A 71,738-nucleotide genomic window follows, 5' to 3' on the forward strand; every position below is an offset into this window, starting at 1 on the left:
ATTATTCTTCATACACCTGGGCAGGTTATAGTTTACTTAGGAATTCCCACGGGAACAGGAATTAGCGGGAAAATCCTTTTGTATGAAAAATCTAAACGCTTAACGGAAGTTAGACGCTTGAAATTTGGCATGTAGGTACCTTAGTAAACTTAAAGCTTATTTACAACAAGTAATTACCGAAATTCCCACGGGAATTAGCGGGAAAATCCTTTTGTATGAAAAACCTAAACCGCTTAAGTTGACCTGAAGTGATGCAGTGACCGCGCGCTCTCCGCCCTCTATCTCGAAAACGGTTCACCGTATAAAAAAATTTTTTAAACAAAATTTGTAGAGAATTTAGTATTCTACAATATTGATAATAAATACAAATAGCAAAAAACCCATAGGAAATGAGATATTTCCAAAAAAAGCGCAAAAAACCGATTTTTGTGACCTTTGACCTTAAAATTTAATAGTTGCTTACACCCTACCATATGTAGGTTTTGAGACAACTTTTAGGGTGTCAATATACAAGTATTTACAGACTTACAGCTGGGTATCTCTAATTCCGAGATTCTTACCTAATTTAAGCTTAAATGACTGGACTATTAAGACTCTACGAGGAAATCATCTAATGTAGCTAAATAAAGGACACCATGTATGCTACAGATCCGGTAGGATAATGAAAATAAAGAGTATTTTATGGCACAAAATGTTAACACAAGGGTGCATATTGATATCTTGTATGTGAATATTTTGTATGGAAATTGGATATCTTTTTGTTTATCAAGTATAATAAATTCCTTATGTCCATCCATTGCCCAATCAATGGTATAGTAAAGTATAGTTTGCGAGTTCCCGGTTAAAATTTATTCTGTAGGTAGGTACTTCAAATCGAGAACGGTTAAACTGGGTTGATTATCTAAGACAGCTGTACACTCGTATATCTTCTGGAATTGCACAGAGCATACCGCCGAGGACATTTCTATGGACAATATTGTCTGGCTGAGCTGTAAATTGACGGCGACCGTACATACCTGTTACACAATAATCGGTACTATTTATTGGGCTCATTTAACCGTCATAAATAAACTACACAATACAAATCGTTCGCTGAAGTTTGAGCCATTAAATTATGCGCCAGAGCCCTCTGGCACAATCGGGAATCATTCAAATATAGTGAAGTAAAAACTAATGGGCCAGTCATCCCCTTGGGTGTCCATTACTGAAAATAGGCCTCTAATAAATGTCGCTTTTCATACTGATCCTATATTATATTAAACATCTTAAAGATACTAAAAAATCAGTAGTCCCCGTCCACAGGTAAGTAGGTAGTAAGTTTAAAGAGCTCATACACTGTCACTTAATCGTGCAGGGGACAATTAAGATTAAGAGGCACTTACACACCTCCAAATAATATAGTTTGCCTTACTTTGGGAAAACATATCAAAAATATCTTATTATATCAGCTTTGGAATCATGAAAAGCTTTCGAATCGTGATTCAAAAGCTGATTCACGATTGTGAAATAATTATACATCTCCTAGATTCGGAAGTACAAGAGCTAAATGCTTCAGAAGTGGCCACTTAGTGCGTTCACGGCTGATATGATTTTCCGGATAAAATATCGCAATAACGGTGAGTATTGCGATATTCCCCTTAAATAACAGTGTTTTCTTACCACTTTGCCGGTATTCATACTGTAATAGGCAGTTGCTGTGGTTATTTCCTGTAGTAGGTACTAACATTATTTCGCTTTCCAATGAACCAAGATAAGGTTTAATAAAATTTCTAAAAAATTGCTTCCTACCTTGTAGCCTCAAAAGCTGTATTTAAAGTTCAATATCACATTTTTGGGTTATTTTGCTCATATAATGTGTTGCATTTTATCTGTGGAACTGGAATTAATCAACTCATTCGATTTTTAAGTTTCTCAAGATAACTCATAACATAAATGGTCACATACTCTACACTACGCGTTATGTGCAATACACACTGTTTTACTTTAGATAAGTAAATAGGTACTCAACTATCCCTTTCGTCCGATGCTGATTATCATCGTTTTATTACGTACTTGCCATAATGATACTTGACAAAAACTGGTCCCAAAACGGGGGCAACGCGCGGCGGCGCTTGCTTGTGGGCTGCGTGTGCTGTAGCTCTTTGCAGTGTAGAGTGTAGGGCTGACACCGATACCAGAGGAAGCAGACAACATTTCGACGGTTTACCTAATCCAATTTTATATTTGTAACATAATTCTGATACGGAAGCACCGATTTCTCTGTTCCGTTGTTTCGCAAAGTTTGTTAAGATTCCAATGTTTCAGCTCACTAATTGGGTATTTTCTAAATTGTAGGTTAAACATTTGAGACGTAATTTAGGAAATATACTTAAAATGTTACGTCAGACTTATTGGAGAGCAATTCGTGGCACTCATTTGATGATCATTAATATAGTAACTACCTAGTAAGGTTAATGACATTTCGTTATTGTCAGCCTGTAAGAATCCACGGTTGGATACAGGACAATCCCACAGTATGCACGGCGTTAGTGTCGGTTTGCTACTGCGAGCCTTATTTACCCATAATTGGAAAATTCAACCAGGGCACGTCCGGCCCTTTACATATTTGGAAGTACCAGTAAGAAGTCATTTCCTTCTACAATATTTAACAAATTCCACGAAAACAGCTAACTAATGCTCTGATAAAATACTTTCCGTTAACGATTTAAATTAAAGCAATTAATTTATTAAACGGTACATTCGTTTTCTTACTTCGTTTTACTTCAATTTATTTTAATGTTTTTACAATGAAATTTTTGAGAAATGAAAATAGTATCACGTATTGACCATAGAGGCGCCCGCGCAAGTAGCACTTATTCATGGTTTCTATTTCTCGTGTTGCGTCAGTCAGAGCCGCCTGATATGTCATATTGAGCGCGTGCTCACGCGCGCTCGGTGTACGTGCTAATCGCTGCCGTCCAGCATTCTGCATGTCTTCACTTACCTACTCATCTGGTACTAACACGGTAATAAGGCCACCAGCTAATTTTATAATCGTTAAAACTCGTACAACAACATTGAGTCGTGTAGTGGGTCAATCAGCCCACGCAACTTGTATTCTGACGTAACAGTATTATCGATAGATAGATGTTAATCATACAAGTGACAACTAATTTAAATATCATGACTCATCATAATCTTTGTTTTGTTTCAGGGAACAATACATATTCAATGTATTCGAGGTGATAGTCAGCACATTAGAAACTAAACTTCAGAGGATAGAGAACCTGGACAAGGCAGTGGAACATCTGATGAGGAGAGTTGAAGCCTTGGATTCGAGAGTCAACGACAACATTCACAAAACTGACGCCATCATATCTAAACTTGGTAATCTAGACCTTAAACTGTTCAGCCACATTGTGCAGGATGACGAAGAAACTGCTACAGAGAATACTACCAAAAGGCAAGCTGAAAATAAACTTAGCAATAGTCAACAACTACTTGAATCTTTGGACCAAAAAGTATCTGATATCGATACCAAATTAGTTGGACTTAAAAATCAAATTGACAACAATTTCTTGCCAGTAGACGATATAAACGCAGAAGCGAGTGAAAAGAAACCCATTAATTTAAACGTGATAGAGATCGCTAAAGGCCTGAATTCCGAGGTGATCAACGAAATTACGAAAGAAGTGGACCAGTTGAGGACATCGATGTCCACAGTCGATCGTAAATTGCAATTCCACATTAATCTGGTTTCCGAAAATTTGGGTAAAGTACTCTACATGATGGCAGACGTTCACGCAGCGATAGTCGAACCAGAAGCAGCGACCATTAACGTTAACAGTTTATTCAAAAACCGAACCACGACAAGCACGCAATCACCACTATCGAAGGCTAGCAAAATAGACACCTTAGTCAATAAAATAATCCCCATGATGAGCGTCTCGGAGAAAATGGATGAGGTATGGGACGTTGTGGTAGGAACGAAGAGTTCCGTCGATGACTTGGTGCCGAAGTCGGACGAGCTACTCACGCAGACACAAAGACAAGAACGCGCTATCGGCCAGATTCATAACGATCTGCGAGTGAAGACCAACTTGATCATCGAGAACCTGGACATGGTTGAGAAGAGATTGAAGAAGCAGGAGGACGACGTGGCGACGCTGGCGCAGCGGCCGGTGCCCGCGGAGCTGCTGCTGGACCCGACCATCGACCGGCTGGTGGAGTACGCGCCCAACCGGTACCGCGTGGACGAGCCCGCCACCGAGCCCAGCACCAGCACCGTCGCCGCCACCACGATGCCGCCCTCCTCCACGGTCAACAACAGGTGACATCTTTCTTTATGCGTTGCGCTTAAGCGATTGTTTGGCTGGCGATGCTCGCGGCTGTGCGACCTTGTAGCGTTCAGGTTGCGGGGTGTGTTCTGAGACTAATGGTTGTGTCGCGTGCAGTCCTAGCGGCGCGAACGGGAGCGCGCCCACGACGCCGCCCAGCACGTCGCCGCGCCCGTCCAGCCGCAAGGGCGGCATCATCTTCCCCAGCGTCAAGAACAAGCCCATCATCGGCAACAACACTTTCGCCTCCGAGATCGTCGCCAACTATAAAGATGTGAAAGTGAGTTATGTTACATAAAGCTTAATATTACTCATTATAAAACACCTTTCGTTGTCGTTGAATCAATAGCAAAACTGTAATTAATATCGCCGATGCGAATGACATAATAAAATAATGTGTGTCGCAGAATGTTGCCCATGAATATTAATCGTCTCTAAAATTGTCGCCTGTAGAGTTTTGGAACTGTTTCCCGTATGACTAACGATGTCCTAAGGCAATTATCATGATTTAAAATTAAAATAACAGCTAAGACACGAAATAGAAAAACCATCTAAGCAAACAAGAGTGGCAGATTGAAATTTATTCCCCCTTCCGACTAAAAATTTATATTATGGCTATGAATGTCAAATGCAAACGACTGAAAGCTGTGTTTAACAAAATAAATAATATGTGAACATGGCGCGTTTTACATAAGTACACACATATTTTACATGTATAAATAAGCAATGAGGAAATAACATTAAACAGGCGTTAATTTAACTAACACATTCTCACCCATGCTACTCGTACTGAGAGAAATTAGAAAAGGTTTTCTTGTTCAATCCAATAGAAAACAGACAAATTTTTAAAACAGCAGTAACACAACGTTTCCGTACCGTAGTAATAATCGGATTTAATGGCACTAGCATTAAATCCGAGTTGCAAAACAATACAATGAGTCCTGTAAACAATGATCGATATTGCATAATCGGGAATCACGACCCGCTTACAATCTGACAACAGCACAACTAGTTTCAGAGATTGGCGCACTCGCCGAAATTACGCATGCAGCACTTCGCGGGTTCCTAACTACGCTGTAATTTCGCAATGCCCTAAAATAAAAGGTTCAAAATTCTTCATTTTGTGTTGAAAAACCTCGGTTACTGCTTGGATAATGTCAAAACATATCAAATTCCAACAAAAGGTCTGTGGCCATTGCGACAGTTGTCGGAGGCATTCGCTTACATATGTTTTCAAGTAACGATCTCGATTGCACAACCGCGAGTCGGACTCGATCCGGCCTGCCCCATGTTTGTCCATTCATTATCGTACGGGGGGTGGATGCGTGAAAACGCTCTCATGTTCTGGTTTGCGCTCAGGGTTCCGCACAAGGAAAGTTGCATCGAGCAGATTACGTAAATCTGGTTCACTGCTCCAGATCGGGTGCGCTTTCCGCGCTAGCGCTTGCGCGCAAAAACCGTCTGTTCCCACCAAACAATTACTGACGGTTACACCGTGTTGATTGTTCCGAGAGCACGAGAACCGTTATGTCGAGCAGTGATGCAACCAATTAGCTCTAACGCTATCCTACAGGTGTACTTATCTGGATCAAATGTAGGCCCCGCCAAATGTAGCTGCATTGCTAAATCTATATTTATTGAACGCTTTGTGGGGCCGTCGGTTAACGTTCCCCACGGTAACTTAAAGCGCCGGTAACTTAAACAACATTTTGCAGGACTGTTATTTATTTTAATCCGTTGAATGTAGTTAGGTTTCAACTGCACATCAAATGTTTTGGAGTAGGAAACTAGTAACAATCGTAATAGAGTTTACTGGGAGCTACTAAAATTGAGGGTTCTAAATGATAATTAGAGACTTTTAACTCAATTTCAGGTGCGTCCATAGACTCTAGAAAACCACTCTCATAACGTTAACAAGATAATACTTATGTGTTGCTAAGAAGAAATAATTTAATGCAGTCGATATGTGTGTATGTTACCTTCTGGTATCATTTGTAATTAGCCATGTAAGATTTATTAATAAAAAATAAACATCTTACAGTAGGTACAGCACCATAGCTATTATATTAAAGCTCACACGTTCAATTATACTACTACTGGGTACCTAAGTAGATAGCATTTATGACTACTGCCATGAAATTACCTACCTACCTACATCTTACTTACATCTCACACAGAAAGACGTCAGAAAATTGACATGTCGTGATCGTGACGGTAGATTACAAATTGTAACCTATTACAATACAACCTGCACGGCGGAATGATGCAAAAATATCTCGGACTTTCCTATCTGACTGACAGTTATATCCAACAAGAAGTGGTTTCAAATTACGCAAAGACAAATAACAATGATTTAGTAAAGCCTTTCCTTGCGGTGATAAATCATCTGAGTGCAGTTTCAAGGAACGATTTGCAAGTGGTTGGAATCTTCCACGAACTTTCTATGTGTTTTACCTTTGTTTAACGTTTTGAGAGTTGATCCTCAAACAATATTTACGCAATCACTTCTTAACGGAAAGAAATAATAATTATCTTCTTGCAAACAGAACAATCGCGGTCAGCGTGTGGGGACAGCCGTGAATGGCAGTCGCTATGGTTTCCTTACAAATGCGAGTATTAATGGTGTCTTAGAAATCAGCTGTGCAATTGTGATCGGTACTCGGGAGAACCGCGTGAAAGGGAAACTTAAAATCATTCATTATCCATCTACGTTTGTTTCGCCGTGATTTGTCACAAGCTTGCGTAATGTGTCAGTGCGCACCATTTTTGACGCCTAGCAATTTATCTCATTGAACACTAATGTGCGAGATTACGCAGCGTTTGAGTTATGGGTTTTTGTCGAACTACTTCCAGCTCATAGAAACAGAAATTAATAACTGTATCTGCTGCGCCTTTAGATATTGTGATATTCGTTATTTCGTTTCGTCATTAAGTTAAACTCGATATTAAATATCACTTCTTAGTACAAATATGGTGCTTGTAGTAACGTTCTAATAGATTTGAGATCGTAATCGCTTCGCTACCTCCTCAAGTCACAGAAAATACTATGATTCTTAAAAGTAGGTACGGAATCTCGTCTTGTTTTTTATTCAAGTAAGTTTTTCACTAAAATAAAACTTATTACAAACACAAAACTCTACATTAAATATTCAGTATTAAAATGGGCTCCTAATCTGTCAACTTCTATGAAGAAATTAAGTATAAATTTAAATAATTACAGAGATAACCTTTGACTTACTCACGCTTCTGGTTTTGTACCTACCTATATTTTAATGTTACCCACTTATTACATTAACTAACTATGCCGCTAACCAGAATGACTAAAGATCATTTTACGAAGGTGTGCCCGCTCCCATGCTTGATGACCGGAAGAAAGCAGGTATTTATTACATAATCATAAAAAATACTTATTAATTCTGTACGTACAAGCGCGTGTCATCGCTATGGTATAATTTTAAGTGTTGTTCACACTCACTGCACGTACGATGTAGGTACGTGTCGTACGTAATTGATATTACAAGCATTGCGAATTTATTCACTTTAATCATACACGCGTAGCTTAGAAGAAAAAGCTTTATTTGTCATAGCTCAAATCACTTGGACAACGACCCATGTTTTAGCAGGTAATATTAATTTTCTGCCTTCCGGATCAACTTCGGTTTTTCTCATTAGTATTAATTATTGTAGCTTTGTTTTACGCTTGTTTCGTACTCAGCCAGCAATAACAATCACTTATAACTTATTGTATTGACCTTGAAACCAACCCTCTCTACATTTTACGATCGGGTAAAGAAGACCGTAGATAAGACTTGGAAACTTCTAACATGGAAGGAAGGCAGACAGAAAACGTGTAAAAATATCTACCTACCTAAATAAGTATGTCTTTTGCGAACTTTTTTACTCTGTGCCAACATAAAAGCGTTTGCGTTTGTGTAAAGGTCAATTCGCGAATGTCGACGCATTGGCTGCTAGCGAGTTGAACTGGGAAGTGGTGAAAGAGAACCGCACGATGACGTTTACTCTAATTGCACAAACAACAAGTTCTTATCAAAATTAAATAAAATTGATTCGTGTATTCGATTTAATTCCTTGTTGTTCTGTCCTTTTTATCTTTTGAGTGAGCAAACAAATAATTTCGTTTTGGCCAATCCAAAAAGCGCTGTTAAATGTTATTTAACAGATTTGCATAACTATCCTACAGAATTATGGTTCACTAATATCGTAATTCAATTAACTTTAAAGAGATATTGATCTGTGTTTCAAACAACCTATTCTATTAAACTCTATCTTTTACAATGACTAATTTCACCCAGGCACACCCAAGCCAACAACTTAGTGGGACTTTAAAAGATCAAATCTAAATTTAGACCTGCATTACAATATTTACAATCAATTCTTACCCTAAATTTTCTTTGCCGATTTGCTCATTCTTCTACAAATTCTTCTCGTGCATTTCTCTCTTGCCGCGTCCTTGCCAAGTGAACCGAGGTTTACAACATCTGGTTTTTTCAGGGCTACTCGTGTGTGGACCTCCTGAACGCTGGCATGAGGGAGTCAGGCGTGTACTACCTGCAGATCAGAGGCACCACCTACTGGTTCCTCAAGGTGTACTGTGAGCAGAACGTCGCTGACGGAGGGTGGACGGTGAGTCAAATCTTTAAGAAATACTCAAATTTATTATTAAACTAGCTTTTGCCCGCGCCCGCGGCTTCAACTAAATAATCATAAATTATAGGCTAGTTATAATGTTATTCTGGGTTATAAAATAAACTACAATACTGCAAAGCTTCATCAAAATCCGTTCAGTAGTTTTTGCGTGAAAGAGTAACAAACATGTTGACCTCTATACAAACTTTCGCATTTATAATATTAGTAGGATCTTAAACATACTTTCATGTAGATAAACATCATAATGAAGCTTTCGTTATTAAATCGGGCCTTTATAAGATGAAATGTGACAATAATGTTAGAGAAAACCGTACTCGTAGTCGTGGATGTGGCTCGGCAATTGACTCATTAAAAAATCATGTTACTACTTATGAGGTCTCTTACACAACGTTAAAAACGTTCTAAGCCGTGTACAGTGGCAGTGCGACACGCCCTTAGAGCCTGTCTAAGGGCGTGCTCACCACTACATGTAAAAATATCTACCTACCATCTTCGTTCGAAGGTTATGGCAGTGTTTTGCCATCAGAGATGAGACAATATTACACAAGATTTCTAGCTAGGTTAAACGGATGACACGCCGACTGAATAAAGTGCTTCTGGTAGCTTAGTTCGAATACTTAGAGTCCGTAAATTGTCTATTAAGTAAGTACTTATCTCTTTTTATGTTAGGGAAAAAGTACCTATATTTTAAGGCACAGTCCGCCAAATAAACATAAAAAACAAAGACAACCACCAAAGCCTGAGATACAGTACCTATAAACTGGAATAACAAGGTACTTACATAAGTAACCTTGATAAAGGCGATTATGTTATCGACAACTCAGTTTAGAAATGGTTATTATTTAAAAGTAAGTAACTTAGCTTAGCTTTTGGTTTGCAACCCAACCAAGATCTAAGCTAAGTTAGTTTTTCCATTAGCGTATCTAGGCTCCTTTTTCAGGGGGTGTACGGATATCCGGCCTACCGGATATCCGTTTCATCTCTAGAGTCTAGAGCAGCGGTTCCCGAATGGTGGTCCGCGGAACCCTGGGGTTCCGTGGAAAGGCCGCAAGGGTTCCGTAAAAAATATTATCCCACGTTTCGTGACCGACGTTGTCCGCTCGCACCGACTTGTTTACGCACAAGGGAGGGGCAGGGTGTGCGGGCGGAGTAGTAGGTACGGGGGTTCCGCTAGAAAAAGTATAACCATTTAGGGTTCCTTGGCAAAAAAAAATTGGGAAACCCTGCTCTAGAGTATACCATCTACTTCAGATCAAGGAGTCTCGGGTTTGATCCCCATTATTGGGGACAGATTTTTCTGTTCGGTTTGGCTGGTGGTAAGTAAGGGACCGTGCATTGTGGAAAACCTTGGAGGAGGCCTTTGTCCAGCAGTTGACGTCATTTGGCTGAAACGAACGAACGAACGAACGAAGTAAGGCTTATTGTTATAAGCCTGCCTAGTTAGCTACCACCATCTTACCAAGTCAGTCGCCATAACAACAGTGTTAACAGCGTTGTTGTGTTCCGGCAGTTGGAGGTAAGATAGCCAGTTCCTCGGTGGTTGAGGAGGAATGTGGTGTGGAGCAGGAAGCTCGCTTTACCTTGGGCCCGATCATCACTTTTTCATCAGGTGAGATACAGGCCAAGAGCTTCCTGGTTGTGGATAAAAAATGTTACGTCACACCATTGTGATGTTGATCGTGTCCATCAGTGCAAGAGATTTCAATCATTGAATCACTTCATCAGAAATGAGGACATCAATTTTTGATTTTTATGAATAATTAATCAAACTATCTAGTATTTCTTGTAGGTACCTACTCGTCAGTTGTTGGCACCTTTGGTAGGGTAAATCCGCCCTCAACAATAAAACATGGAATTTACCTAGTAGAGCGATGGCTCAGGCCATGGTTGACGATGAGTACTTACGAGGATACTTACTGCGATACTACGAATAGGAATAGATACGAATTCCGGTATTTAGGTAACTCTGTCTGTCTTGCTTTCACGCCTAAACCACTGAAGCGATTTTGATGAAATTTGGCATATAGTTTGAGTCCCGGGAAAGGACATAAGATACTTTTTATCCCGGTTTTTGAAACAGGGACGCGCGCGATTGTTTTTCTGTGACATAACATTCCACGCGGGCGGAAAGCTAGTTTAGAAGAAATTATTACAGTTATACTTATCACACTTGTCCATGGCAGGTGATCCACCGACGTGACGACTTTGGTATTCCCGCGGAGAACTTCAACAGGGACTGGAGCGACTACAAGAACGGCTTCGGCAACCCCAGCAAGGAGTTTTGGCTCGGCAACGAGAACATCTACATGCTGACCAACAATGACGACTACATGCTGCGAGTCGAGCTCGAGGACTTCGACGGCAACAAGCGGTAAGAACAGCCCAAGTTCTAAGCGCTACTGTTCACGGTGCGTAATGTAAAGGACGTAGCACACTTAATAACCAGGAATCGGATCGTAACCGTATCAACTCACATTTATCCGCACCGTTTAGTAAATGCCTCGCCTCGCGGTTGACAGCGCGACGAAAGGCGATACGGTGTTGAAGCCTTTCCGAGTTGCTAAGTGTGCTATAACCTCTAGATGCGTACGTGTCTTATTTATTATTACGACGCTATAAAGAACTACTCATTCATCATGGTCATAGTCTCCACTGCAATCGTATGGTTTAGGTATACTTTGACCGAACGCTAGCATAGTCTGGATTAAAAGGATATCTTGAAATCATTTTTAAATTATGGTGACAAAATTAAATGTTCGTATACCTACTTACTTAGTAGAGTTAGTAGGCATATTTTTATACGTTAAATGTTACAAAAAACATTTGTAAGTAGGTAAGTGTAGTCTATATCTATATATATAAAAATGAAACCCGTTTCGCGTTGTCACGGCATCACGTGTGAACGGCTGAACCGATTTCGATAATTCTTTTTTTTTAATGTTTGTGGAAGTCCAAGGATGGTTCTTACGGAAAAAAATATTAAGAAAATCTCTACGCTAAGGCGGTACGAAGTTCGCCGGGTCAGCTAGTCTATTATATAAAAGAAAGTCGTGTTAGTTACTCCAGTTATAACTCAAGAACGGCTGAACTGATTTAGCTGAAAATTGTCAGGGAGGTAGTTTAGAGCCAGGAGAAGGACATAGGATACTTCTTATCCCGTTATTTATTGCCATTAAGGCGGAACAAAGTTCGCCGGGTTAGCTAGTATTCAATAAACAAAGTTCATGGAACTAAGTAATGACAAGTAATGATTATTATTATTTAAGTTTTTTACATTCTAAAAAACCATCGTTAAAATGTCTTAAGACTCGATATTTGTTTCAGATGATAGTAAAATTTGGATTTAAGTAGGTACACTAATGAATCGCTCTCGAGAACTGCATATACTCGTAGTGTAGTTTTGCAATTTTAATTAAATATAACCAAAACGTTATTGAGAATTTTATATTACGCAGCATGATTTCAATAAAACAACATCATAGCTACAAACATCAATTTAATTGATATGAAAAATACAATTCTACGTATTAATTAGTATAAAATATGGCTATAGTAACCGAAAGTATAATGTGAAATGAAATTACATGAAATGGAAAACATGTTCCGAACTCGAAATGTTGGTTTCACATGGACCCATTTTGTTCAAACCATGGAACCGTGAGTCACACTGCACGGTTTCATAAAATAAACCAAAATAGGCTTTCGAGACAAGTGAGGGCCATTGAAAATAAAATAATTTTGGTCTATTCCATTTTGATCACTTGAATTTGATCACCCAGGTGATCAAGGTGGACTCCATGCGACCCTGGTGTCCTTTGATTACCCATGGATAGGAAGTCCACTTTGATCACGTAGGTGATCTTATTCATGGGTGATCAAAGGACACCAAAGTGACGCCTGGAGTCCTCTTTGATCACCTGGGTGATCAAATCCAAGTGATCAAAGTGTACTAGACCAATAATTTTGGTTGTCACGTTCTAGATACGCGCAGTATTCGCACTTCAAGATCTACTCGGAAGCGGAATACTACAAATTGGAGATCGATGGGTACGAAGGGAACGCTGGAGACTCTCTCAACGACCCCTGGTACGGCTCAAACAACAGCCCTTTCTCTACATACAACAGGTGAGCCCAAACTGGATACCTAATTACCATCGTGCTTCTCATCAACACAATTTACATAACTTCAAGTCAAACATACATAGTGGTCACATTCAGTGGCTTGTATTCTAAAATAGATTTTATGTACCTAATTAAAAAACAAATTAGCTTTCCCCTTCGAAAAATTTAGCTACTCTTAATTTTTTTTTTGCGGTTAAAACAGTAGTGTAGGTAGATGATGACCATTACAGGATTTGCAATAGTGAGAGGTAGGAACACTTTACTTTAGTTAGGCATCAAAATTTTCAAACTACTCTCCAGACTAGTAACAAGTAGGTAGGTACTTATGTGACCGCTCTTAATACCTAGCCAATTTCTTGAAATTTTCACGAATGTGTTTGTTTTTCAGGGACAATGACAGATCATCGCTGAACTGCGCCTCGATGTTGAAGGGCGGTTGGTGGTGGAAGTCTTGCGGCCGTGGCCTCAACGGGCTGTATCTCCACGATCCTCAGGACCTCACCGCCAGGCAAGGTGAGAGCCGGCGCTTGAGACAAACGCTTGCGATGTACGAAGTACGTCACAAGAGCGCGGGCATCTGCCATTGCACAATAACGTGACGTGGCCTAAATACGTTTTCTGGAGTTTCCCTGAAATTAAAAAAATAATGATTAGATTAATTGAAAGTACATAATTAGGACACACAGAACATCGATTCTATTACTGACGGGACGATGTGATTATTATTACTGACGGTATGCTACCATGTACCAATAATTATGTTAGTGATTAGTGAGTGAAAGTTTAAAACAACATATAAATGTGGTATTAATAGGTGCTATTTGGAAAAAAAATGATGTTGGATCAAACCGTAACACAAATTGATGTGAAAGGTCTTTTACACTTTGATCACCTGGATTTGTTCACCCAGGTGATCAAATTGGACTACAAGCGACACTTTGGTGTCCTTTGATCACCCATGGATAAAATCACCTAGGTGATCAAAGTGGACTTCTTATCCATGGGTGATCAAAGGACACCAAAGAGTCGCCTGGAGTCCACTGGGTGATTAAAGTGGAATAGAGCATGTGAAAGATTATAAAATCACATTTTACAAAAAAAATATGAAAATTATCTCCATCTACAGAGATGTTAGTAAGTTATGTACCCATACAAGTAGATGAATAAAATAGTGGTTTAATACAATATACTTACCTCAATTCCCTTTCATCCCATCGTTAGCTGTTAAAGTATCAGACGTTAATAGAAGAATTTAATAGATAAAATAAATATATATTTGAAGAAGTGTGTAACATTTGTTAGCAAAAGGACACGAGCTCACAGATGTAAATCTTTTATGATGGTGGTCTGAATTTATAATCTCTAGGAAATTTACCAGTTACTTGGACTAAAAAAGCATTATTCTCTGTATGAGTAAATTATCTTGTGAGAAGGTACTCTTGCCTGTTAAAAGAACTTACCTATGAAATTGCCATTTTGTACATTGCAAGTAAAACTAATTAAATATAATGTTGCTAAAATTTAAGTTTTGGGAGATAGGGTGAATTATTTTTGAAATTTTATTTTAATCAGCAAATAGAAACAAACATTAAATCACAGGAATTATGAATCGATGAATCTGTAATATGTCAGCAATTTCATAAGTAAGCATCCAAAGAAATAGTGGTATACAGACAGAAGATATTAGTAATATATTACACGGATACTATAAGTTATTAGGTACATACAACATCGATTATTATGAGCGCATAATGAGCAATAATATTATATGAACATTAATATGGATAATAATTATAATGATTGGTAACCGACCGCAGACCGCCACCGCAGAACCAATGACACTACCTACTCGTTGCTATACATTAGTATCGAGGCAGTTTCAGGTTACAAAACCATCGATTTTCATTAAAAATACATTGTTTACCGTATACATTGCCGAATTTGTAATAAGCTGCTCCCGTATGAAGAGTCAAGGCGCAGCGGCACTGTGCGTAAGCGCATAACCCAGGCCGGCACGCGGTCTGAGGTCGGCTTCCAACCAGCACCTAAAAATACATCGAGAATAATATTGCAAAAATACATCAATAATAGTATTAAATACCCGGTTAGCTATATTAATTATTACATGTTATTCATATTAAAGACACCACAGACATAAAGTCATTGAATGCCATTCTTTAAATAAAATACTTAACCTCACTACAATAAACTGCCGCAGCACAAAAAGTCCAATATCCGTATGTATGCACCTTAACCCTTATTCAAATAAAGGTAGATATATTACCACTTTGTTTACTTTTAAAAAAGGATCCTAATTTTCGATATGGTAATACTTAAATATATCTTGGTCACTTATTTATATTTTTAAATATATTTTTTTACTTATCTATGCCATTTTACAACTTTTCAACGTCATTTGTCACTGTCAGGTAATGTCAAAGTCAACCAAATGGTTTTGGTGTGAAAAATTTCAAGTTTTTAGCGCGCGTTTTTGGTATTTTTGAAACTTTGTTCAACGAAAATTCTGATAAGTGTTTTTTCGATTCAAATTCCTAAACTTTAACATTTATTGTATAATCTCACTTATAGGCAACGTCTGCAATTGATTTATTCACATAATTTAGACATTTTAAAGAAGTGGTAAATAGTTTACCATTGTCCGATCCCGTCTTGACAAAAGTTTGATGATATATAAAAAAAACTGTTGTTTGCACAAATAAAACTAAATAAATATTTGGAGAAATTTTAAGTTATTTTGATAACTATTTACGTAACGTTTTGACGTTACGTAATTAGTGAATTGTTAGTTTCAGACTCAAGGTAAGCATCCTAATTGTAAGCATAATAAGTAATATTAATATTTTTTTTTTTTTATAAAAACAATAAATTTATTTCATTCCCAAAATATTTAATAAAATATAGGTAGAACCAAGAGGAAGTCACTAGTCAAGAACCAAAAATAAACCAAAACGGACAATGGTAACTATTTTACCACCAACATTTAATAATTTGTAGTCATGAATGGATAATGGTAAATTATTTACCACCCAAAAAACTACCCCTTCCCCTATTTTTTTATAAATGTTGATCATAAATATGAAATAAGTGACCCACAATTACCCAAAATCCACTTCAACTTTGTAAAAAAAATGCATACCATCTTGCGTTTGAATAAGGGTTAAACACTAACATATGGGGCCGGTATACACAATAATATGCAACATCACATTCAGTCGACTGCTTTTGTAGTCTTTATTGCAAACTGTCCGGAGTTACCACAAGTGCTCAAGCGGTATTAATCCACAGAATAACATCGTGGTTCCTCCAGTTGACATAGACTGCTCCAAGTAGCGTGTATGCCGACCCTTAAGACACAAAGTTATATTGAATACTGGTTTTTTTTCCAGGCATCGTGTGGTTCCGCTGGAGGGGCTGGGACTACACGCTCAAGCGGGCGTCGATGATGATAAAGCCGCGGGGCCTGCAGCCCAACACGTGAGGCGCCCCTCGCGCCCCGCCGATACTACTCGTACAGCCTCTGTTCCCTCATTACGTGGATTCAACCATAATATTCCGCCGACAATACAAGCACTCTGATTAAACTCGTAAACTCCCTTCTATTCTCTATATGTACCTGTGATATTCAAATAACGAGAATAACGAATTATTTTGGCGCAGCAACATTATGAACAACGAATCCATGTAACGACATAGAACATAGAAGGCAGCTTCGCTCAAGATACGTACCTATCTCTGTAAATATTCCCTCATCACGTCACGGATTTAACGCATCGTTTTCGACACAAAATCACTCTTTTTGTAAATAACGAACACCTATGTAACTATATTATCAACGTGCCACATCACTCCTCAAATTCATTAATTTATTACTCATCATTATATCTTGATACATAAAAAAACCTTCGTTAATTAGGTTTATAATTTAGATGTAAGAATAAATTTTATAAGATGTAAATAATTATTTTTATGCAGTGATCGATTTTAAGACGTAAATTGAAATGACAGTAGGTACGATATTACATACACATACCAAACTGGCATAGTAAACTATCATAAACCGTCTTCCTTGTATTAAATATATTTATAACTTTTACGAGTAGATACTATGCGTACTTCCCAATTCTACCTTATCCTAAATAGTGTATCAATTAATTACTTTAATGCTATATTGCTAAGATCTTCCACAGACTTTGCTTGCGACACGTCTCTCAACTTCCTATTATGTATACGTAACGTTTAGCAGCTACATAAAATGTACCTGATAAGTACTTATATGGTAGATGATGTGTCATACAAATGCACGAAATGTATGTAAATCTAATCGCCATTATGCTTAAACCTACGAATAAATGTATATTTTTTATGAAACTGTTATACTATATACGTCGCTACTAACACTGCCAGAATTTATTGTAAAATGTGTAAATTATTTTATGTTAATTAAACGAACAATGTTCAAAAATTCTCAAATAGCACAAATCTTAGATATAGTGCGTAGTATTGAAAAACATGACTGTTTTTGAATAATTGCTCGTTTAAACTATCGAATTATTGAATACTGTATTTAGAAATTAAATCTACATATTTTAATTTATTTGTTTTATTGAGAAACAGTATAAGAAAACTCCGAGTTTGTAGTACATCTTGCCTATTAGATACCATAAACATTAGGTATATGAAGCACTTTAACTTTAAAAGTAGCCCACTAACATGATTTCAAGATACATTGATTTATAATTATAATTTGTAAGACGATATTTAATGATTTTGTAATGCCAAAAATGAACTGAATGGTGCATGCATGCAATGCAAATTAAATTGATTCTGTAAGGCCGAATGAATCTTGATCAAAAATCTATCTCTAAAATAGTCATACCGACTACTGACTGCGTTATTAGCGCAAATGGGCAAATTTCTAAATATGTACCATTATTGCATGCCAATGGTACATATTTAGAAAAAGTTTAGTCAGTCGAAGTCGTCTTTTAGAGTATCTTGAGGGTCGTCATCCAAAAGTTCCGCGCGATCGAACACATCGTCCTCTAAAACCACTTCTGAAGCCACTACATTGTCCACCATAATCTCCTGGAGCTCCAGCGACTCATCTTCGATGACTTGCGGAGGCGGCGGCAAGATGCCGATGTGGCCAGTTTCCATCTCCATCATGTCTTTGTCCAGCGTCTCTTGCAGCGCGTTGAGGTCTTGCTCAAGCGAGTTTTCGGTGGCCGCCTCCTGCGCCTCGGAGGCAGGCGGGGGCGTGGGCTTGGGCTCTTGGGTGGGGTCTCTGTATATCGCATCTAAGTCGGCTAACGTGTACGGCATTTCCTCGGAATCCTCTAGCAAGCGGGAAGGGCTGGAGTGGGAGGCTCGTCGTGGGGCGACGGGGGCCGGCGCTTTTTCCTCCCGGGCGCCGGCCCGGGGCTCATGTTATACTTTCATTTTCTTGTGGCCTCTCTTCGACGCGCGCTCCTTGGCCTTCTCGTACACCTGCATCAGTTTCTTCTCGGCGGCCAGTATTTTTAGTAGAACCACTATGAAGGGCAAGTAGTTGTGCTTCCTGCGAGCCATCTCTTGCCGGTAGCGCGCCATCTTGACCTCCTCGTAGTCGATGAGCATGCGCAGACGCGGCACCTCGCTGTCGAACTCGTCCGTCTCCATGCCCAGCAGGCCCGTCGTGGTCATCACCTCCTCCAGCTGCCGCTCGTAAATCATCTTCCTGTCCGACACCACGGCCAACAGATTGAAGTGGATCTCCCCCTCGTTGTACCTGCAAGGGAAAGGATGATCCCTATTTTAATAATTAACCTAGATCTGCTCCGTTTTAAGAGTTTGGCTATTATTATTTTTTTATTCTGAAGCAAGATTTGATAACTTACGCGTTCACTCTTTTCAATATGATCGGTCGGACCACGTCTATCCAATCTTGCTCTAGACTGACAGGGCCGTGGTCTATTGGGCCATCTCTCAATCCATCCAACTCGTAGAGGCGACCTTCTATCGGCATGTAGCTCACGAAATGGTAAGCATCTTCTTCCTAGGATCGAAATTGCAATATAACAGAATAAAAAAAAACAATAAAGAAAACAAAACAAAGTAATAATGTCTAAAGCTAAAAATATAAAGTTAAGCATTAAAATTAATACTAATAAAAAGCAGTTATGGTTTTAAATATTTCTTACTTTTGCCGGTGCCTTAGGGTCTACCTCAATGACCGCTTGTTGACTCATTGAGTTGTGAGCACTCCGTATAGTCTGCGAGTTGCTGAGAGTCAGCCCTCTCATTTTGGGGTCAAATGACATGCTAAATTCCTTCAGCTTCTTTAGTTCTGGACCTATGTCGACATCCGGATGAGTGCAATTCAGTAGGATGCTGAGACATGCCTGGGTTGCACATGCATTGCTTATCACCTGCAGATAGAATGAAGAAAAAATTTTGAAAAATTTGTAGAACAGAAGTAGACTGGTAATTGCTGCCATCCAGCAACTAAATGTCATAGGATTTGGCGAATAATTATATTTTACATGGTTAAATTAAGTACATACTAGCTTTTGCCCGTGGCTTCAGCTGCATGAAATTTAGTTTGTCACAGATCATCATAAATTATGGCCTATATGTTATTCTAGGTTTTTTTAGGTTATAAACAATAATACTGTTAAGTTTCATCAACATGTTAACATCTAGACATCCAGACATCCACAAACTTTCACACTTATAATATTAGTAGGTAAGATTTAAACGGTACTTTTGATTAGTGTTATAACATGTGGTAGTGCACCAATCCTGTATATCTTTCTAAAACACAATTTATTATCTGAAAAATAAGTACTTGATAACTTGAGGTTTACCTGTTTAGCAAAATAGATCCGGTCAATACGACTGTCAGTAACAACATCAACTGGTACATTTTCGTTTTGAAGATATTTAAACAGGAATATCAATCCGTGAACAGGTCTGGAACAAAATTGACAAGGTCAGGAGTGAGTTCTATAGTTATACAGCAAAATGATTCAAGCTTTGTCATGAAGCAATCTAAATGTCGCACAGCATTCTATTTCAGTACAATAAAATATTTCAATAACAATAAATCAGTAAAATATAATCACACTAACAAAGTGTGATAATAATGATCTAGATTTAATTCAGCATCCCAAGCATAAGAAAGAAATTTTTGGGAGCATAAAAAAACACAAAACAATTCAGATTTATTTCGTGCTAGAATACAAATGTGTGATCGGTAGATAGGTTAGGTGAGTTTAAATCAGCAGGTCAAATCTATTTCGCTATAGAAGCTGCTTTTGGAACTTTTGTATCCTCACAGTTCACAGGACCTTAAAAAACACCTACAAAATGTTTACCGATTTTACTAGTAGGTACCTACTGTTTTACAAATATGATCATATCACAGATATGATCAAATATTTTACCTTAAGTTATCAAAACTATCATCCTCGATACTCCATAGTTCTTCCACCTGTACACCATTGACACCTATGGCATAAAAATCAATCAGTGTTAATTAAGTGGCAACAAGGAAGAGTAGACTTCGGATAACCCATAGGTTTGCTTACCAAATTTCCTGATGAGTTGAGTGAACACTCCAGGATCACTTTCAATTAGACACCAGTCTCCGGCTGAGTCCCCCATGATGTTGCGAGTTCTACTGGGCCTACTACAATGTTTGGACCCGAATTAGTAGCTAGCCGAAAATCATTAAAAAAAAACCCTCCACCAACACCTTAAATATATAGAAGTTCAATAAAAAGTTATTGAATACTTGATGAAATATTTGATTGCCTCAAACGAGTAGCAAATAGATTTTTAACACAAATCCTCAGCACAAATCAAATCAACTTACTAATAAGATTTTGCGTTTCCGTGGATTGCTTACTCGTAAGAAACAAATGCTTTTCAAAATACTCTACGTAAACATGTCGATGACCAAGAAAATCAAAACTTTAGTTCAATTTACAAATTTGCAAGTCATTTTCGTTCCAGAAAGAAAACGTGTGTGATTGCAAAGAAGAACGGTCATTTGTGACCCAGGCCCGACAGAAACGAGACATATCTCAGTTTTTTTGTCATGTCTTAATTAGTTAAATTATATATTTTTTATATTCGAAATCTATGTATAACACCAAAATATTACCCTTTGTTTTTGTTCAGGCGCTATACAAAAACTAATACAAAATGCCTATTTATCACCAAAATTGGTAAATGTATGTACCTAAATGTCTATTACAGCTGCTATGGAATGTATCTAGGTGACCTGGAGATACAGCCGGATTATACAGGGTGGAAACGAGAAGTTACAAAATCCAAAAATTCAATGTTACCAGCTTCCATAATCTGTAACCTATTATTGGTACCATTTGAAAGAGCTCGTGAAGCACTTTCAGAATCAGTAACTATTTTTTCGATATCTTGTATAATTTAGAAATAATCGAGTGAGAACACTTATCGTTCCATATGTATAACCACCCTGTATAATCCGGCTGTATCTCCAGGTCACCTAGATACATTCCATAGCAGCTGTAATAGACATTTAGGTACATACATTTACCAATTTTGGTGATAAATAGGCATTTTGTATTAGTTTTTGTATAGCGCCTGAACAAAAACAAAGGGTAATATTTTGGTGTTATACATAGATTTCGAATATAAAAAATATATAATTTAACTAATTAAGACATGATAAAAAAACTGAGATATGTCTCGTTTCTGTCGGGTCTGGGTTTTTTTTGTATGGGGCGTGACCGTTCTTCTTTGCAACGAAATGAAGCAAGCAAAATAGGACGCGGCGGGACGATTCCAACTTTTTGACACCGACACTTTATAATCTGTGCGACTTTTTTGACAACTAAAAAAAAGTGTTGTGGTGCAGTGTTGCGAAGATATCGATTAATTCTAGACAAGTAGTTGAGACTTCAGAGATTATCTCTCCAAATGGAATGAAAAATATCAATATTTATGGAGTGTCATTATGCATTTTATTGTAAGTACCGCATGCAATTCACTCTAAATAATATCATAGATATTATTATTATTAGGAAAGAAAGCACAGACAGAAAGTAAAGTCGAGTTAAATAAGCATATTAATGAATATGATGCATGCCTCAATTTAAACATTGATTAGACAATCTTTATTATGCGACCAACATAAACCTTTAATAAAACATACCCCGTTGTAATTAAAAGTTACCACCTATAGAGGTAATCATAAATAATATCCTAAATAAATTAATGTCTCACCCTCATTTTCGTTACGTCGCTGCCGCGCCGCAGCAATTTATAGGTAGTGAATAAAATAAAATAAGTGGTATGTGACTTAAATTATTAAGGAAAGGAAGTCCTTGAAATCACACAGCGCAGTAGCCACAGTTCTTAGTCTTATACTTATGCCTTTAGTGAGAAGAGTGTAGTCGAATAATTTAGTTGAGTAGATAACTAAATCACTTAATCGTGCCAATGCATTTTGTTCTATTTTGAGAGGCGAGTAGCACCCCCATCCATCATGCGTTCCTATAATGAACGAAGATTGAACTCGTTAGTCGAGGGGCGGCTAAGCTTTAAAGGCCAATGTCATGACGTGTTGGTTTGTATACTCGACCAAAGTGCGAATGTTTTTTTTGGTTAGTCTCTCGAGTGTACCTAATACGTAGTTTATCTAAAGGCGAGTCACTCTACTAAATTACTCGGCTAGTGCCACAAAGGCATTTATCAAGTTCGTAGGTAGGTGCATTTTAAGGCATACTAAAAGCACGTCTTTCACCACCGCGCAGTACCTACTTGAAACAAACAAACAAACAAAATGGCGGACATTAATTTTATGCAGCGCTCGTCACTCTAACGAAAACCGTGCGTCATGATTTTTAGTACCTAAGTTACAACATACCAAAATATTAATTTATTCCTGTTAAAGTTTTGCTGCACATTTATTTTTCCCTATAACAATTTCAGTAATATTTTAATAAATTAGGTATAGCTTGAAAATAAAAGTTTTAAAATATTAAATTATTTTTAATTACGTATTAACTTATACAATTTTATGATTATAATTACACGTTTTTATTTTATAAAGGAATAGGTTTGTTTTTAGGTACTAAGCGTGAACTTATTAAGAAAATGCCTATTTTTGTTACTTACTTTTTTTGCACATAATCGTAAAAACATTTCAAATTGACAATAAATAATGAACATTAGTTTGAAAATGATTGATTAGAAAAAGCTACAGATTATTGTACCTAAATACAAAATTGTCATAACTCATAATACGATATTAATTAATACTAGACTATTCAAAAATATATTATTAATTAGTATACATTAGGTTTTATCCACTAAATTGAAATGAAGTAACAACAGATTCATAAGATAAAATTTTATCAGAAACTTACCATAATTCTCATTTACCAATTGAAAAGGGTCCAAGATTTATGTCACTCATTAAACAACTACAGTAAGTAATTAAGTACTCTCACAATCTAGACAAGACTAGCACTTTTACGATTACGAAAGTAAAGGATTAAGGTTTTATTTTGCTGAGTATTGATTTTTCAGCAATGCTGGTGGTCTGTCATGCGCTGTGAAATCTTTTACGGCTAGAGATGGGTGGCAGTTTATCGAATCATCCGGATCCGGATTTCAAAAGTAGATACAACACTAGTGCTTGTAGAGGTTTGCTAATGTAAGTAATTGTAACCAATGGAACTGCGCTATTTAAAAAAAATCTTTGCATAAATATTTGTAAATATCGCACGTTCATAATCAAACCGTCACTATACGAAATTGGGAGAAATTGAGTTAACATCGCCATCTATCAGCGCTCCGCGAAAAGTGCATGCTCTAAAAATCCCAAGCTTAAAGCTCAAATAGTTCGGCAGATATCACTAGTGTCGTTATGGAGTTTAATGGGAAAACCGGCATTTGTTGTGAGTAACAGTGACACGTTTTAGTAGTGACGGGATCTGGACGGGCACGCTGTGATAGTTATGTAAACTCTGTGTTGAAAAACGTCATTTTTAGCATAAAGACGCTTTTACTCCAAAACCATAAGATAAGTCACAATAAAGTAATACGAAAAACGCCTTAAAACAAAAAGTGACAATATTTCTCTTACATTTTTAAAAAGATTGTTCATCACTTCGTATAATATTGTGCTTATCCAAAAATGTGAAATATTAAAACAACAAGAAATATTTTTAAATGACTAAGTAGTTATAATTTTATCTAACAAAAATGCCACCAGTCAATCGAAACACTAGTAAAATCAAAGAAATTATCAAGGTAATTACTACTTTGTCTAACGTTTGTGGACTATGAAAAAGCCTTGGATTCGATCGAGATCTGAGCAGTGCTACAGTCTCTCCAACGGTGCCAAATTGACTATAGATACATCGAAGTGTTGAAAGGCTTGTACGAAAACGCCACAATGTCGGTTCGTCTCCAGGATCAGGACTCGAAACTCATCCAGTTGCAGCAAGGGGTGAGACAGGGAGATGTCATATCTCCGATACTGTTCAACACCGCCCTGGAAGATGTTTTCAAGCTTCTGAACTGGAGCGGATTCAGCATAAATATCAACGAGTACATAATCCACCTTCGATTTGCGGACGATGTCGTAATCATGGCTGAGACTGTGGAAGATCTAGGCATAATGCTCGATAGCCTAAGTAGAGCCTCTCAACAAGTGGGCCTGATGAATGAGTATGAAAATGAATATGGACAAGACAAAAAACATGTCAAATGTCCATGTAGTATCCACTTATCTGGAGACTCTACACTCGAAAGTTTACTGACCTGGGACAAACAGTCCAGTTACGCAGGTCCAACTTCGAGAAAGAAGTCAATCGTCAATCCAACTTGGCTGGGCAGCTTTCGGGAAGCTTCGTGATATACTCACGTCCGAAATACCGCAGTGCCTCAAGACAAAATTTTGATCAGTGTGTGTTGCCAGTGATATTTTATGAATCTGAGAGGTCACCCAAAAGGTGATGGAGCGTGCGATGCTCAGTTAGTTTCCCTACGTGATTGAATCAGAAATGAGGAGAGCCACAGGAGAACCAAAGTGACCGACATAGCCCGCAGAATCGCTAAAATCAAGTGGCAGTGGGCGGGGCACATAGCTCGCAGAGGTAATGGCCGCTGGATAATGATCCAGAATTTAAACCTACTTCTCTGAGCCTTTTTCCCATGAAAAATCACTATCTAGTTCGTCAAGTTCATCGAGGTCATCAAGTTCTGGTTGTTTAAAGGCTGCCTGAACAAGAGAGTACCTTATTTTCTAAGAAGTTGATTTATGTGATGTAGTTTTATAGTAATTTCATGTGTGTAACGTATTTATTTCTGATCGAGAATTTACATTTATTACTGTTACCATTGGTACCACATAATCCAAATTATTAAGTTTTAAGTTCATTAAAATTACTGATTTTTTTGTGTTAGTTTTATTTAATAATAATCATTTTTTTATTTTTCATCGTCAAATTTATATGAAAATAGTGACATTTCTACCGGAATTAATAATACAACATTAACACGTTTTTAATTGAAAACTGTCACTGTCTCAATTTTAGTGGAAAAGTGACACTATTTTTAGAGAAAAAAATTAAATATTAAATAAACCATTATGATAATTTGAAAGATAATTATATTTCCGTAAAAGCCAAATAAGCCACTACTGGTCTTTAACAAAAAACAAAACATTTAATAGCATTTTGCTCATTTTGCAAGGGTTTTAAAATTTGAGCATTTCAAATGCTTTTCCTGAAAAATCTACTTTTTTGTATAGTGACAGTTTGATTATGAACGTGCGATATGACCTACACTGAACTATTTCATGTAACGTCATTATTAACTACCTAACTTGTGCCGAGTACATGCAAGATTTAAGAAAACAAAATGGCCGCAATATAGGCAATCAGCTGATAACTACACACACACGGAAACCTGTCAGCTGATTGCCTGTATTGCGGCCATTTTGTTTTCTTAACTCGTGTTTGTATTTTATACCTTGCACGTTTATTTTAAAGTTACGCAAAGTCCATGAGATATATTATACGTCAGTGGTCCCACCCAACTCATTGATAGAGGGGCGCCACCATCGTTCAACTATATAGAAGATCCAAAATACTGAACTGTCCTATCTGTGACAGACAGCGGGGCGCCCACCGTCAATACCGGATAGCTGGTTCAGATTTTTGCCATGTTGGAAACTATTTAATTGACCTAAATTAAACTGTCCCACCAAACTCATTGACAGGGGGACGCCACCATCATTTAACTTTAAAGTTTTCAACATGGCGAAAATTGGAACCAACGACCCGCTATTGACGGTGGCGCCCCCTGTCAATATCACGAGTGAAACAATTCAGCGTATTCTTCGGTCATTTCATGAAGCTAAAGATAAAAATGGAGGGCAAAGTTGGAACAAAAACTTGAGTCAAATACCTACTTATATCTATCTCGCTCTCTGCGGCCCTACCTCTCTTTTAGTGTGAACTGTAGTATTGCTATCTTCTGATTTAAATCTCCTTGTAAATTCTTCGAAATAGCCAATTCACTAACCAAATCAGAAGTCAAACAAATAAATCTATACTTATAATAAATCTGTAGAGAGGTCAATTCTGTACATGAAATATATTTTCAAAATAACTATCAGGGGGTGATTAGTGATCGATACTGATGCCAAAAATGCAATCAGTAAAATTTTTGTCTGTCTGTCTGTCTGTCTGTCTGTCTGTCTGTCTGTCTGTCTGTATGTTCCTTATAGAAACAAAAACTACTCGACGGATTTTAACGAAACTTGGTACAATTATTCTTCATACTCCTGGGCAGGTTATAGAGTAATTAATATTTGAAACTAAGATTACCTAGTTCAATAAAAAATCACAAAATTGTCGGCCATTTAGGCTTAATGTGTTGGTGAATCAGGGAATTACAATCCCAATTCCTGGGTAATCGGTACCATGTGGCAACATCGGCCCAATCCGGCCCATCATGGCGGTTGTTTACTATTTTGTTTATTAAGCAGTTAATTTCGTTTGAGATTGTTTACAGGGAATAATCATTGTTTTATCACAAGAATTGGTGCAAAATTTTGTAATGCGTGGTTGCGGTAGTACGTGGTGTCCTGGAAGTGACATAAGATTCCACGCGTAAGTGTTTATTTCGTCATTTCCGACATTGGATCATTGTAAACATTTTTCACATTTTTTACAGTAATTTCTTCCTAAAACGTTTTACCACTAATTACACTTATCATTTTTAATGATACCTATGTCAAGAAATAAAGATTTTACATTGGTTTCATTGAATTTGAGCAATTTTATATTTTTTGTTTATTTAGAAAGAGCGAGTCTGCCCACAGAAAGCGAGATAGTGATACTTAGTTTGTGCTTCAAGTAGGTATTCGGAGTGTGGCCTCCATTTTTATCTGTAGCTTCATGGGTCATTTAAAGTCCCACCCATGATTCTGAAACGTCAAGTAACAAAAATCAAAAAAGTTCCAAAATACTGGACTGTCCTCCCACCAAACTCAATGACAGTGGGGCGCCACCGTCAATACCGGATCGCTGGTTCAGATTTTTGCCATGTTGGAAACCATATATTACTATAGTGGGTGGTCAGGCACAGCAAGGCACAGTTGAGTGAGAGTGTGAGTATCCTCTGTCGATGACATTGACAGTGGGGCGCCACCGTCAATACCGAATCGCAGATTTTTGCCATGTTGCAAACCATATAGTTGAACGATAGTAGCGCCCCCCTGTCATTGAGTTTGGTGATTTGGTGGGACAGTTCAGCGTGGGTCATCTATACGAAGTGACCACAGATATGGATTAGAGTAGATACAGCAAGTTGCTAGTCAAAGCGTGCCATTCCGATATGTCCAAATGGACATACATGGTCGAGTGATGTTCATGTAATCCGATTACAACAATCGGATACGATGACTTTACGAGGACAGTAGTACGAACACGGTAGAGAGAAGAAATTATTTACGGATTGAGAATTGTAATTAACAGCAACGAGTAACAAATATGTAATTAATTAGAATAAAGTAGCAGAAGAAGAATTATAAAACAGTTAGATCAGTGATCGCGGAAGACAGAGTGCACTGTATAACGTCGAAATATACAAATCAAGAAGTTAGGTCAGTGATCGCAGTATACACTATTACTACTATGTATACGACGCCCGAGATTTTGTCGTCTAGAAATATCTTCAAAACTAGGTACCTGACTTAGCTTTATGAAAGAAAACGTATTGGCAAAACTACGCATTTTTACATTTATTAAAAATAAAAAGCTTGAGTAAAATAGTCTTTATTTTATGAAAGTAGGTCATTTACTTACTAGGATATTTAAAAGTATGGAATTAAGTATGAATTACTAGTAGTACTATTTAACATAATGGAATAACGATCATTACTTTCATAAACATTAGGCACAACAAAAATATTATTTGCAAATTAATAATGTAGAATTGTAGAATAACGTCTACCGCTACATAATTATTTTAATCCACAGTCAGACTAGCTATAAATTTAACAAAATATCAGTTTTATCGGAATTAATTAATTTTTGAATCGAGTCACACGATATCATTCGATGACTTTGCGAATGCAGTACGATGATACGATTACTTTTACGTTGCGGCAATCACTAAAATTCGCTAAAATGACACTAATGACGTTTAAAAAGTGGCACGCTCGGCTTCATACAAATTTTGACACATGCTGCATCTATCCTTATCTGTGGAAGTGACAGACAGACGGTCTTGCAGACAGTTCGCGGATTGCATTTTTTTTATCTGTGCTGTGATTGGTGATTGGCGATTGCTGTGCTGATTGACTACCTAGGTACTTGTGTGGCGGTGAGTTGAGAAATTTAAATCAATCCATTTACATAAATCAACGAATTTTATACTATTAGGTCGTAAATAATAGATTTTGAATAATATTGTGCATGTAACTTAACTTTTTGATAAGAAAGTACTTTGCTAAGTGTTACCTTTGTATGGCAATAGGGGTAGGTAGGTAGGTATAGGTTGGATAGAGTATCTAATGATATTTTTGCAACATTGCATTGTTAAATTGCATATATTTTGTTGAGCGCTTGACCTTGTACTGCATTCTTTGTAGCATCGATCTAAAAATCAATAAACTATAATTCTATTTTTAATTAATTGAAAAGTAAAGTTGTGTGGCTACATTTCAATCTTTGCTGGGCGGCTGTGTTCTGTGCTGTGTAATTAATATATTATGTAAGATTTCACTTGTGTTCCGTTTACTTTTAATCTTTACAATTTTCGGTTAGAGGTTAGGGCTAAGGTTAGGGTAAAAATTAAAAACTTCTTAGAGAGGCATAAACAGAGCATGTTTTCTTCTTTTTCTGAGTATTAAACACTAAACAGTTGTGAAAACGGTTATAGTGTTATTGTGGTTGCAACATTTGCTGCACCTACTTTATAAAGTACAAAAACATTTATTTGCATATTAGCAACATGCCCCGGCTTCGCATGCCTTGTATTAAATATTAAAGATATATAAACCTTCTTGAGTCACTCAATCACTAAAAACTGCATTGAAATCCGTTGCGTACTTTAAAAGATCTAAGTACACAAACAGTGGGAGAGACTTCGTTTTATCCCATAACCAAACCAAATAAAGTCATTGGTTTTAACCATATCTTTATAGCATAAAGTTCAAATTAATGTGGGCTCTATGGACACCAGAGCCTGGTTATGGGTTAAACTATACATATAAAGATTATGCCTTCATATTATTATAAAAAACCAAAATAAATATTGTCATTTTTTAAAGAATTTGCGGTTGCAATTGATCCATCCTAACTATGTTGGACAGATTCCATCGTCTAGAATTTAATATTGTGTTAAAATAGAAGTAGTAAAACATATAATGATAAATACAATAGATACAGAGCTAATCTTTTATTCTTAAACATGTAAAACATAATACTCTAATGTTCAATGGCTAAATTTATAATACAATGTGAATATTTTTGCATAATTTGAGATCTGTTTTAATATTTTTAAAACTCATCTTTTTTTAGGTTACTTAAAAACTGTTTCGTCTTTTCAGATTCAAAACAAAATGTGGGGTCTATTTTTGTCGGTTCTGAGCTGGTTACAGCTCAGTCCAGTACCATTTATCGCAGATGTGATTGGTACCACAGAACCTGCACTCAAACTCCTCATATCTATTTTAATGGGGTACCCCTTAGCTGTAGTTTACCACAAATATGTAAGGCATCAGTATAAAGAACATCGAAACAATTATTTTATTCTGACTGGATTAGACATGGCCTACTACAATTTCGGTTTATCCATGTTCCATAATGTCATACCAGCTGTTGTCATCTACCTCACTACAATGGTGCTCGGGCCGGGCAAGAAGAATGTAATTGTGTCTTTAATATTCAACATGTCCTATCTACTGATTGGATATATAGTAACGGAGTCAGAAGATTATGACATCACATGGACAATGCCTCATTGCGTGCTCACACTGAAGTTGATAGCACTCTCTTTTGACCTCTGGGACGGAAAGAAAATGTCAAAAGGAGAAGAGCTCTCGGCCAATACTAAAAAGACAGCCCTGACACAAGCGCCATCGTTCCTGGAATTGATTGGTTTCATATACTTTCCTGCATGTTTCCTTGTTGGGCCAATTTTCTCCTTCCGGCGGTACTCAGATTACCTAAATGACAAGTTTCCTTTAGACAAAGAAGAGGCTGTGTTCAATAAGCAAGCAATGACTAGATTATTACAAGGAGTGGCCTATTTAATTGCTTTCCAAGTTGGAGGTATGTACGAACAATACTTTTGATAACAAAGATGTGTAAATTATTGCTAGCATATAATATGTTCATTGTTGTGTATCTTTATAATGATCTCGTCTATTAAATAGGTATTACCACAGAATAATAATAAGTACTGTATTACCTACTTGCATTAATTCTGTACCCCCAGTGAAAAGGGATCTAACTCGACTTAGATCAAAATTGACTTTATAACATAATGTGAATCTCTGAAAAATTAGCTATTTTTGTATCTAATCGGTATGTTTCTACGACGTATAGAAAAGAAAATAATTTTGTGCCAAATGATTCAAGTAAGGCTTTGTGAACCAATTTTGAGTTTTCTTTCGTGTATATTGATACATGTCTACTTTTAACAAAGTGTACCGGAGGCTTCTTTCAATTTTTTATTGTGTCAAGAGGTACGACTCGTGTTACTACTTTTTACACGATTGAAGTTGTTCAGATTGAATTTGTGATTAACAATATAAGATGACTCATATTAATATACACAAAAAAAACTATGTATTGTTGGTTGGTGAAAAAGAATGTAACTTAATTTATATCACAAAAAGTAAAAGACAAATGATTATTTATTTTGTGTATAATGATTCAATTAGACTAATACCATTAACCACAAAAGTTTCGTACATGTGTAAAATGTTATCAGTTACTTAGATCAAAAACATTTGAAAATCGCAACTAATGATTTGGTTAATTATTTGGTGTAAAATGATATAACTTAGCCCAATTGTCAGATTAAAGGAAAACATAATGCGTAGTTTATAAATCAAAGAACTTTAGTTAATAGTTTTAATAAATAATGGTTAACATCTACTAGTAAAACATATAATTAAATTCTAGCCTTATTCCTTTACAATCGCCACTTATATCACTTTACACATAATTATTAGGATACTTAGATCGCTATTATGTTAGTTAGATCAGTTTACACATTTTTTTTCTCATCACAAAATTGGTGTATATTGATATAAGTAGAAATTTTTGGACGATTTACCCTAAATAACCTGAAATAATGATTCCTCATAGTGTAATTACTAATGTTTGTTTTACAACTTTTTCTAAAATTAAAGAAACAAAAAAATATCAACAGAAATAGCGTAAAATGTATCACTTTACACTTGTTAGCGGGTGGTCAATTCAGTGTGGTGTAAAATGATTTATGTCCCATTACATCACTTTACACGAATATAAAGTTGCCGTGCATGGCGATATAACTGGGTTTTTATTTAATTACGAAAAAACTACATGCTATATTTCCCAAACTGGCACACTGCCTAATTATATCTAACATTACCTTTCACCTAAAAAATATTTCACCAAGTTATCTCTAATAGCGACGAAGCAGGATTTTTTTTAACTTCAAATGCGATTTCCCAAAAATCACCATTTTCGACTTAACTCCGTTTTCACTGGGGGTACAGAATTAATGCCCCTAATCAAAATAACATTATTCATATTATCTTAGAATTCAAGTTAACTTAATAATGTTCGAATGAACAAATACTGATGTATTTATATTATGACAATACAAGTAATTATCTAAAGAGGTCATTGATAGATAACATAAAGTATATTTCTAATTTCCCCAAAATAAACAAGTCGATTTCGTCAACCGCTTACGCTATTAAATGGTAGTACATAATAGATATGAAATAAGAATATTATTATTGTAATAATCGTTTACGAAAATAAATATAGATGACCCAAACTTAATGATGGCCCAAAGTTCACCGACTCTTAGCCCGTTATTTTCTCATAGGTACCTAGTATGCTTTTTATATTGAAATGAAAATTAAGATCCTAATTAATCTAAACACGTCAAAAAATGCATGATATAATGAATAGTTTGTATTTTTCTGGATATGTAATAAACATTGTGCTTTATAAATATTTTAGTGTCGGTGTTCAGCATGAAGTACATCCTATCTGACGAGTTCTGGGACGCATCAATCTTCTACCGCCACCTGTACTGCGGGCTCTGGGCTCATTTCGCTCTTTACAAGTACATTTCGTGTTGGTTGCTCACTGAAGGTAACATTTATTTTCATATTATTTTTGTACAGTCATGAGCACATCAAATTTAAAATTTTTGTAAAATAGCTTCTATGGAAACTGTGTAAGATGCCAATTTTAGCCTGACGAATGTGCCTGTAAATGTCATTGTAGCGTGTTATTAGTTGTAATACATATGTGCTATTTTGTATCAGAAAAGCTTAAATCCGATCGCTGTCGACTGTATCTGTCATTACAATACCACAATGCATTACGATAAATTGGATCACAGTAATTTATACTTCCTGCGGCCAATCCATGTATCGTGACAGAGATACAAAAAAAAAATACATTATTTGATTGTTGGAAGAGTTTTTATAGCCTCTGTAAATTCATTTTCTACCTATAAGTATAGTTTCGTTTGTTTGTTGCATCCAATTGACGTCCACTACTGGAATAATTCATAACCTTTGAAAGATGTTTTATTAGGGTAAATTATGCTGAAATGTGAACATTCACATTCACAGTCTAAACAGTGCCTAAAAGCGTGGACTGTGAATAGCTTTTTATCTGAATCATGCTTCTGATACCATGATCTGTCCTGTAGGCCTAAGATGCGCGCCGCGATAGGCGGTTATCACGCCATTTTATCGATTTTGCCCATACAAATTGACGTCGATAAAAGTTATCACGGCGCGCATCTTAGGCCTACTGGTGTATGAAGCAGGGGCTTACAAAATTGTAATCTGTTTGGGTCTCATAAATTATTCTTATTAGTTGTGAAAGGAAATAATAATGTAGTTGTCTATATTTTTGATAACGTCATTAAATTCGTTGAAGTCTCATTTGAATACAATGGATAGCGCCATATTGCGTAATACAAAAAGTTTTAAAATAGGTACTGAATAACTTAGTAATTGAGTTCTAAAAGTAGGTAGAGTCTATTCATATCTCTCGTTTTTTACGAATACCTACATTTTGACGAATTCCGATCAGACGTAGTGCGAAACTGCTCTTACCCTTTGGTCTCGTAAACCTTACCCATACCTTAACTATTGACAGTTGGCTGTAAATAAACCGTCTTGGGAAATCTAGCAGATCTACCTCCATACCTCTTTGTGAAAAGGAATCGTAATAAAATGGGTTTTACTATTAGAAGTTTATTCTTTTCATGTCAATCGGGATTTTACATTTAACATTTATAAAACGTTAATACAACAAACAAAACAATAAAATACCTCATAAGGAAACGTTTTATGCGTTTTAAGACGATTATATTTTTGTTTCTGAAGTTATTAGCCGCAATCAATTATAATTAAAAATAATTGTGTAGCTCAAACACAACTTTCCCTATGAATAATATAAGAATGTCGAGTTTTATTAATACCTAGGTATTCATTTTTAACAATTCATAAAGAGAATAACTGAGTGATTGCATTCAACCTTGTGAACATTGAATAAAATATAGTATTGTTAATTGCTCCCATTATCTACATATTTCTCACTGATTTATGTGTTTGTTATTGCTCCGGGTCCTTTTACTTCGGAGTCCTATCTAAGCTATTTTATTTTATTGTGGTTCACAGCATCTTGCATACGCTTCGGGCTATCGTTCAACGGAACGGAGAAAAAGGACGACGACACGGTGGTATCGAAGTGGGATGGCTGCAGCAACATCAAGCTGCTTCGCTTCGAGTTCGCCACCAAATTCCAGCACTACATCGAGAGTTTCAACTGCAACACCAACCACTTCGCAGCTGAGTATATTTACAAACGTCTCAAGTTCCTAGGCGACAGGAACCTCAGCCAGGGCTGCACGCTCCTCTTCCTAGCGCTATGGCACGGCACACGATCCGGCTACTACATGACATTCTTCAACGAATTCATGATTATGTACATGGAAAAGGAACTCGAACCTATCATCAGCAAAACCAAAATCTACAACCAAATGTGGGCCAACAAGTACACGTCTTACATACTATATTTCCTCCTCAAACTGTACACAATAGTTTTCATGGGATGGAGCTTGGTGCCCTTCGATGTCAAAGTTTTCTCCAAGTGGTGCAGCATTTACGCTAGCCTGTATTTCTCTGGGTTCCTTTTCTTCTTGCCATGGGCATTCGCTTATAAACCGATGTTATTGTCAGTAAAAAACAAGTTGTAACGTGCGGTTTCGACTGTCTACCTATTCAAAATGTCAAGTTGACAACACATTTGATTTTTCATGTCCGTCAAAATGGCGGGATCTACATGGAATCCAGATACTTCTACTATTTCCTTCGGTGAAATAATTGCTATCTTGATATTTGTAGTTATAAGTTAAATTATCTGGTCTCGCCATCTTAATATCAAAATAGCGGGACCAAACTAAAGGAAATATTGAAATTAAATGAACTCAATAACAGCGAATGGTTTATTTTGGTCCCGCTATTTTGATATGAAGATGGCGAGACCAGATAGTTTTTATAATTTAGCTTATAACTTTACAAATATCAAGACAGCAATTATTTCATCGAAGGTAGGAAATAGTAGAAATTAGGTAGTATTATATCCAGGGTTCGAAAATATCCGATATTTATTATAAATATCAAAATATCGGATATTTATGATATATATCCGATATATATCAACTTTGATATATATCAATTTTGTATGAAAGCCATAGTATTATTTTATTGTATTATTCATGAATACTATTGTATATGTGTTACATAAACATGTTTTTAATGTTTTTAAAACTTAAAATCAGACAAATAAAGCAAAAACATAAAATATCTTTGAAATACGGCAAAATCAACTAAAAAAATAAAAATCTTATATCAAAAAGTACAAATACAGTAACAAATTTTAAAAGTTGATATATATCATCAAAACCGGCTTGATATACAGGGTGTTTGGCGCATCGTGTGCCAAAATGATTTGGCGGATAGAATGGGTCATTTCCTATATTTTCAGCCCCCATAACACGTTCCATGCCAGGCCGCTACTTTTATATTAATTTTTTTAGTAATTTCACCAAAATACCCAAATCGCATCATTTAATTTCGATTTAAAAAAAAACTACTAGGCGTAGCTTCAAAGTAAATATTTTGTTTTGACGTGCATTGATGTAGGATTGCATCAAATCTAAATTTACTGGTAAATATCATCTAGTTTTTTTTTTAATTCAACTTTGAAGTTTTCCGAAAAGTTAAAAATGAACTGAACATTTAAGTTTACATGGCTATAAAAAAATAAATAATTGACATAGCGATCTTCGGATTTTATCAAAACTTCTCTAGTCTATCCCCATTCAAATGGTATACTAATCTTGTTTAAATAATAACAACAACTTCACAAATTCCTTAAATTAGTGCATTGACTCTACTCGAACTGATTTGCGAAATTTGTGTTTATAGCCCCTTTTTGTGTGAATAGCACGTTAGTGCTATTAACACAAAAAGGGGCTATAAACACAAATTTCGCAAATCAGTCCGAGTAGAGTCAATGCACTAATTTAAGGAATTTGTGAAGTTATTGTTATTATTTAAACAAGATTAGTATACCGTTTGAATGGGGATAAACTAGAGAAGTTTTGATAAAATCCGAAGATCGCTATCTCTTTCATTTATTTTTTTATAGCCATGTAAACTTAAATGTTCAGTCCATTTTTAACTTATCGGAAAATTTCAAAGCTGATTTTAAAAAAAAACTAGATGATATTTGCCAGTAAATTTAGATTTGATGCAACCCTACATCAATGCACATCAAAACAAAATATTTACTTTGAGGCTACGCCTAGTAGTTTTTTTTTAAATCGAAATTAAATGATGCGGTTTGGGTATTTTGGTGAAATTACTAAAAAAAATAATATAAAAGTAGCCGCCTGGCATGGAACGTGTTATGGGGGCTGAAAATATAGGAAATGACCTATTCTATCCGCCAAATCATTTTGGCACACGATGCGCCAAACACCCTGTATATCGGATATATATCCGATATATATCTTGATATATATCCCTTGATATATATCCTCGAACCCTGATTATATCAGTATCAAAATTATCTGGATACCATGTTTGATTCCCGCCATTTTGACGGACACAATTTTATGTCCGTCAAAATGGCGGAATCAAATATGGAATCCAGATAATTTTCATTTTGATACCTTTTGTGTCGCAATAAAGTAATGTTAATTTAGATTTTGTAGAACATGTCGTTTGATTGTTTACGAGAAATTAAATATAGGGACATTCATTTTCGGGTACTTTTTTCAAAACGATTTTTTCTAAGGTAAACTAATTTATCGGGCAAATTTTATTATTGTACAAAAGAACTCTTGACATTTATTTACGGTATTTGGCGAATAACTTTAGAATGTTGGCTTCCAGTTGCTTAATCGTACATGGTTTATCCATATAGACTAAGGACTTTACATAGCCTAAAAGGAAAAAGTCTAAGGGTATGATATCACAGGATCTATGCGCCTACTCGTGCCGGGCCTAAGCGCGAAATTAACTGTTCACCAATTTTTTCACGCAATAAACCATGGTTTCACGTCATCAAGTTTAGGAAACAAAATATAGTCTACTATATAAAAATAAGTCGGGTTTTCCTCCCTGACGCTATAACTCCAGAACGTACGAACCGATTTCCACGGTTTTGCATTCGTTGGAAAGGTCTCGGGCTCCGTGAGGTTTAAAGAAAATTCAGGAAAATTTAACAAACGAAATTCCACGCGGGCGAAGCCGCGGCCGGAAAGCTAGTCTGTTATACATATTCGAACGCATCATCAAAACTAGAACCGCAGAATGTTGGACTATGTTATCCGGAGTTAAGTAAGGCCACCATTTGAATGGAATAATTTTATTTATTTATATTTTCACCAACTTAAACTATCTTTACAGATTACCTAAATGACAAGTTTCCTTTAGACAAAGAAGAGGCTGTGTGATCACTATAAAGAACATCGAAACAATTATTTTATTTTGACTGGATTGGACATGGCCTACTACATTTTTTCATAACACTAAATAATTATAATGTTATTTATGAAGTGGCCGGCCACTAAGTACACACCTGACTACGCCACTATTTTTTTAATTTCTCGGAAACAGCCAAACGACTTATTTCCTATTCTTATGTTCTTAATGTGTAATTTTATTCTACAAAATCTTTTGCTTCTATGGCGTGGCCAGGAATATTACAATTTTTCACGAAGTTATACACACCGGTATTCGAGTGATGACGCAAAATGGAGAGTGATGACTTTATCACTTGCGGGAATTATCTACAACTTAGGCTGAATTGCACCACCTAACTTTGACTGTAACTATAACGATAACCGGCGTATTTTGTATGGAGTTTGATAGATTTTTGACGTTTTTCAAAGTCAAAGTAAGATGGTGCAACCCAGCCTTAAGCCACGTTTTCACTAGGGGACATGTCGCGGAGATAAGTCGTCCGACATTCACGTAGTTTGTCTCTGCAACTTTGTCCCTCGACAAGTCTCGCGACCCGTAGATGTCGCAAGCGACGTCGGGCGACATCGCGCAGGACACGTGAATTTCATGTTGGGCGACAGAGTCGCGGGACAAATGTCTCCTAGTGAAAACGCGGCTTTAGACTTGCACGGTATGCTTTTATGCGATATACTACGTTTATTAACATCTGGAAAATATAATCAAGTCTTCCTTTAGATTTGACTTCACAATGGCCTCCGACCAGTGCCTTTCACTAGGTGTCGTTGATTAATTATATTAATATTTGATCCATGGATATCAATTAGTTAAGGATAGAAAATGATTATTTGAAATTTTCACTGCATGATATTAAAACAATAACAATAATAAAATTGCAATGTCAATCGCGAAGTAAATATTAGTTGAGAGAACGTTGGTTTGGATTATTAAAAAACGTTGATGTACAATACTTCTTGGATTAGTGACTTACCATTACACAATCGTGTCTTGATTACGATTTGTGATAAGAAATAGTGTAATTTATTGTATTATGGTTCTAAACAGGCTTTGATTAGTATAGTGGATTGTAGATAGTTTAATGGGTAGGACCAGGTTGTGTTAGAACATCAAATAAAATCAGTGTGTTAGGCATATTGAATGTTAACGTCGCATGATATTACTATGCTAGACGTGGTAGTGAAACTATTAAAAAAGTATATTTAATATAACTGTTGATAGTTTTACTGTATTGCACGCATAGATAGACTAATTAATTTTTAGAATCAATTATTATGTCGTTGAATTTTAAAATATGCACAATATATCTTGCCACTAATGACGGCTGAGTGTCCCTTTCATATCGTTATATTTTTCACGAAATGTAATAATCTGGGGGCACGGCAGTGCCCCCGCCAAGTCGAGCGCGAAGCAAACACTGCCGTACCATCCTTTACTGGAACCATTTCGCCGCATTTTCAGGCCCCTATTTGAGAACCTCTGGATAAGACCAGAACGCAGAAATTTTCGTCATCTAGTAAGCTATAATCACATACTTAAAATCCAAAATTTCAAGTCTGTAGGTCATTTAGTTCCGAAGTTAAGCGAAAGCAAAGTTTCGCATTTACGACGCTCACTCACTCACTGATGATCATCAAAATAGAACTAGTACTTCCCATAAACTCAGAGAGCTGAAATTTGGTACAGAGTTAGGGTTTAATGGCCACATAAAGGGAAAACTATAAAAACTAGGAAAATCGAAGATCATTTTTTTCCTTTCTAGAGCCCCCCGTCGATAAGTCGAATGTTGTGTAATTTGCATTTCGTTGATTTCGTTTATTAATATTGTTAGGTTCGCTAAGGTTATGTTATTAAAACAATTCTGATTCATTGTCCATTTTAAAGGTCGTTGAGTTTATTTGTGTTTAATATCGTTAAAAAATGTCGATAAAATGACGACGTTAAATAATTTTGCCACTTTCTACAAAAAGAAGTGAAATCCCACCAAAAACATTCTGTAAAAAACTAGCCAAGTCTCGATGGAGCTGCTTGTTTATCTCTAAAAAGTAATGAAATCTAGACAAAGTCGTGCCAAGTCTATGGTTCCTTACTGCGATTTCTTTAATATTATAGTTAATGTTGTGTGACTTGGCCGTTGAACAATCTTTATTATGATAATCATACATAAATATTATTGAAATACGCAGCTTTATTAAACCTACAATTGACTGGTTATTGTTGAATCAACGTTTTTCTGGCGACAGATTGGTGCAATGGTGTTATGGAGCACCTGGTTTTGTCACCCTTCAACGGCCAAGTCACACAACATTAACTATAATATTAAAGAAATCGCAGTAAGGAACCATAGACTTGGCACGACTTTGTCTAGATTTCATTACTTTTTAGAGATAAACAAGCAGCTCCATCGAGACTTGGCTAGTTTTTTACAGAATGTTTTTGGTGGGATATTGTTTATTTAAGAGCATCACGCTTCATTTAATTTAACACTAAGTTCAGCTATAAGAATAATACACGCGAAAGATTAAAAGTAATTAAGTTGAATGCGTTAACCAGTACATATTTACAAGTTTACTTTTACATAATACCTAATTATTATTTTTTCTTAGTGATTAACCTAAATATATTCTTAATTCCCTGAAACATGTAGTTCTATCATTATGTTTATGGTTTGGATCGGAGTTACGTAAATAGCATAATTAGTTGTGTCGTGTCACGGGGGCAACATTTTAGAAGCATGTACCGGTGGCACATCTAGTACGCAATGGACTGGTCCGTTAGGGCACTGGGCTATTGATATTTGTCGAATTAGAATTCCTACTCCCCAATATAGGCGGACAGGACTTCTCACAAATCATGATGGTTGCGTTGCACAAAACAATTCCTATTAGTTATGTAATTATTAATAACTTGAATCAGGCCAAAGCAAATTGTCTGAAATGAAATTTCAATCGTGCGTAACCCAAAGTCTGACGTGTAACGTATCTACAGATTGACCGAGATTTAAATTTTCGGGAATTTTTGCCAAAAAATCAAAGTCAATTCACGTCGTGTACCTGTATAAAGGTGGAACGGGCCTGTTATAATGATCTTAGCATAATTAAAGAACTTTTGAAAAGTGGTGTAGCTGCCTATTCGGTACGCCTATGGCTCGTAGTAAACGACGGCTAACAAAATGTCCTACTTATCACAAAAATTACAATCACTGGTCAAAGTCTCAAACGACATCGAAGTGTAGCGAGATAACGTTTCAAAAACAATGTTTCTATGACTGGCCTCTTTCTGCGTTGTATCTGAAATTAATAAACCCGTAACTACATACACAGCTACATATTTTTAATTATACCTGACAAATCGATCATTTGAATCATGGTGAATTTTGTAGTTGTTGGAATTTGTTAGAATAAATGAAATGATTGCATGTTAATAGTTGCTAAGAGTTGGTAAATAAATATAAAATATTCTACATAATAAAGAATTGTTAGCTTTTAAGATGCAATAATTTGACATTGTACAGTCACGGAATGAAAAGGTTCGTCAGTTTTCAAATTGATTCCTTCAACGAATCGCGAGCACATATTACCTTTTGAAACTATGTTACAGAATAATCTCGAGTTAGAGAAAATAATCTTTAACTGTTCGTCAGTAAAGTTCAAAATTATTCAGATCAAAGTTGTTTGACGATTTAACTTGTCAAGAAGATTATTATGATTGATAAACTAAAACCTTCTTGTTGGTTCAACCTGCCATTATCTATTAAATAAAAACAACTACATTTTGTAACATTGCACAGATGGGATAGAAAAATAAACAAGCAAAATCTTATTCGTTAGCAAACGTCATATTTATTTAAATGTTAGCAGCACTGTTTCTTGCACGGTTATGTTGGCAGGTTTGACTCTTACAGTACCTAGTGCAAGCGAAAACCGACACTAAGGTGACGAACCTTTTCATTCCGCGACTGTACAAACCTAATGCTTCCTTTGTCTCTACCCTTTCTGCCTATATCTTTAGAATTGTTATCGTTCTAGTAAACCTACATTTATCTAAATATTCTAATCTAGCACTATATCTTAAACTAAATCTTTCTTCCCAATAATATCGCTTCCTTGATACAATATTTAACAGTCGCATCTACTACTTAACGTCATCTTCCTCAAATAATGTCACGATTTTATTAAACAATTAACTCTTATATTGAGTATCACACGCTAGCTCTTTTATCATCTTCCAATTCATCTATCAGTTACGGCCGCATCATCTGCGATTGATGAGTGCTGACAGAGTATTAAAGTTGATTCCGAATTGTATTTTACGCTTAAACCTAAAGTATGTTTGATATTTTTATTTCTTAATAACTTCTTATATTATACCTTTTTGTATTTACTGACTAAACACGCAATTTTTAGCAAATCTATGTACAGTCGTCATCACCTTGGACTAAACATTTTTGTTCCAAAACAGCACTGTTATAATAACTACGTAAGATATTACGAAGTTAAGTTTGATGTGCCGTTGTCTGTACACATTTCGAGCAAGAATATAGTGCTCGGCAGCACATTAATCTTAATACAATACCATGTCGTCTTATTTAGATAAAATAGGTGATGTTTTTTGTTTTTCTTCAAATATGTATACAGGGTGTTAGGTAAATGGGTATATGAGAATATGAGCCGACACTAGCCTAGCCCATGTTAACATGGGCATACAGGGTGTTAGGTAAATGGGTATATGAGCCGACACTAGCCCATGTTAACATGGGCATATAACGATGGCTCCTACGTATACTGGCGTAAGTGAAAAAAGTAAATTTTACAGGAGAGCCATTTTAGTGGCCAGAACCATATTTTTGGGTCATATCTTCTGACCTACTAAAACGAATTTAATGAAATTTCACATTTAGCCTTAACATGTAATGCTTTTGCTACTGCTGTTATTATTTTTTATATTTTTCTTATATATTTTGAGATTTTACGCATTGCCCTTTTACGTCGTCACATTTCTATAATTTAATTTATATTGTTCAACGTAAAGAGACTTAAATGACAACGTAAATATAATATTCTAAGCGATTACTCTCTTTATTTATGCATGTAATTATTTTAATTGTTATCATGTGCTATATTAATAATAAATCAGTTAGAAAAAGTTGTTTAATGTATCGTTATTACGTTTTAACGCAAATACGCCCATATACTGTGCTCGAGATTTAGTTAGGTCTTTTAACATAATGTGTCATATTTTTAAAAATTATAAATAACTTGAAAAAATCGAACTGCCTAAGGCGGGAATTAACCCACAATGCCTTTAGGCAGTTCGATTTTTTCAAGTTATTTATAATTTTCAAATTAGTTTGAGATGCGACTCTTAACGCTAAAAATTAAATAACTATATAATGTGTCAAAATTTATAAATAAAACAATTTGCTATATATTTTCATGGCTTTATTTAAGATTTGGATTATAAAAAATATATATTTATGTAAGCAACTACTCGTATAGATTGACGAATCGTATGATTGGGCTTTATACGTGGCGTAATTTTGCACATACGCCTATTTGCCTACAATTTTATTTTGTATCTAATGGAAAAAAATTTTTTTTTCTTACTGACGTTATAGATTAGAGCAAAATGAAATCATTCCTTAAATAATTGGAAAAAGGCGTAAGCGGCAGTTTCGCCTTTATACGTAGGAGCCATCGATAAATGGTATGGTGAAGTCAGAAATTTGATATCATCATTTTATTTTTTTTAATTTTCATACAAAATAAATTTTATAAAATCCGATTTGTATGAAAATTAAAATTATTAAAATTAAGATATCAATTTTCTGACTTCACCATACCATTTATATGCCCATGTTAACATGGGCTAGTGTCGGCTCATATACCCATTTACCTAACACCCTGTATAAATGGTATGGTCAAATCTGAAAATTAATATCTTCATTGGGCTCATATACCCATTTACCTAACACCCTGTAGTTTCATGTTCTGGCGACTATACTTGAGTCTTTTACCATATATTCTACTCTTGGATTCTACTACATACACTTGTGACGGTGCCAGTTCTTCTGCTGGCACCATAAACAGTGGCGCTAGAAAAAGTTCAAGTTGCCTTGTACATAGACTGGTCGAATGTTAATATTAAAATTAGTTAATTAACCCTCGGAGATAAAACAATAACGTGATAATAATTTACTATTCACATACATATTATTATATTTAAGAGTATTTTAAAAGTAGAGTAATACATAATGTAATTTTATAGTCTGAAGATTTACCAACTCTTACTCAATATTGTTAGTTTAAATGCATCAACTTATTTTGCTGCAAATAGGTAAATAAAGTGTAATATTATTATAATAAATGAATTTGAATTATGTAAATATAATGGTTTGGATGTTAGCGACAGAAAATTTGAATTTAAGGATATAAAATGCTGTTAAGTAAGATAGAAAACTAATAAGCTTATACTAAAATAGCTCAGTTTTTCTCAGAGAATGGGCTATATTTTGGTAAACGAGTAAGTAGTTAAAAAGGCTTTGTGACTTATTAAAATAATTAAGATTTCCCTAATCGTATAAAAGGTGGTGGTGGACATACTACACATTTTTTTATATCAAAGAGTTATCAGTATCATGCACTTTGGTTTGTTTCACGTGTGTGTGTTTATCGAAATAACTGACATAATTGTCGCTAACATCCAAGTGAAATGTCTTATTTTGTTCACATTAACGCCTTGAGCACTTATTTACATTTTTTGTCTGATTAATTTAGATATTAGGCATAATGATATTTATGTTTCATAGGTACAGTCGAGTTCATAAATATATTGGCAGTGCCAATGTTTAAAAATATTGTAAGCGCTTTAACGATTAAATATTTCAATACAAATTCAAACATCAATAAAATGTAATAATATAAGCTGTTCATCAATATGTTGCGGTAACGCAGTACTGACTGCGCTACTGTGATATAATCTTTTGCAATATTGTGGCACTGCCAATATATTTATGTACTCGACTTTACTAATGAATTATTATCTTAGTAAAAAAGAGATAAACGGATTGTAAGGTGGGTGACATGTTCGGCTTTAATCGAGTTCCCTTGGACATGTTCTCTTTTGGTTTAAATAAATAAAAAGTCACATATCACCCACCCAACAACCAGGCATTTGGCAATGTAGTATTGTTATTAAAATAATTTGTATAATTAGCTGCAATGTATTAGTTCATTTTCAAACTGTATTGCTGATATCCGATAAAACGACAACACAGTATCGCATAGACGGTAGTGTTTTTAAACTATGACTGAAAGTTTAGTTTAGCCGGTCTGAACAAAACTAAAAATGTCATGGATAACGTGGAAAAAAAATCTTTTAAAAATTGTGGTTATTGAAAATAGCCAACCTCTTTTCAAAATAACTAAATATGTAAAGATGGGAGATACGTATTACCAATAAAATATGCCTTCCACGTTTTAATTTCGGTACTGCAGTCCAATTTGAAGATAATCTAAAACGTATAACTTTTTGTACTTCGTTTGGCTCGTAGAAAGAGTTTGTGATTATCGTCATCTTTCAGAACGTTTCTTCTGTGAAAATAGTTTTTTTATATAAATAAAGAAACATGAAAACGAATTAAAAACGGTTTTAATTTTATCTCCTCACTATTGCCTAAACATAATAACTAAATTTTAGGTTCCATCTATATTACTTGGTATAAACTTAGTCTTCCAGTAATATCTCACTCAACATTCACCTCTTGATTTTTGTAAAGGAGTAGGTACTTAGTGGTTATCATGAATTTCTCGGACCTACCTGACCTACCCCACTTAAAAATGAGGGTAATCTTATCTTACTAATATTATAAATGCGAAAGTTTGGATATCTGGATGTTTGTTACTCTTTCACGCAAAACTACTGAACAGATTTGGATGAAACGTTACAGTATTATTGTTTACTAGCTTTCCGCCCGCGGCTTCGCCCGCGTGGAATTTTGTCTGTCACAGAAAAACTTTATCGCGCGCGTCCCTGTTTCAAAAACCGGGATAAAAACTATCCTATGTTCTTTCCCGGGACTCAAACTATCTCTATGCCAAATTTCATCAAAATCGGTTGCGAGGTTTAAGCGGGAAAGCGTAACAGACAGACAGACAGACAGAGTTACTTTCGCATTTATAATATTAGTTGGGATTGGGATAACCCACAATAACATATAGGCTATAATTTATGACGATCTGTGACTAACTAAATTTGACGCGGGTGAAGCCGCGGGCAAAAGCTAGTTTAACCTTTATAAAGTAGTGGCAGTTAACTGACAGCACGGTACATCCTCCACTATAGAAGCAATGTCAAGTTTCCTTTGATGTCGATCGAAAGGAAACAGCATTAGCTATGCAAACCTTCGTAAGGTATTCAGGGTTTTTAGTTCAGGGTTGTAATAAATTTTATAATTTCCGTGATAGCGAAATTATTGGTTTCCACGATTTAATTTGCAATATCCAAGGCTGGGCTGAGGGGGCGTGGGAACCGGCAGGTGCGGCCAATCCTCGCGGTGTATCGATCGGCGCCGCCCAGGAACGCTACATGACAGCACTCGCCGAATAATCGAAATCCCAGCTACCGAAAATCGGTGAACTTTATGCTCTTTATGCTCGACACACTTGAGATTGTTCAACGGACTACAAGAATCTCCAAATTTAGTATCGTTCCGAAGTTTGTTTATATTGCTACATTCGCTCTTGGAGCATTTGTAGTGTTCAAGAATATTCACATACCTACCTAAATCAGCATTATTTTTATTCAAATCTAACAATATTCTATACTTATATACAACAAAATGTTAACAAATAACTACTAAACTAAACTATAACTAAATAAAAAAAAATGGTAAAAACCTACCTACCTACCTAAATTAAAAATTAAATCCGTCTTACATCGTATATTAAGACTATACTTAGGTATTTAAATTTGTGTCCCTGAAGAAACTGATGGTCATTGATGTCGATTTTTTAAAATAAATATTTAATACTCCTATGAAGAATTTAAATATCACCTTCGTTTAAAAATCCTGTGATTACCGAGTACTCGTAGAATGTGTATGTATGGATAGTTACCTACGTAGTTAGGTGTATAAAAGGTATTATTCATGCCGTGGCGCGTGGTAGTTAATAAAAATGAATACTTATTTTTTTCTCCAATTAAAATAATCCAGTATTCATTTTAATTTCCTCTAATGTCTTTCATAGCTGTCCACGTCCTTTCTAATTTAGAAAACTTAATTATAGACCAAGCAAATAGAAATTGAACCAGTTATTGCATTTTTATATCACTTTATGAATTTATAATCAAGTAAATGCTATTGTGTTCACAAAGTGGTCTGCCTTGCGTGCTCTTACTAACAATAATATTTTAAACCTTAATTAAAGGCTGGTCGTAGTAGGTACCTTTACCTGTAAATAGGGTAGGGCACCCGTATCAAGTTCCCTCGTGTAAGTAGGCTCTTATTTATTCGCGACTTTAGTTCATTTTCATTATTTGACAATGGCTTCGCTTCCGCTTCGCTGTCAAATACTTTAAGTGTAAACGTAAGCGGATCTGAAATCAGCGTCGGATCGGACTCCGCGCTTACGGTTCGCTGACCGCAGGTTTGATTAGTTTGAGAGCCGTAAGCTCGCGGACGACGAACCGTATGCTTATTGACGACCACGCATGCACCGCCGCGGTTCGTGTGCTTGTCCCAAGCCGAGACGATTAAGTTTTACTTACAGGGATGCCATGAAAAATTAAACACTACTCGTATTGCCAACGTAGGTTTTGGTATTTTATTCGTGGTTTATAATATTTTATACTTTCTGAAAACTGAATATCGTTGCCTTAAACTGAAAACCTCGGGGATGCATCATGCAGTTAACTATGGTCATAAAAGCGGGTTTTTAAATTTTACGCTAAAGAGGTTTTCACTCTTAGGCATCGATATAATGCGAAAAGCGGAATATTTGGTACATTTACCCTATGAAGTGTGATCAAAGACAACGTCAGTGCCTCGCTGCGTAATTCGCACCCTTCGGGAAAGTAAACACCTGTTTAATGCACACGCAGCACTGATCGGAACCGCTTATCTACGGTGTACCTACTAATACGAGTAGGTACCTACCTACGCCATATAGGTGGTACAGTAATAGGTACCTATTGACAGCCCAAATACTCGCACATTTTTGGAAATAAATGCTCCAATCACGATATTAATTTAACAGAGTATTTCCAGCATGCTCGATTTGCTTTAAATAAGCTCATACTACATATTTTCAATTTTGATTAGATCTGGACTAGGATAATAAAAATCTTACAACCTACGTTAAATCAATAATAAATTCAATAAATTATTTATTGCGAACGGATAAAAGGTACAATAAGTTCTGTTTTTCTTACCATTCTATACACTGACTAGATTAAGTACAATCCTGTGCTATAATGTAAATTAAGTAGTTAAACTATGGTAAAAATTATAATACCTACTTAATCATGAAGAAAGTTAGAAGTAACATTACAGTTTTAAATATCAGCAAAAGAAATAACATCTTGGTTTAATAAGATTTTATATTTTTACAAAGGTAAGTAATAAAATTGTTTATCGGTTACATACCAATTTTTAGCAACGACATACCTAGTTCTCAGTGAAAATCTATAATAAAATGAATCTCAAAATGCTAAATGTGTTGGTAAGCGTTTTAGGTTTTTACGGCGAGAAAATTTCGAATAATTTCCGGGAAAATCCTAAAAGCAGCCCATTTTTCACGCGGGCGTAGTCGCGGCGCCGCGCCGCGGCGTATAGAAAAAGGATAAAAATATGACGTAAATACATAGGTCCAATAAGTACCTATATCTAAAATTGATTGTTACAGACTGAAGCATACCTTTACTACAATCCTATCACCCCGCTTGTAACACTATGTAATTGACTTATTTAAAATTCAAGTAATTGCTAACATCCTCAAACAAAATAATTTAATTTATAATTACCTATTGTATGTACAATAAGAAAATGAGTTAGTACTTACTTAGGCTGGGTACCATCTTACTTTCATTTTTACAAACCTCAAAAGTCTGTCAAAATCCATACAAAAAACACCAGTTAACGTTATAGTTACCTCAAAGTTAGGTGGTGCAACTCAGCCTTAATGTCGTCACTCGGGTTTTAAGAATAGGTAATATCGTACGTCTGATAACCCATTTTTCAAGTAGGTAATTACTGCATTTGATCGATGCAATATTGACGTCCGTTGAGGTTGAGGGTAATATGATGTCAATCATGCTTGTCACCAGCACGTCACTGTATGTATTAATTAAGTTGGTCGGCTTTCAACTACCTATAAATTAACCCATAATATCTAAGGTAACACTTTACATTTACCTGATTATTCTAATTCCAATTTAAAACCTGCTATATTATGAACATTTTTAATAGTTAAAATAATTACTACTAATACTGGATTTTTGAACATCTTAAGCCTACCTAAGTACTCTATTTTTCCTTGGTGTCTTTAGTTCAACGTCAAAAATGTATTCTATTCTAAGCTAATTAAGTTAATTGTTAAATAATACTTTTACTGCTGTCGCCAGTCACATAATAATTATTTTCAATATTAATTTTATACAAGAACATCAATAAGTACCTAAATAAAAAATATACTATGAATGTGTGTATTGTAGTGCTGTTTCTATGAGGAGACAGGGAACAATTTACTTTCTAAAATATGTTTCAATCATTTTACATGTTATGTATTTAGTATATCATTACTAATCATTAGCCAGAACTTCCAGAAGGTAGTAGCACGTTGTAGGGTCAGGGGTAGCACGAACTAAAGTCCGGTACGCAAATGCTACTTCTTATGCCCAGTAAGACTGGGTACCTATTTTCCCCTCAATTTTTAACTGGCTTACCATAGACTGAAATTAGTAACAATAATTGAGATCAATGAATACCTATATTGCGAAACAAAGAGAATTTATCTTAATTCCTCCTTGTCCATGACATTGTTTGCGTTGTTGAAGAGGCGGGGATCCTCTGGTATCCAGATCTTGGCATGGAGAGTGCTGCCCGGGGGTCGCTCCCCGCGCCGCGACCACGAGAGCGAGTGAGCTTGCAAGTTGCTGCCTGCAAAAAAGAATTTACTAAGGCCCAGTTTTTTGATTCGTAGTTAAAATAACCAATAGTCAAATTTGACAGATGTCAAATGACAAGTGGTTAAACAGAAAAAAAATATTTTTCGAACAATGGTTAACTTGACTTTTAGTACATTTTTTAACTATTAGTAAACATTTTGTTAGTATTTAACTATTAGTAGCAAAATTTAACAATTAGTTATTTTAACTACGAATCAAAAAAGTGGGCCTAAGTGACTATTGAAATACCGTTTTGGACTGACTTGTGACTTTTTGCCCAGTTTCCTCTTTTCTGTAGACGCGAAAATTTGAAAATGGTGCAAGGAAACTACGTAAAATCATAATTCAAACGTCGATCAGTAAATGGACTTTTTAAATAGTAGTAGTAAAATAGTTATTTAAAGATGGTAAATCTTATACTAATATTATAAAGCTAAATAGTTTGTTTCTTTACTTTCTTTGGCTGAACGCGCTAATCTTATAAGAATTACTAAGTCCAATTTAGAAAAAATCACGCTACGACTGTTATGTAGGTACCTATAGTAATCATCAATGAAAAATGTTGAGAAGACGGGGAAAAGTATTCTACCTACTAATTAACTATACTATTACATATTTGCTACTTTGAAATGCAGCAGGCATTTGTTCCTCTTAAAGTTGTTTACGTAAAGTGGCTAATCTCTAATCGCTGTACATTTAATTATTCTCGGACAATAACACCCCAGTGGGCACGAACTTAAGGTTTATTTATCTGCAATTATTTGGAGTGAGTTTAAGGGGCGAGTTGCGAATGTGGTATAATGTGGTATAATGCCCGGGTGTTATTTTGGGGGGTTGGGCGCACGTGCGCGCTGTTACGGACCACACGACCCCAGCCTGCATTGATAGGGTTACGTTGACCTGTTTCTCCTGTCGATTAATATTTCATTGTTTTTTTTTGTTGTTATTGCGCCTATTTTTGTAGCTGTGCAATTTTTTATTTTTCAATTTGGAGAGTTTTTTTTATCCCTAACAACAAGTCTATCTCTAATTCTATGTTGAAAGAGGAAAAAATAGTAATCATTCGATGATAAAGCGTACTATTAAATTACTGAAATTAGTTCTTAGCTAATAAAACTAAATTACCTAATAGGTTTAAACACGTCGGTTTAGTTTTATTGTTGGTGATATATTATTATTCTGTAGTAAGTAACTTAGCTGTGAGGACTTTCCATTTATTTAAAGTCTTCTTACTTAGGTACTTTTTACTTAATATTATAAATGCGAAAGTTTGTATGGATGTCGCGATGTTAACATGTTTGTTACTCTTTCACGCAAAAATTACTGAACGGATTTTGATGAAACTTTACAGTATTATTGTTTATAACCCAGAATAACATATAGGCTATAATCTGTGACAAACTTTATTTCACGCGGGTGAAGCCGCGGGAAAAAGCTAGTCTTAAATAAAACCGATCTGGTTACGTCATAAAATTTTCATAAAGATTGGACATGACTGTGTTTGTGAGTAGGAGCAGTAGGAGGTTTATTATCGATATAAATAAATAAATAAATATCCCTGGACATTTTTACACTACGCTTCTAGTCCCAAACTAAGCAAAGCTTGTACTATGGGTACTAGACAACGGATACAAACATACTTAAATATTTTTTTTTTGTAAATACATACCTACATAGTAAATATTATACATAGTAACACCCAGCCCCATCACAGAAATTAAAATTCATCATTTCAATTTCTGCTCGGCCGGGAATCGATCCCGGGACCTCTCGGCATAGTAGTTCGTTCTGAACCACTACACCAAACGGCCGTCTAAATTATACAGTGTGTCCGGGCATGTAGTGATCAAACTTTAAGGGCGTAATCTATGGACAAGTTTATCGATGAAAATACTTGAAATTTGGGGCTTGACCCATTTCTCGAAAAATTACAGCGATTTAAGTTTTTAATTTTTAGTTTACACCTCTTCTTTAAAAAACAAGTGAAAGCGTGGGTAGCTTAACATTAATAGGCAAATATTTTATATCATGCGATAGCCAATAAAATTATCTATTAGTAGAAGAAGAAAGCAGACACAAGTTTCGTACATTTTATAGGAGTAAGAATGGATTTAATTAGAAAAATACATTACTTTTTTCACTTCTTTTTCAGTTATTTTCCAACACAAGAAAAACCAGGTCGTTAAGGTATGTTTTATTTGCATTGTATTATCAGTATTTGAGCTATTCTACAAAACGAATGTAAATTTATTAGCCTACGTCTATTAGTTTCGACGTAATTGTTGAACAAAGATACCCCTTCCCAGCGGTTTCCATAGTAATCGGAATAGGTTGTGTGATTCTTTCAGGCAGTGCATTTTCGCATGTCGCGTGCGCTATGGAAACCGCTGGAAAGGGGTATCTTTGTTCAACAATTACGTCGAAACTAATAGACGTAGACTAATAAATTTACATTCGTTTTGTAGAATAGCTCAAATACTAATAATACAATGCAAATAAAACATACCTTAACGACCTGGTTTTTCTCGTGTTGGAACTTAACTGAAAAAGAAGTGAAAAAAGTAATGTATTTTTCTAATTAAATTCATTCTTACTCCCATAAAATGTATGAAACTTGTGTCTGCTTTCTTCTTCTACTAATAGATAATTTTATTGGCTATCGTATGATATAAAATATTTGCCTATTAATGTTAAGCTACCCACGCTTTCACTTGTTTTTTAAAGAAGAGGTGTAAACTAAAAATTAAAAACTTAAATCGATGTAATTTTTCGAGAAATGGGTCAGACCCCAAATTTGAAGTATTTTCATCGATAAAATTGTCCATAGATTACGCCCTCAAAGTTTGATCACTACATGCCCGGACACACTGTATAAATTACTGTATATGTAATTAAAATACACTACTGCTTACATGTGTAAAATTGACAATCAATCGGCTAGTGCCACAAGTGTTCTAATAACAGTTTACAGCCGCACAATAGCGGGACTATAATGACCGCATCCTGTCATTACCCCATTTGTCGCGGTTCCCCAAAATCTTAATCACCTGCAGGGTGCCTAACTGTCGGTGTTCTAAATAATTAAGTAGCTAATTGATACGTTCTCGTATTGTTTGTCGTCCTGCCCTGACTGAACTAAGTATTAAGTGAGGTAGATGGATGAAATAAATAAAGCTACTTTATTAGTATTTCACGCCTAAACTAACATTGAGAAATTACTTATATGCGAAAAATAAATGTTACGTCTCCCCCATAGGATCCACTCATGGATTATAGAAGACGTCAGTAAATCCAAAAGCGAATTTTCTACTACAACTTCAACGTCATAAATAAAAATTAATTAGTTCAATAAATTAAAAGTTTTATTGAAAATTCTGTAAATTACATCTGACCACGATAATTCTTCCCGGCATATTTAGACAGCGCGCCCAACTCCTCCTCAATCCGGAGGATCTGGTTGTACTTGCCGACGCGCTCGCTGCGTGCGGGCGCCCCACACTTGATCTGCCCTGCCGAGAGCCCCACCACCAGGTCCGCCAAGAACAGGTCCTCCGTGTCCCCCCACCGGTCCACCACCACTATGCCGAACTGGTTCGCCTTCAACAACTTGTAACACTCAATCACCTCACTCAGCGTACCCGCCTGGTTCAAACGCAACGCCACGGCGTTCCCCGCCTTCTTTTCCACCGCCAAACCCACTCTCCTCAAATTCGTCTGAGTCAAATCGTTCCCGAACACCTGACTCTGCGTACGCGCAGTCAAATTAGACCACGCAGCCCAGTCATCGAACTCAAAACCGTCTTCCACTGAGCACACGGGAAACTCCTTTATATTATCCAGGTATATTTCAGCAAGTTTATCCGAAGACATATATTCTTGCGGGTTAGAATTGGGATTCTTGAACTCTAAATCGTAGGCGCCGTCTTTGAACATATCGGTTGCAGAAGCGTTGATAGCTATCTCGGCTTTGCCTGCGTAGCCGCACTGCTTGATCGCGTCTGTCAGGAAAAGGAGCGCATCTCGATGACTCTCCAGAGGTATCGCGAATCCGCCGCTATCACTGACATAGATATTTTCGATTTTGTACTTGGAACGTATTATGTTTTTGACGTAGCGATATATTTCTGTGCCGATTTTCATCGCATCCATAAACGAAGATGCTCCAGTTGGCATTATGCAGTACTCTTGAAAGGGCAGACCGTTCGAAGCCATGACGCCGCCGGTCAGTATCGTGAAGTGCGGGACTGGAAGAATGATTGTCGTGACTTCGGCCATGTCAGAGATGTGCCTGTACAGGGGGACGCCTTTTTTGGCGGCTCCAGCTTTGGCCACCACGAGGGAGACGCACATGATAGCGTTGGCGCCCAGTCTGGATTTGTTTTCTGTGCCGTCGAGCGAGATCATGAATTGGTCGATTTCTTTTTGCATGGTGACTTCGAGGTTTTGCTTGATGAGTTCGGGCGCGATGATGGTGTTGATGTTCTTGACGGCGTTGCTGACGCCCATGCCGTGGTACTCGGCGGGGTTGTTGTCGCGCAGCTGCACGGCCTCGGCCAGCTTCTTGTTGTCGGTGGAGGGCACGCCGACGCGGAACAGCCCGAGCTCGGTCACCATGTCCACTTCCACCGTCGGCACCCCAGTCGAGTCGAATATTTGCCGCGCAAGTAGAATTTTAATAGGCATTTTTAAAATAAAGTAAATAAAAATTTTAAAAATAAAATCTGTAATAGATCGGTCAAAAATATTTTGGAAGTGAAATTGAGTGAAATTAACTTGACAAATGACACGCTCTTGTTTTAAGTTTTTTTTTAAACATGCCAATAAACAACTTGCATTGCGGTTTTATTAACAAACAAACAGTCCTTTACACATAATATAAATAAATAAATATGTTTTTGTACTTTCTGTAAAGGACTGTTGATAACGGGAAATAAAAATCCAGGCAGGATACTAGATAAGACTAGCTTTGGCCCGCGGCCTCACCCGCGTAAAATTTAGTTTGTCACAGATCGTCATAAATTATAAACAATCTACACTCGCGAGCAAAACTATGGAATCACTTACATGAAGTTGTTTCCACGCGAACTTGTGTACTAACGAATTTGTTAGTAACAAAAAAAGTGGCACCATTTTAAAGATTAAACTTTTATCTTTAAATTGATACCAAATTCATTTAAATCACACCAGTATTTAAAAAGATATCCCGGCTGATGTGAAGAAGTAACGAAAAAGACATGTATGAACTGTTTGATACGTCGCGAGTTGCGGACTATTTAGCCCCTATAAAAGCACGCGTTTTTAGATTTTTGGTTTCACACGTTGATTCATACACATCTCCGCTTCTTTTGACACTTTACCTGGGATTCTACACCTTCAGAAGCAGCACAAATCGTTGCACTATTGCAAGAAAGGCTCAGCCAGCGGGCTGTCGCACGTCAGCGCCACATAAGCCAGTCCTGGGTGTCGAAAGTTTCAAGACGCTTTCGGGAGACTAGTGGCTTTATCCCGAGACCAAGTTCTGAACAGCACCGGTGCACATCACAGAGGGAAGACCGTTTTTTCATGTCAACCTCTCTATGAAATCGTCATTGGACTGGAATCGATGTCCATCAAGAGCTCAGAAATGTTCGTAAGATAGCTGTTAGCGAGTGGACAGTTCGTCTAAGATATAAGCAATAGAATTTGACTCCAAAAAGGCCTGCTACAGGCTCGAAACTGACGGCAGGTCACCGATAAGCACCCTTTCAATTTGCTCGTACACATCTCGATGGGAAGGCGAGTAATGGAGGCGAGTTCTGTTCTCCGATGAATGCAAACTGTGTTTGCAGGGCAGCAGTCGAAGAGGTCGGGTTTATAGGCGGCCTGAGGAGCGATTTGTGCAGTGCTGGTTCGCTGAAACAGTGGCTTGCTCGACTTAACATCGAGATGTGTACGAGCAAATTGAAAGGGTGCTTATAGGTGACCTGCCGTCAGTTTCGAGCGGCGCTGTTCAGAACTTGGTCTCGGGATAAAGCCACCAGTCTCCCGAAAGCGTCTTAAAACTTTCGAAACCCAGGACTGGCTTATGTGGCGCTGACGTGCGACAGCCCGCTGGCTGAGCCCTTTTTGCAATAGTGCAACGATTTGTGCTGCTTCTGAAGGTGTAGAATCCCAGGTAAAGTGTCAAAAGAAGCGGAGACGTGTATGAATCAACGTGTGAAAGCAAAAATCCGAAAACGCGTGCTTTTATAGGGGGTAAATAGGCCGCAACTCGCGACGTATCAAACAGTTCATACATGTCTTTTTCATTACTTCTTCACATCAGCCGGGATATCTTTTTAAATACTGGTGTGATTTAAATGAATTTGGTATCAATTTAAAGATAAAAATTTAATCTTTAAAATGGTGCCACTTGTTTTGTTCCTAACAAATTCGTTAGTACACAAATTCGCGTGGAAACAACTTCATGTAAGTGATTCCATACTTTTGCTCGCGAGTGTATATATATAAAAGAAAGTCGTGTTAGTTACTTCGCTTATAACTCAAGAACGGCTGAACCGATTTAGCTGAAAATTGTCAGGGAGGTAGTTTAGAGCCAGGAGAAGGACATAGGATACTTTTTATCCCGTTCGAAATAAAAAAGTCTGCTTATTTATTGACATTAAGGCGGAACAAAGTTCGCCGGGTCAGCTAGTAATACGATAAAGTTTCATCAAAAACCGTTCAGTAGTTTTTGCGTGAAAGAGTAACAAACATCCAGACATCCAAACTTTCTCCTTTATAATATTAGTAGGATAGTAGTAGGATATTGCTCCTTGCCGGTAGGTTCTTTCGTTCGGTTCTAGGTTCTTATAATACTTTTTTCGGTGTGGTGCACTAAAGAAGTCGTAAAGTTGTATTCAGTAGGTACACCTCTATCGATTATTGTGATTTTGGCTCTAGCTAGGGAGATCTAGGTACTTTCCCAAGATAATTAATTTCAAGTTACATTCACAGCTAGGTTCAAGCGTACAATGTAGAGGCTTTCTTTCAGAAGCTCTCAAATAAGCACAGTACAAACAGAAAGTAAGCACACAAACATGAGGGCGCTGCACGTGTGCGTAATCCCTATGTAAATCCTACATTACATTTCGATAAGGTGTTTTTTATTAATTGAAAGAGAGATTATGTCCCGCACTTGAGCGGTGTAGGGCTTTTTTATCGTTATCGTTTCATTGTTATGATAATATTGGTGGTGTTCTGATAGGGATATAATTAACTTCACCCACGTGAAGTAACGGACTATATTTTAGACTGGGTAATTTTTATTTACTTGGCAAAAAATATTAATAAGAATTTGTTCTTTTGAGATTTCTTGGTCCTGGTAGATGTTGTACCTACTTTCAATTCATAGAGTAGGTACCTAACCTACCTACTTATGATTAAGCTCATGAAGGTGGAAGCATTTATAAAAGTTCCTACTTAATTGTTCATTTCATTCGCCTGGCTATAATTATTGGCATAATTTAATAATTTGTATTCGATCGATCATCCTTTTATTTACTACAAAGACAGTTTGTTTTACTTACCTACATTAAATAATTATTTTATGACTAGCTCTTGTCCGCGGCTTCACCTGCTTGAAATATAGTTTGTCACAGATTGACATAAAACATAGACCATATAATATGTTATTCTAGGTTATAAACAATAATACCTTAATACTGTAAAGTTTCATCAAAATCCGTTCAGTAGTTTTTGCGTGAAAGAGTAACAAACATGTTAACATTCAGACATCCATACAAACTTTCGCATTTATTTTAAGTAACTTGTCGTGAATTAAGGGTAGGTACCTACCTAGTTGAAAAGAACTCTCCACTGAATGCAAGTTTGTTTTTTCATAAGCTTTTGTAGTTAGTGTCTATATAAGTAGTTATATCAGGTGAGATACAGACCAAGAGCTTCCTCGTTGTGGATAAAAAAAAAAAAATATATATATAAAGTTTCTAGCTTGCATCTTAATTTAGTAGGTAAGTATTGCACTGTGGAAAGTTGAAAGAAGCATTACGAAGAGCAAAACTATTTACACAGCTCTAAAGTGCCATTAAGCAGACGCTTGAGTAGGGTGTTGAGAGCTTAATAGTATTCTAATACACCCCGCCCCACTGTTTATTAGGGGATCTCTCAATTTGCTTCGGTGTGATTCGCACACAAAGACATTGTCCCCTTTGTTTGTACTTTCAGCTGGGACAAGTGCAGAGTACTTACTTACAAATTGTAAACGTTGAAAGATAATATTATTATCGCGAGTCTAAGATGATGTCATCGCGAATTAAGTGAATCGAACCTTCAAATTATTTTTCTTTATTAGTATTTAAAGGTCATTTACAGGACACTTGTACGCGTCCCAATATAGCAATAGCAATATCTACTTAGACAACATTTATTATCAGCTGGTGCTGAGAAGTGGCGGAATAAATTCAGTTGAAAGATGTGTATAGGCACGGTAAGACCGTGGCACTGGTGCGGTGTCGTAACATACACAACTTTATTAAATATTTTATTGCTTTATTGAACACATAATAAAGGATAAAAAAAACACACACACAAGTCATATAAATATGCATTCAATTTGGTAAGTCAACTATTCACCTAGATTCTGATTTGGATTTGGATTTTTGATTTTATTCGCTTTTCGAGCCGTGTAGACTGCTGTGCATATATTTTATTCTTATACCTTCCAATTTCATGGATAAAATCCAATGTTCGAAACACTTCGGCCTACTTCAAAACAAAACTTGCTACAGAATAAGAAAAGAACTTCACAAAGAAAGTTAGGTAGTTACTTTTAAACTACTTGTATTGAATATTTTATGGCTAAGTAGACGTATTAAAATTAAGCTTAGCTTTTACTTACCAGAAACCTCGATTACAGTTAGGACACAATTACAGAAGAAAAACTGAACATAATTTAATAAACATTATCATTATTAATAGCCCAGCATTTAATGATAGGTATAATAAATAGATTCCCACCAGTACCCGTCCCCAATTTGCGAGAGGTACATCAAATGGAATGACAGTTTCCCTGTTCCCATAGAGCGCATCACGCAATGCGCGGGAGTGTGGGAACCAGGGATGCACCTGGACCAGTTAGATATGCAATGACGGCGGTGACGTCATCACAGCACGCGATGCCGCGGATGCGTGTGAAAAGTCATTACCTATCACTGATCAATTTGATGAAATTGTATTCACAAAGCTCTGCCTACAGAGAGGCTGGACTGCCTACGTTTGCAAAATAACACTAATGTTCTTTTAAAAGCAGACCGTTTTGTTTTAGTTTGTTTATTGCTTACTAGCTTTTGCCCGCGGCTTCACCCGCGTGAAATTTAATTTGTCACAGATCGTCATAAATTATAGCCTTAAATAATTAAATTATGTTATTCTATGTTATAAACAATAATACTGTAAAGTTTCATCATAAGCCGTTCAGTAGTTTTTGCGTGAAAGAGTAACAAACAATGTTGACATCCAGACATCTATACAAACTTTCGCATAGAATATTAGTAAGAACTCGTAATTAGGTAAGTTCCGTTTAATCGTCATTACCTATTTTTTAAAGTATAGGTACCTACCTACTATTATAATTTGCTATTGTAGTATAGAAATTAACGCTGAAATTCAATAAAGATTAATCTATGAGATAATTTCTTCCCAAATTGTTATTCGGTAACAAAATCGTCAGTCATTAAGCAATATGTTGTTGTAATTGACCCCACGGAGGGGCTAGGGCTCCAGTGGCATCGATTAGCAAAGGTGCACAAACAAATTGGAGAGCGGGGGCGGGGGTCATCGGGCACGGTTCAACGGCGAGGGATCGTGACATTGCCATTTCGTTTTGGTTAGTTTTTTTATTTAGTTAGATATTCTAGAGAATAGTATTTCTGGAGCAAGTTGCTCTAGAACAGTGTTTTTCACCCCATGCCTCTAGGTCGCGAGAGTTCGTAAAAACTACCTCAGTAAAAAAACAGTAAAGTTATAAAGATAGATCTAATCCCGAAATCTAATTATGCAAATTCATGAAATGGATTGAAATATTGGGATCTTTGTAACATTATAAAAACTATGAAAAAAGGCGAGCGGTCAGGGGGTCGCAAAATATTATTTCATGCTAAGGGGGTCGTGTCATGAAACATATTATTATTGAAAAACACTGCTCTAGAAATACTATTATGTACCTACCTACTGCTTTTGTTAAAACGAAGCGAAAAAAAATACACAAAATCACTCAAAATGTATACCATGATTTCATGACTCTATTTAGGGACCGTTTTACTTCCAATTTATTATTATCTAAGAATGCCTAATATAGTTTAGTTTTTTATAGCCATTTTTTAAAGCGCTATTATTGTTTCAAAATGATCTCTCTTTTCCTGTCACTCCATCATTATTCACCGTAATAAAACCATCAGCGTACCTATTATTAGACCGTGCCGTAACCAATAACACTAGTAGGTTTCATTCATTATTAAATACCTAAGTCCGTTATTTTCATAGTTCAGAACTCAGTACATCTAGCACGAAAAACTTTCGACTTAGAATCGTTTGCGTATTCGAATCGCCATCAAAAGATTTAGCACGAAAACTAAAACAGCGCCTTTGTGAACCGTGTAAAGTGAACTTAGTATGAGAAATAGTTGCACGAAACTTAATATTTTGACAATCCAAATTGTCACGTTATCGTTTAATTCGAAGGTTGAGTACTTATTGAATTTTGTCGAATACGCAAACGATTCGAAGACGAAAGTTGTTCATGCTAGAGGTGCAGTAGTGTGAATAATTAAACGAAAATTGCAGTTATTACAGTTTAGGAACAAAGTTGTTCAACTGTGGCGGCTAATAATAGGTCTCATTATTACTGGCGATGTTGCTGAATAGAACGTGTTCGCATTTTGTTTTGAACTACTTTTGTTTTGTTCAAAACAATTCGCTAAAGTCAATCCTTATGATGATTTGTAAAGAAAAATTGCTACATAATTTAGGCAACTTTTTGATAAAAAGTTGATCTTGCAAAACTTAGAATTCTATTTTTATTCTCTTTTAAGCTGATAAATGAGTTGTCGTTACTTACCTCTTATAATAACTTTCTTTTGTTCTTCCTTATTTTTTACATTTCCCATTCCTGACAGCATTGAATCCGGCGAATCTCTGTCAGCCCGTACCTAGAACAAAATATGCATTACTGAAGTATTATAACAACACTAAAAAAATTAAATAAGACAGCATGGTTACATTACATAGTACTCGTAACGCATTTTATATTATACCTATTTGGTACGATATATTATACGATATTGTTATCTTTTATCAGAATGTAAAAGTCTAATAATGTTAGGTAAGAAGACGTCTCTGGTTTGGTCATAAATATAATTTGCTTTTGTTTATCGTAGCTCAATATTATCAAAATACTCATTATTATTACTATGATATTATTATGCTGTGGTTTTAAAGCTAAAGCCGGATCCAGAAGGGTGTAACGCGTAATGTAATGTATCGTGTAATGTAATGGAAATAGTATGGGAAGCACTTTACACGTAATGCTTGTAGTGCCGTTCACACGTAGAATTCAGTAATCTTATATTATATCCGTCTAGACCCGGCTCTAGGCTTTTCATTTCGGGACTTTTAATTAGACTCTCCAAAAACGTTTTGTTAGAAACAAAAATATTTTCATTGAAAGGGCGAGTAGTTAAAAAAATATAAAAAAGTCGTAGACCAATATTGCGGAAAAAAATATAATGTCCTTTGCGCTATGAAGAAATCTACAAGGCTCTACGAAGATTCCCGCCTACGAGCTACGTCTTGCTACGGCGCATGTTGTCTACGCTTGTCTACGATACTACGACAACGCTACGATTCCCGTCTAGGCGTTACGGTGAAATCACAAAGGGATTATGATACGTAAGAAGCTTTTAGAACGACTTTTGTGCTTCCTGAAGCGGGATCAATATTATATTTCTTACTGGTGTCTGGTGTGCCTATCCAAGACTATTTTAGCACAAAAAGTATGTCTCCTTTGAAAATATTTTTCATTCATAGAGAGGTCTAGCTCTAGTAATAAAATTTTAAATTACTTTCATGGACATTTCTCAATCATGTTCATTTTTTCTCATGAACATGATTGAGAAATGTAGGTTAGGTAGGTAAGTGAATAAGTATTTATTTTGTGAGTATAAACGATATGCGTTGTAAGTTGTAACTGTAAGGATTTGTGGTTGTTATATCCCCTTAATAAGAGATCATCATACGATTTCCGGTGGGAAGGTGGGCACTTTTTATCTACGCCCAGAACACATTTATATTGCCGATAAAGTATGATATAGATTGAGCTCAGATCGAGTCATAATATCAAATAGGTTCATCCTGGAAAATTTGTAGGATTATTACCTATTACAACGTACAGGAATAACTGCATGGACTTATCCCACCACTCTTTCCCACCTCTGCAACTCCTGTATAGCCAGGATCTACAGCTTGGCCCCCAATGAAACCGAACCAGTGAAGGTCGAGAATGGAAGAAGAATGGAACATGACTCACCAGTTCACCCAAAAAGCTGATGTACCCGATGGCCAGTTTGAGCGTGTCGACTTTGGACAGGCGCTTCTCGTATGGCAGCGTTGGGATGTGTGCGCGCAGGCCTTCGAAAGCATCGTTGATGGACTGCATACGCCGGCGCTCGCGCAAGTTGGCGGCTTGGCGCTGCTGAATTTGCTGCTGGGGGCAGCGGGAGCGACGCTTGTGCAACCGCCGACATTCTGGCCTGTGAGTTTACAAGTCTTTAATTGCCGAGAAACTGAGGGCTTAGGCCCAGAACAGACGGTGAAACGAAACTGCAACTGCTAGTTACTTTTGAGTTGCATTTAAGTTTCTGCCATAGCGTCCGTTGAGAGACCACACATGACGCGACCAGTTTGAAACTTTCAATTTCAGTTTCATTCATCAGAAAGTTGCAGTTTCGTTGCAGTTGCGTATCACCGTCTGTTCTGGGCCTTAGTGTAGTGAGTTTCCATGAAACGTCTTCACTAGTGATTGCGTAAAAAAGTAACTTTAAATGTATGTCGGATTGATGCAAACTCACACTATGCCCACTGGACACAATATCGTTCGTTCGTTTCAGCCGAAAGACGTCTACTGCTGGACAGAGGCCTCCCCCAAGGATTTCCACAAAGACCGCTCCTGCGCCGCTTGCATCCAGACACCTCCCGCGACCTTCACCAGATCGTCGGTCTTAGTGCTCAGTGATGTGAATAACTTACTTAAAAAATATTTCAGTTGAAGGGTTTGAAATAGCGCATACGAAGTAAGACTTTAAATATTCGATGTGAAATTACAATTCCTTACAGTTCGCTGAATGAATTCTCATGCAGTTTCTATTTGTAGTAAGCACAAGGGAATTTATGCTTTATTGCCGTATCTTCAACGACGGGTTTTTACAGTTCTATTTGTTAGACACGTTTCATAAACTACACCTCTATCATTTCAGTCAGTGTGATATGAAAATTGCAACAATTACTTCATTCAACCCCTGATAATTATATATTTAGTGGGCATTATTGCAACCGTGAACCGTTTCATTGCCAGCACCTTGCAATATTATATAATAATATCGACTTTGATCACCAATAACTATTGGAATTTTAGTTAATTCGTTAATTCTGCTGATCTCGCTGGTATTGTAAATATTTATTTATTTATTTACCTAATTTAGGCATTCACCGCACCCAGGTCGGACATAAAAAGAAGTACAAGCGAAATTTTTGTGTGTGTAAGTAGATGTGTCATTGACATTATGCTTAATTTTTGTGTGATCCAGTTAATTTTCGTGGTAAAACCAACATTAGAAATATGTTTTAATACAATAATGAACTATATGATGTTATATCATTTATTTCGCTTTGCTTTTCATGCATTTCAAGAAAGTAATGAATACTAGTAACTACAAGTAGGTAAGTACTGTAACTCGCAATGCGCACATTTTTGTCTCGATTATTTCAGCCAATTCAGTATTTTTGTTGATTTAACAACGTATTCTTTTATTAGTTTCTACAGTGGGGATAAGTACGTTTTAATTCCTTATTGTGATAATACATAATTTGTTCCTTTATATGACTAATTACTTGTCATATTAAAGTTATTAAAAAGAAAATTACCTTTTTCTAGGAATTGAGTGATTTTCTTGATCGCTGGCGTACAAACTGCCGTCTGACATCGAGGAGTCGTCGTACAAAAACAGGTCTGAACTGTTGGCCGAGGATGGAGACCCATCTGAGGCCAAGGGGGCCACGCTCGCGGCCGCCTCCATCGCGGGACACCGCACTGTCCCACCACTTTCCATGTCAAACATTTTGCCACAAAAATATTTCGTACTACACCCGCATTGTTTAATACCGCACTCTACCACACACCAGTGGGATGCGACACACAGTGAGCATGCCACTGAAATGGTGAGTGAACAGAGAGGGCTAGGACTCCGATAGTATGGCCCCGCCCTAATGTAGCCTCCCCGCCCACCATCAACCCCGGCCAAAATAAAACGACCCCTCTTTTAATCTGAATCCACCCCTGTTCGTTGACAGCTAGCGTCAGAATAACTCGATTAGGTAGGTCATGGAAAGTGGCCGCATGCCGTAGCAGAATTCTTACCGCGACATGTTCACACACAAAAATCCCCTATTAAGGTAGGTAGGTAGGTAGCGCTTTCTGCTCCGATGTCAAAGTATTTTATGAATAAATAAGCTTTATGAATACTTAACTAGACAAAGAGACTGATTACGCAATATTTTTTAAAAACTCCTTAAAATCTTCACCTAAGTTAAAACATTTAATTTATTACTTTTACTTACCTGAAAAAAATATTATAATGATAGTTTCTCAGTAAGTGAATCAGTCGTATTCTTATGTGAAATAAAGTGTCTTTAACCACTACCTCGTCTGTCGGTAATTAAAAATTATTCATAATAACCGGCGATTATTAATAATTTTCAATTTATCACATTTACCGTAAAAAATATTATTATTTTCATATCCTCATGTTTTTGAGGGATCAACAATAAATATGTTAATCATACTCGATGAAGTATCTACGGTTGGTGCGGGATATATGTAGGTATACTTACCTAAGTAAGTAAGTCTTATTATGTACTATCTATCTACTAAAAAAAACTTAGGCTAACTACAGACAACTTCTGACAACATTTGAGTGTTTTATTATTTCAAGTGAATTTGTGTACTTGTCGCAGATCAGTTAAACCACCGTATTACAAAACGGCTAGCCATAATATAATACAGCGGATTATTTAATCCGACTGCGACATATCCATGCCAAATTGCAAGGTAAGTCTGAGCTAAGCTGTAGAAGACGGCCGAACAGAGCCCCGATTACGGTAACTTTTATAACGTCTACAATCCAGACGCGTTTCTGATTCTGCGATACGATTGGTCAAAACAGCTGACGTACGCTGTTGAACGACCAATCGTATCGCAGAATCGAGAAGCGTGTCTGGATTGTTGACGTTAAAAATTACCGTAATCGGGGCTCTGATAAGGTAAAGCTATAAAAGTAGTGCCACAAGGTAGTGCCGTGTTTTTCATGTAGTGACGTGTTCCCCGTTGGTGTTACCACTGGATTGGTCGCCGCCAGTCGCCACTTAGGATTATTGGAATAAATAATCCCTCTACTTAGGTGCTTAATAAGTAGGTAGATACAGGGGGCTTATACTAACTATACGTTTTCATTCGGCAAGCAATGGCGTGTAGTTGTAGGAACGCCCGGCCGGGAATCGAACCCGGGACCTCTCGGCATAGTAGTCCGTTCTGAATCACTACATAATAGCCGACATAATAAATAGTGTGTAATTTAAATAGTAAATATTCTATTGGTCGTAGCCGGTGCCGGATTAACCTTTATGATTAATTACTTCATAGGCATCATTAAGTAATCTTCATTATCCGATACCGTAGCGTGATGGTAGGTTAGGATGGTATCCTAAACGCCTTAGTATGGATTTGTATTGCATTTTCCTTCCTGGCCTTCCACCCACCCTTATAACTTTAAAACTGCCCTTTTAGCCGCCTCTGTAGTCTTCCTGTAAGATCACCTGACTCAGATGTCCCGGGTTCGAATATGATAAAACTATGATTTGATAAAGTAGGTAAGTAATCAAATAATAATTTGAAGGGTTAGTAAATAAATTTAAAAAACATTTGTATTATATTAAAGTATTTTTATTTATTTGCTAGTAGTAGCCTTGTATTTCCTTGTCAATTTTTTGCCGAGAAAGTATTAGGTAAGCGTCATGTTCGGCAGTAGGCAGGTATTGTTAATTTACTATATTTATTTAAGGAGGTAACTACAACGTTTATTTTGTGTTTAGCCGACTAGCCGACTAATCATTTTATAATTATTAGTTAACCATCCATGAGTGATGATGAGTGTAGGCTGCTGTCTGGGTGTAGTAGGCAAATGAAATAATAAAGCAGTGCAACAACAGATTTAAAATTCTTTCAAGAAGTTTAGAAAGTTGAAAAGCGCCACATTTTTGCTGTAAATCAAGTGAAGGAAAGGGATATAATCTATCGTCATTTTTGTACATAATTTTAATAAGTTTAACTGTGGTTTAATTCAACTGAAAATAGAAGACTTAACTGTATGGTAATATGTCTTTGTCTACAAACAAAAACGCAACAAATTAAACAATGAATCTGTCAAAATAAGGGTTGCAAGCGTATGAATGAAGATACCTCTAAAAGGGATAATTATTATGATGTTTTTTCGTTACAAAATACTTTGTTTAAATTATGTTCACTGAAATTAAAAACCATTTACTCTGTGCTATTGAACTAAAGCTTTGATTTAGAAATCTAATCACGTTTTGAAAACAAAAATTGATTAAGGATGATATCTATACAACAAAATTTCACATAACAGTCAATAGTCAACATGGAAAAGGAAAATGATTTTTTGGTTGTCAATAATAATATAAACATTTTTGGATTTTATTGTTTAAATCCAGGCAGTACACTGATTGCGTATCATTATGTGGTAGGGACGTTATGGATATGAAGTTTCGGTTATGGTTACGGTTACGGATATTACAATAATATTATACCGGTTTCGGTTACGGTTACGGATATTACAATTTTAAAAATGTAAAAATTCAAATAGCAAGATGCTGCGTGACCTACATATCTACTTAATGTACTACTATGACGGCACCTATGATAAAGGTGAAACAGGCGGGTGAGGCGGGGATATTAGATTGTGCCAGGGAATGCCAGACAACTAACAAAATAAATTTTAAAAAACATTAAGATTTAGACTCCACTTTTATCCAAAACTTTTGAATCGGTTTCGGTTACGGTTACGGATATTTTTTTATTTCAGATATCCGATAGTTACGGTTACGGTTACGGATATCCATAACATCCTTGATAAGTGGGAGAAAATATTCTTTAAACTGGGCAACCCTGATTTTTGCAAACGTCAATGTCAGAATTGTCAAAGTCAGAAATGTCGATCGAAACTCAAAATCGATTGAACCACCCACAAATTGCATTGTGGTCTATTGTGGTTTGGTTTCTTCGCTAGAGTAATTTTTATTTTAGATTTTTACTCTTAATTTAATTTCATGTCTTGTTGTTAGTTATCTAGCTCTAGTTCCGACTTCTTTGGATCAAGCACTTCTTTCGGTTGCGTTAACAGGTCTGTCCACACCAGCAACATGTTCATTGTTGGACTTACAGGAGGCCTTGCAACGGGGAAAAGTACAGTGCTTTCTATATTTCGCGAACATGGTGTAGCTGTGATTGATGCTGATGAAGTAGCCCGAAAAGGTATGCTATGGTGTTTCCACTTTACAATTTCTATTTGCAAATTACTCGATATTTTTTTGCTGATGAGCGAGTTACCCGTGCGATTGCCCTACAATAACTGCCCCGCGAAATTTTGTTACCTACATTAACCATATTTGCAGGATCCAATGATACTTACATAGTAAATGTTAACTGCTGAGCATCAAGTGACTATTTTACTGTTTTTGTTCAACTATGCAAAAGCAATTAATTGCAAGTGATTTATGTTTAGTTAATAAAACATTTTTGAAGGCACACTGATAGTATTTATGTACTGCTGGCTGCGAGATTTAACCTTTAAGCTATTTATGCTAAATAAAAAGAACCCATAATATTCATTTCTTAATCTTTCAATAGTGAGCTTCATTTAAGGTATGTCACCTACATCTTCCTTTTTTAACCTTGTTTCAGTATTGGAACCAGGAACAAAGGCATGGAAAGAATTGAGAGAGTATTTCGGTGATGAGGTGTTGTGCGTTGATGGTAAAGTCAACAGAGTACGGCTGGGGGAAATAGTATTTGATGACATAGACAAGAGAAAAAAACTTAATGCCATAACACATCCTCGAATACAAAGTGCTATGATGAAGATGGCTGTATCATATTTTTTCTCTGGACATAGATACATTGTGATGGAAGTGCCATTATTGTTTGAAACGGGAAAAATGTTAACCTTTATGCATAAAATTATCACAGTTGTTTGGTAAGTTGCATATTATTATATTTAATTGAGGATTGACTACAATACTTTAGGTCTTTAATAAATCAATGCAGTACTTGGTTAAATTTTGAAATAAATAAAATGTTAATATTCAATTCCAGCGAGGACTTCCAGCAATTAGAAAGGTTATGTAAACGTAATGACATGTCAGAAGTGGTGGCCAAAAAGCGGATCAATTGTCAAATGCCTTTGGAAGATAAAGTTGCTAAGTCACATTTTGTCATAGACAATTCAGGTGACTTTGTTAATATGAGACACCAAACCGAAAGTATAATAAGGATGCTGCGAAGATCAAAGTTCACATGGTAATGTTTATTCACATTTGTTGTAATCACTTAATAATGAAATTATGGTCTTGCTATAGCTTGTCATTCAAGTTAAAAACATGCTTGTGTTTAATATGACTACCACTTTATTTTAATTTGAAGAGCCATTAGTATTCAAGAATTTAATGATAAGTTTGTTTTTGGCCATTACTTTTTCTTGTTTCTAGCTTATTTGTAACTTAAATAATATTAGTTGTGGAGAAATAATAAATTATTTTTATTATTATTGTTACAGGTATTTTAGAGCAATAATTGCAATCACATTCCTATCAATAGTATTTGGCGTTGTACATATTTTTAATAAGGATATATTATGGTAATAAGCTATGGTGTCCTTAATGTATAGTAATGTGTATATTATTTTACTTGAAATCATTTACAATTAATATTGTAATATTCTTAATTGTGTAGGAAAACAGGAAAGTGCAAAAATGTATGTAGAGACTTATGCTTCAATCACACCAACGCGTGTAGAACGCCATCGCCGGTGATACACGGCGCAATCATAGGGAAATGACAGGTCGAGTGAACTGTCATGGGTTGCGCGACCTGTCATTGGCCTTTGATCACCGCCGGCGCGCGCCTGCGATCTGCACGCGTCGGTTTGGTTGAAGCTTTATTAACCTTTTTATTTCAACACAAATAAATCAATTTTCAGCAAGTCTTACAACTTTGTAAATAAGAGAATGAATGTGGCAATGAAAAGGTTAAAATAGTTCTAAAAACAATTACCTATTAGTTTAAATTTCCCAGTTAGTGTTGTAGTGATTCAATTTGCACATTAGCTTACAGTGCAATTGTTGGAATTTGAATGTTATGTTTTTTATTGTAAGAGTCAAAATCAATAAGTTAATGTGTGGGCATCTGAATTATTAGGGTGTGCTAACAGTTGTTTCTCATTTACAAAAACAAGTGTCGTTTTATGTAGGTGTTGTGTATTTATGGGATGGTATAAGTCGTAGTTAAATAAGCCTTAATTTTGCTCAAAATAGTGGGACTATATTTTAGCATAGCATTTGGGGTAGTGTTATAGGTAGTATTTTTAATGAATAATGTGGTGTATGAAAAATATTTCTGATCAGTTAATGACTGTTTCTTAATAGAATATGAAATCGTATTATTCCTTAATCGTTAAATGCATGACAATTGGTAGGGTGGTGTTGCGTATATTGTTGAACCACTGTGGTGTGGATTATACTTATCTGTTTGTAATTTTTTTTATTGTTATTCCTTCACAAAATAAGGAGTTGCATGACATCATATTTACCGATCTCTTTCTAAAATAATACTGTAATGCATTTTCAGTCAAACCGGAATTGTTAGCATTTATATTAGGGATCAAGTTAATATTGTATCAATCATGCTCCCGAGTCACGATAAACTCGTCGCGAAGTTCCAACGAAAAAGTCAATTAGTCTGTCATTCTCACGGTCAATTTTATGGGCGAATTAGATCCGTATGTTATGTCACACAGCAAGAGTTGAGGCGATCACAACATTTCGATTCATAGATTCTGTTCTGTGGGTCTAGACAAAGTGCAAATTATAATCGCAAACCAGTCGAAAAGTGGTCGAAAAGCCCCTTTTTTGTATGGAGTTTTGACGGATTCGATTTTCGATTCGATCAAAAGTGCGTTTTGTCTAAGGGGGCTGGGTTTGGTTTAAATATTGTAACCTTTTTGGCGGATTTTACACTGCGCGGAAATTAGCCGAGTCAAGTCAAAAAAACAGTGGAGTGGGGATGAAAATTATTCATTTTTCGTGTAAAAGCGCCTTTCCTCAATCCAAGTTATGCACAATAGAATTTAATAAGTATTTAGACCAATCACAGACTTGAATGTGTTCTTGTGCTCAGGTTTATTCATCGCAAAATGTCTAGTTTGGTAATTAAATAATACCTATTTTCAATTCCCCTGCAGCTGAAATGTCACGTAACAGTCGCCAATGTAGAATTAAGATTGACACGGTGACCGTCATAAATTGCCATCCCGGTAACCGCGACCCGTCCACCGTTTACTCGCTTCCGCCCATGCGTGGTATTACGTCATAAAGGTGCCCTAGCAATAGTCCAGTTGCTTCTATTTCCATCATAAAGTTTGAAAGGTTGTGACTTGTGACTCCATTACATGTAACTCGACTACAGAAGATACGAACTAAGAACGATTGAGATCGTCACGTTATCGTTGAATTCGAACGCTGGGTATCGAATATCTTCGAATACGCAGACGATTCGAAGTCGAAACGAAGAAGTACCTACTGTATCGTGTTGTAATCTATAAAGTGCCTAGGTATTAGATTAAAGTGCCGTTTTCACCATCAATCCCTAATTTTTAAGTAACCCCTATGCAACAAAATTTCTGTTATGTGTTACCATAGGGGTTAGTGCACGTTTTTAGGCTGATCTTTATTTTTAATTTTACACCTATATGAAAATTTTGCTGTTATATCTAACCATTACGCGCTGCTTTTTTATTTTTTAGTATTTCAGTATGGCTGTATTGTTACCAATTGACAAAAACAAAAAAAAAATCGAACCGAATTTCTTTTTAATCAGTGTATGCCGCCGCGTATATTGGTAATGTTTTTGGGCAGTTTCCGCGCCCACCACTGCGTAGGACGTGGAGTGACGATGGTGACGTGATGCCTGTAGATGGCATCGCTGGTGTTGTGGTGATGGTGGTGGTCGTCGGTGATCCCGACTGCCGTTGACAGCACGTACGAGCTGTTCACGATCTGTG

The 71,738-nt window shown here is 36.3% G+C and overlaps 6 protein-coding genes and 1 long non-coding RNA gene across 13 annotated transcripts in view; 4 read left to right on the forward strand and 3 right to left on the reverse strand.

The window, feature by feature from the left end:
• The first annotated feature begins 3,196 nt into the window (after positions 1-3,196).
• Positions 3,197-17,620, forward strand: LOC114359693 (angiopoietin-related protein 2). The gene is made up of 7 exons (XM_028314171.1): positions 3,197-4,309; positions 4,434-4,596; positions 8,829-8,960; positions 11,168-11,355; positions 12,966-13,109; positions 13,495-13,619; positions 16,514-17,620. The coding sequence occupies exons 1-7, from the start codon at positions 3,291-3,293 to the stop codon at positions 16,603-16,605; spliced, it is 1,863 nt and encodes a 620-aa protein (XP_028169972.1). The 5' UTR covers positions 3,197-3,290; the 3' UTR covers positions 16,606-17,620.
• Positions 12,856-18,804, reverse strand: LOC114359695 (uncharacterized). 3 transcript variants are annotated; one of them, XM_028314179.1, is made up of 4 exons: positions 16,291-16,517; positions 15,302-15,362; positions 15,031-15,151; positions 13,305-13,735 (listed from the first exon to the last, which is right to left on the reverse strand). In XM_028314179.1, exons 1-4 carry the CDS (start codon positions 16,296-16,298, stop codon positions 13,605-13,607), a joined length of 321 nt encoding a protein of 106 aa, XP_028169980.1. In that variant the 5' UTR covers positions 16,299-16,517; the 3' UTR covers positions 13,305-13,604. The 3 variants fall into 3 exon arrangements, with proteins under 3 accessions (XP_028169978.1, XP_028169980.1, XP_028169979.1); XM_028314177.1 differs by having other exon boundaries at positions 12,856-13,735; positions 14,301-15,362; positions 16,291-18,804; XM_028314178.1 differs by having other exon boundaries at positions 13,495-13,735; positions 15,031-15,362; positions 16,291-18,804.
• Positions 17,784-23,696, reverse strand: Uch-L5 (ubiquitin carboxy-terminal hydrolase L5). 4 transcript variants are annotated; one of them, XM_028314175.1, is made up of 7 exons: positions 23,522-23,696; positions 20,696-20,796; positions 20,552-20,615; positions 19,973-20,078; positions 19,307-19,534; positions 19,004-19,161; positions 17,784-18,915 (listed from the first exon to the last, which is right to left on the reverse strand). In XM_028314175.1, the coding sequence occupies exons 2-7, from the start codon at positions 20,769-20,771 to the stop codon at positions 18,555-18,557; spliced, it is 993 nt and encodes a 330-aa protein (XP_028169976.1). In that variant the 5' UTR covers positions 20,772-20,796; positions 23,522-23,696; the 3' UTR covers positions 17,784-18,554. The 4 variants fall into 4 exon arrangements, with proteins under 4 accessions (XP_028169976.1, XP_028169977.1, XP_028169974.1 ...); XM_028314176.1 differs by lacking the exon at positions 23,522-23,696 and adding an exon at positions 20,983-21,146 and having other exon boundaries at positions 17,784-18,894; XM_028314173.1 differs by lacking the exon at positions 23,522-23,696 and adding an exon at positions 20,983-21,146.
• A 5,191-nt stretch (positions 23,697-28,887) lies between these two features.
• Positions 28,888-35,506, forward strand: nes (lysophosphatidylcholine acyltransferase 3 protein nessy). 2 transcript variants are annotated; one of them, XM_028314180.1, is made up of 4 exons: positions 28,888-28,997; positions 30,226-30,949; positions 32,864-32,998; positions 34,546-35,506. In XM_028314180.1, the coding sequence occupies exons 2-4, from the start codon at positions 30,238-30,240 to the stop codon at positions 35,121-35,123; spliced, it is 1,425 nt and encodes a 474-aa protein (XP_028169981.1). In that variant the 5' UTR covers positions 28,888-28,997; positions 30,226-30,237; the 3' UTR covers positions 35,124-35,506. The 2 variants fall into 2 exon arrangements, with proteins under 2 accessions (XP_028169981.1, XP_028169982.1); XM_028314181.1 differs by lacking the exon at positions 28,888-28,997 and adding an exon at positions 29,054-29,387.
• Positions 35,507-46,935: 11,429 nt separating this feature from the next.
• LOC114359702 (uncharacterized) lies at positions 46,936-49,566 on the forward strand. Its single transcript, XR_003656439.1, has 2 exons — positions 46,936-48,721; positions 48,752-49,566. It is a non-coding gene; the product is annotated as an uncharacterized LOC114359702 (long non-coding RNA).
• A 3,895-nt stretch (positions 49,567-53,461) lies between these two features.
• LOC114359700 (enolase) lies at positions 53,462-64,528 on the reverse strand. The gene is made up of 4 exons (XM_028314184.1): positions 64,255-64,528; positions 62,642-62,864; positions 61,176-61,265; positions 53,462-54,744 (listed from the first exon to the last, which is right to left on the reverse strand). Exons 1-4 carry the CDS (start codon positions 64,446-64,448, stop codon positions 53,464-53,466), a joined length of 1,788 nt encoding a protein of 595 aa, XP_028169985.1. The 5' UTR covers positions 64,449-64,528; the 3' UTR covers positions 53,462-53,463.
• Positions 64,529-67,644: 3,116 nt separating this feature from the next.
• Dpck (Dephospho-CoA kinase) overlaps positions 67,645-71,738 on the forward strand; it is a 5,766-nt gene continuing 1,672 nt past the window's right edge. The window contains exons 1-4 of the mRNA XM_028314183.1: positions 67,645-67,936; positions 68,366-68,657; positions 68,777-68,980; positions 69,237-71,738. The exon at positions 69,237-71,738 is cut by the window's right edge and continues 1,672 nt beyond it. Coding sequence (XP_028169984.1) covers positions 67,825-67,936; positions 68,366-68,657; positions 68,777-68,980; positions 69,237-69,321 — 693 coding nt within the window. The 5' untranslated portion in view covers positions 67,645-67,824 and the 3' untranslated portion in view covers positions 69,322-71,738. The remainder of the gene's footprint in view (positions 67,937-68,365; positions 68,658-68,776; positions 68,981-69,236) is intronic.

Source organism: Ostrinia furnacalis, unplaced genomic scaffold (genome assembly GCF_004193835.3).
Source record: "Ostrinia furnacalis isolate ACB-3 unplaced genomic scaffold, ASM419383v2 OfSCF4596, whole genome shotgun sequence".
NCBI classification, from domain to species: Eukaryota; Metazoa; Arthropoda; class Insecta; order Lepidoptera; family Crambidae; genus Ostrinia; species Ostrinia furnacalis.

Coding starts and splice junctions, on each gene's coding strand:
- LOC114359693 (XM_028314171.1), top strand. CDS start 3,291: ATGAGGAGAGTTGAAGCCTTGGATTCGAGAGTCAACGACAACATTCAC. Junction 4,310..4,433: donor TCCTCCACGGTCAACAACAG/GTGACATCTTTC, acceptor TGTCGCGTGCAG/TCCTAGCGGCGCGAACGGGA. Junction 8,961..11,167: donor TCGCTGACGGAGGGTGGACG/GTGAGTCAAATC, acceptor TGTCCATGGCAG/GTGATCCACCGACGTGACGA.
- nes (XM_028314180.1), top strand. CDS start 30,238: ATGTGGGGTCTATTTTTGTCGGTTCTGAGCTGGTTACAGCTCAGTCCA. Junction 30,950..32,863: donor AATTGCTTTCCAAGTTGGAG/GTATGTACGAAC, acceptor TAAATATTTTAG/TGTCGGTGTTCAGCATGAAG. Junction 32,999..34,545: donor GTGTTGGTTGCTCACTGAAG/GTAACATTTATT, acceptor TGTGGTTCACAG/CATCTTGCATACGCTTCGGG.
- LOC114359700 (XM_028314184.1), bottom strand. CDS start 64,448: ATGTTTGACATGGAAAGTGGTGGGACAGTGCGGTGTCCCGCGATGGAG. Junction 62,865..64,254: donor CACTCAATTCCTAGAAAAAG/GTAATTTTCTTT, acceptor GTAAACTCACAG/GCCAGAATGTCGGCGGTTGC. Junction 54,745..61,175: donor AAAAGAAAGTTATTATAAGA/GGTAAGTAACGA, acceptor AAAATTCTACTT/GCGCGGCAAATATTCGACTC.
- LOC114359695 (XM_028314177.1), bottom strand. CDS start 18,449: ATGCCGTACACGTTAGCCGACTTAGATGCGATATACAGAGACCCCACC.
- Uch-L5 (XM_028314175.1), bottom strand. CDS start 20,771: ATGGGGGACTCAGCCGGAGACTGGTGTCTAATTGAAAGTGATCCTGGA. Junction 20,079..20,551: donor GATAGTTTTGATAACTTAAG/GTAAAATATTTG, acceptor ATTTTGTTCCAG/ACCTGTTCACGGATTGATAT. Junction 18,916..19,003: donor ATATTGAAAAGAGTGAACGC/GTAAGTTATCAA, acceptor TTATTAAAATAG/GGATCATCCTTTCCCTTGCA.